This window comes from Salmo salar, chromosome 09 (assembly GCF_965601325.2).
Source record: "Salmo salar chromosome 09, fSalSal1, whole genome shotgun sequence".
Taxonomy (NCBI): Eukaryota; Metazoa; Chordata; class Actinopteri; order Salmoniformes; family Salmonidae; genus Salmo; species Salmo salar.
In genome coordinates, this window is record NC_138299.1 from 36319093 (window position 1) to 36391181 (window position 72089).

The following is a 72089-nucleotide window of genomic DNA, read 5'->3' on the forward strand; positions in this document are numbered from 1 at the left end:
TGTCCCCAGAGAGTGATGTGGACTAAAGCTATGTTGATACGAAGGTGTGTCTGTGTTTGTGTGTGTGACTTGTAAATCCATTTTTGATTGTGTTGTTCCATCATCACTAATATTCACACTCTCCTTGGCATGGGATCACTCTTGTGTCTGGCTGTTACTGATGTCCCACAGCATCAACGGTATGACAGCCACAACAGAACCAAACTCTGCTAACTCACATTCACACTCATCTGTTAAAGGACATGGCCAGACACACAACTCAGAGAATAGAACCCTTATATTGTTTTAGAGACATGGTTTACCTTCCGTTTTTATATTGAGCTGTCTGGTGTTACTTTTATGAGTTTACACACAATCAATTTGTACCCTGGTGTTTTTACATGTTAAGAGTCCAGCTTTAAACAGCCTTCCTACCTGGATATTAACATTGGTATGGGGTGCCGTGGAACTTCGGGTTAAACTATTCTAGATGGACTGCGGCACCAACAGATATCACATCAACAGATTACTTCTTAGTAGATACTATTATAACTACAGTATTTGTTTTTACTATTTATCAGGGGTGTAAAGTAATTAAGTAAAAAAATACTTTAAAGTACTACTTAAGAAATTTTGGGGGTGTATCTGTACTTTAATATTTATATTTTTGACAACTTCACTACATTCCTAAAGAAATTTACCTGACACCCAAAAGTACTCGTTACATTTTGAATGCTGAGCAGGACAGGAAAATGGTCCAATTCACGGACTTATCAAGAGAACACGTGGTCATCCCTACTGCCTCTGATCTGGCGGACTCACTAAACACAAATGCATCTTTTGTAAATTATGTCTGAGTGTTGTAGTGTGCCCCTGGTTATCCTTTCATTTTTAAAACAAGAAATGGTGCCGTCTGCTTTGCTTAATATAAACATTATAAATTATTTTTACTTTTGATACTTAATAAGTATATTTTAGTAATTACATTTACATTTGATACTCAAGTATATTTAGAACCAAATACTTTTAGACTTTTACTCTAGTAGTATTTTACTGGGTGACTTTCACATTTACTTGAGTAACTTTCTATTAAGGTATCTATGACGATTGGGTACTTTTTCCAACACTGGTATTTATTATTCTCGTTCTATGATTTCAAAACCAGCAGAGCTGCGTTGCAACGACACCTGAATGTATGACATAATCTCTCCGTATTGCTGTATATTTGACACACTTTATAAAAAGTGTCTCGGCAGTGAAAAGGAATAGCAGAATTGCGGATATGGAAGGCATAACTTGGCTTTGACATAAGCATCATGATAATGAGAGCGTGGGTAAAACCTTTCTCTGCATTAGCGCTCTGTTAATGCACAGGCTAATACATAATACTTACAGTACACCATGTTCACATTTAATCATACAGGGATTGACGTTTCAAGTGATTCTGATGGATATAACAGTTACACAACTTTGTGGAGCAGAAATATGTGAAGAAGTCATCTGTTGCATTGCACCTTTTGTTAAAAAAATACCAAATAAATAACTATCTAAAAGCACATTTTTCTCTGCTAGTTCTATTCATTATGGGCCCTGGTCAAAAGTATTGCAATTCATAGGGAACATATGTCATTTGGGAAACAGTGTATTGCTCTCCTCTCCTGTAAATCTATATTTATTAAAGATCTCCTGATTGACAGATGAGAGTAGATGAGCGTATTTAACAGGGGATGATCTGCCCCTCTTTGTCCTTGGCTGTGAATTGGATTTCATGCTGTCTGGATGCCCACCCAAACGGCCCCTACCTCCTGTCCCTTTACCTTGTGGCCTCTCACACCCCCTCGCTCCTTCCTCCCTCCTTTCGGTACAGGGCAGGGGTGTGTGTGTGACTGTGTGTGTGATAGAGGCAGATTGAAAGAGCAGCATGGGCAGGCCTCCACTGTGTCCAAACCCCCATGCTCCACCTGATGTTTTAACAAAGGCCTCCGTCTCCAACTCCACCACCAGCAGCACCTCCACAACCATGGCCATGGCTGCCTCCCAACCCCCCAACCCCAGCCAGACCCTACCCGAGCCAGGTCAACTGTAGCCAGGTCCAGCCCCCAGCCCCAACACAGGCCCCATCCAGCCGGTCCCAGACCCCATCCTGCCGCTGCCTCCACAACCCTGGAACCAACCGTATGAAACCTGATGGTAGGGAGATGAGGAGAGACAGGGAGCAGATGCACTGACAGTGGGAGAGGAGCAGGGCAGTGCTGGCTCCTCTACGGCTACACACTTTATCACATGTGGGAAAAGCAGTGAGGCACAGCGCAAGAAGGTCAGCACCATTAGTACTTTATTCATTCAATCTATTTTGTTGTTGATTCAGACAAATAAAACCGTTTTACTAAAGCAACTTTTAGTATGTGATTAAACATTGTTAGCATAACAGATGCTGAACACATTTAGACTCATCAAAGTAGTAAAGTTGCAGCGCAGGGGAATCTTCTGTTCTGACGTGGAGAAGAGGTCAGAGGGAGTTTGATCATTGATCCTACACTGACATTATGGGTAAGCAATTATACAGAACAGTAGCATACATTACTATTGAACAATGCGAAGACACCCTCCACTGCCATCCATCACAGAGAAATACTCCTGACTTTCCTATACGGAAGGGAGAGCAGCACACACTCACGCACACACACACATACCCTCCACACACACACAGTTCGACAGAGCCTGCTGTTGCAGCGTGGCTCTTGGAGGCTCCTGTTCCCAGCTTCCCTGCTGTAAGTATGGCTGTCTCTCCTCTTCTCCTCCTCTCCTCCTTCCCCCTGTCAACACAATCCCTCCGTCGATCCGTCGTGAGGCTAGGGCGCGGTGGGGGCCGTTCCGCCTCTCGCTGCGTCCTCTGGGCGCTCTCTGGGCCCCATCTCTCCCCGCCCTGCCTGTCTGCACCCCCTCCTTCCCTCAGCGCCTGTCATCTGCTTCCGAAAGCTGGCATGGCCCAGCCGGGAGAGAGAGCGAGAGAGTAATTGTCTTGTCGCACCACCACCTTCCCTCTCTTTCTCCTCCTCTTCCACCAAATATTTTCCTTGGTACTTATCTGTGGCATATTAATGACTCTGCCTTGCCATTCTGAAGCAAAAACTAACTTCAGAGGCAGAAGGAAGGAGGAATCTCTCACTCCGGCCGCCCCCCACTCTGGGCTCGTCCCTCTCACTCTGGGCTCTGATCTCCTCTCACTCTGGGCTCTGCCCCCCACCGGGCCGCTCTCCTCTCACTCTGGGCTCTGATCTCCTCTCACTCTGGGCTCTGCTCTCCTCTCACTCTGGGCTCTGCTCTCCCCTCTCACTCTGGGCTCTGCTCTCCTCTCACTCTGGGCTCTGCTCTCCTCTCACTCTGGGCTCTGCTCTCCTCTTACTTTGGGCTCTGCGCTGCAAGTCCGGCTTCTCCCATCTCCTTATTGGTTTTTAGGTGCATATACCCACATGCCATCTCCTCATTGGTTTTTAGGTGCATATACCCACATGCCATCTCCTCATTGGTTTTTAGGAGCATATACCCACGTGGGTGATTGAAAGATGAACTGAGGTCCACACTCCAGTCGGTAGTGGTAATGCACCTGAAGTTGGTTGCCAACCGCCATATAAAGTCCAAAATAATAATAAGAAGCCTGAAGGAAGGAGGAGAGATGACTAGAAACGAATTCGGTTTACAGTTTTATCTGTGGATTAATTGTCGGAGTAGAGGACCTTGCACATTTCAGGTAAAATAACAACCCAATGTTTATATCCCAGGACAAATGAGCTAGCAACAGCAAGCAAGCTAGCTAAATTGCCATAAATGTTTAAATGCTTTTCGACCGGTCCCCAAATTAATATGGTACAGAGTTTTAAAAATATTTCAACCTGCGTGTCATGTGTGGGTGGACGAAATCAACTTGCACGAGATGGCGCACACGGATGCATGTGCGCGTGCGGTCTGGTCAGCATGCAAGAAGAAGAGACTTGCTTGGGCCAAGAAACACAAGCAATGGACATTAGACCGGTGGAAATCTGTCCTTTGGTCTAATGAGTCCAAATGTGAGATTTTTGGTTCCAACTGCTGTGTCTTTGTGAGAAGCAGAGTAGGTGAAAGGATGATCTCTGTATGTGTGGTTCCCACTATGAAGCATGGAGGAGGAGGTGTGATGGTGTGGGGTGCTTATCTGGTGACACTGTCTGTGATTTGTTTAGAATTCAAGGCACACTTAACCAGCATGGCTCCCACAGCATTCGGCAGTGATACGCCATCTCATCTGGTTTGCGCTTAGTGGTACTATCATTTGCTTTTCAACAGGACAATGACCCAACACACCTCCAGGCTGTGTAAGGGCTATTTGACCAAGAAGGAGAGTGATGAGTGCTGCATCAGATGACCTGGCCTCCACAATCACCCTACCTCAACCTAATTGACATGGTTTGGGATGAGTTAGACCGCAGAGTGAAGGAAAAGCAGCCAACAAGTGCTCAGCATATGTGGGAACTCCTTCAAGACTGTTGGAAAAGCATTCCAGGTGAAGATGGTTGAGATAATGCCACGAGTGTGCAAAGCTGTCATCAGGGCATAGGGTGGCTACTTTAATGAAGATAAAATCTAAAATATATTTTGATTTCTTTAGCACTTATTTGGTAACTACATGATTCCACATGTGCTATATCATATCTTTGATGTCTTCACTATTAATCTACAATGTAGAAAATAGTGAAAATAAATAAAAACCCTTGAATGAGTAGGTGTGTCCAAACTTTTGATTGGTACTGTATATATTTACCCCAAAAATTATTGGGGATTGGAAATCATGCAGACAATTCTATTAATGGAAGCCGCAATCTTTCTGCAAAATTAAAGCCCCCCCCCCAAAAAAAAGAAAAGAGTTTCTGTGTTCTAAATTGGGAGTCATTTTACAGCTAGTACTGATGGCATCACGTTTCTATAACTTAATTGACGGATTACAAATAAATAAAAATACTTTACCTAATAGCAGTTTGTCGGACGGAGATCTTGCTCTAGATGTCACCAGCTGTCTACTACCTTAGATACGAATAATGCGATTAGCAGACGTGATCAGCAGAGATAGTACCATGGATAGTACACAAGCTTTGATTGGTTTTCAGTTTAGTAGTCAGTGGCTTTTTCCTGTCCAGCTAGTGAACATAAAAGTAAGTATTTTGAGAAAACAAACTGTATTCATAATAAATAAATATACACAACATGTATAAACCAGCTCCTCCCAATACAGAGATAGATCATCTTGAAAACTAAAGCAGAGAGCCTTCTATGGCCCACCACCTATTTAAGACAAATGTTCCAAAAGATATCGACATGGCTACGGTACGGCTAGTCAAGACGAATACTAGGTGTGTTTTTGTACCTATCAATAGTAGCCAGCATATTGGTGGTATGTTCACTACTGAACGTTTACTTTTGTAAATCCCCTTCCCTAAAATAAATAAGCTCAGTGAGTAGACTGATGGCCAGTTCTTTTAGCTCTGGATAGCTCACGTGTGCTGTGTGAATTTATGCATGTAGTCTTCAATGGTTTTCAATGGTAGACTATGACAGAGCAGCTAAATGTAGAACTGGAATGCAAAAATGTGCTGAAAAGTTACTGGCGCACCTTGCACGTGAAAGAAAATAAATGAATATACCAGAAAAAAAACTAGGCTAAGTGGATTTCGACTCATTGTTACTACATTATATGGGATGTGCGAATTCACTCATATTTTATGGCACGTGTAAATTCATGCTCTCTCCCTCTGTGTAGAAATATGACTGCAACCACAGCACACACACCCGAGAGGCGGGACAGACAGCAGACTGTTAAACCAGCAGTGTTATCCTGTCATCACTCACTTTGTGACTGACGGGTGCCTGTTCTATAAATATATATTTTTTTCTGACTTAGCGAATTGAAAAGTAACCTTTTTAATTGAATTGGAAAAAGTACCCGGCTAAAAATGACTCTGTAATTGGCTGTATAGCTTATAGCCAGCGCTAGTGGAAAACACTGTGTACTACCATAGGGCAGCAGTTTCTAAGGTACAGGTTAGAGTACGGGGTGGTAGCCGGCTAGGTCAGTGACTAAGGCTGGTGGTGACTGTTTACCTCTTAAGGATCCGCTCCTTTTTCAATTTTCGCCTAAAATGACATTCCCAAATCTAACTGCCTGTAACTCAGGCCCTGAAGCAAGGATATGCATATTTTTGGTACCATTTGAAAGGAGACACTTTGAAGTTTGTGGAAATGTAAAAGGAATGTAGGAGAATATAACACAATTCATTTGGTAAAAGATAATACAAATAAAAAACCAACCGTTCTTTTGTATTTTATTTTACCATCATCTTTGAAATGCAAGAGAAAGGCCATAATGTATCATTCCAGCCCAGCTGCAATTTTGATTTTGTCCACTACATGGCAGCAGTGTATGTGCAAATTTTTAGACTGATCCAATGAGCCATTGCATTTCTGTTCAAAATGTATCAAGACTGCCCAAATGTGCCTAATTTGTTTATTAATAACTTTTCAGGTTCAAAACTGTGCACTCTCCTCAAACAATAACATGGTATTCTTTCACTGTAAAAGCTACTGTAAATTGGACAGTGCAGTTAGATTAACAAGAATTTAAGCTTTCTGCTTTTTCAGATATGTCTATGTCCTGGGAAATGTTCTTGTTACTTACGACCTCATGCTAATCACATTAGCCTACATTAGCTCAACCGTCCCGTGGACAAGATACCGATCCCAAAGAAGTTTAACAGTCTGATGGCCTGGAGATAGAAGCTGTTTCTCAGATTTTTTTATTGAATATTTAAAACATACAATCTACTTGCAGTGAAGCCGCTCAACATCTACATCACATTAGTCATGTAACAGACTCCCATCCAGAGGGACCCACAGAAGCAACCAGGGTCAACTCCCTGCTCAATGGCAAGGTCGACATATCTCCCACAAGGTCAAAAACAAGGACCTGAGCCAGCGACCAATCAACCACCAGCCCAAGCTTCCAACCGCCAGGCCACCCGCCCTCCAAGGTCCCCCCCACAGTTCCCCGAGAGCTGCCCCTCAACCATCCGAGACCCCCACCCCAGAGCCCCCACCCCCCCACTGAGAAAAAAATTATAATTTCATTCCCGTCCCCCAAGCCCCATCCCCCAATGCACCAACAACCAACAAAATGAACAAAAGAGAAAAAAGAGAAAGACAAAAAGAAAACAACAATGCAAAAAAACAAAAGACATCAAGGACAACAAAAATCATAACAGCAAGGCTAACTGAATATGTTGGGTCCCAGCTTCGATGCACCTGTATCGGTGGGAACAGGGAGTGGCTCAGGTGGGTGAAGTTCTTGATGATCTTCTTGGCCTTCCTGTGACTCCGGGTGCTGTAGATGTCCTGAAGGGCAAGCAGTGTGCCCCCGGTGATGTGCACCAACCTCTGGAGAGCCCTGCGGTTGCGGAAGATGCAATTGCGTTTCCAGGCAGTGATACAGCTCAAAAAGATGCTCTCAATGGTGCATCTGTAGAAGTTCATAAGGGTCTAGCGGGCCAAGTTGAATTTCTTCAGACTCCTGAGGTTGAAGATGCGCTGTTGAGCCTTCTTCACCATGCTGTCTGTGTGAAGGGACCATTTCAGGTCCTCAGTGATGTGCACAGTGGAGAGCTTTTGACCCTCTCCACTGCAGCCACGTCGATGTGGATGGGGCGTGTTCTCTATGCTATCTCCTGAAGTCCACAATAAACTCCTTCATTTTGTTGACGTTGAGGGAGAGGTTATTTTCCTGGCACCACTCTGCCAGGGCTCTCACCTTCTCCCTGTAGGTTGTTTCATTGTGGTTGGCAGTGGTGACCCATCATTCATTGCAAGTGAGGCAGAGCCCCACCTGTTTTGAGCCCCACCTGTTTTGTAGCCCCACCTGCTTAGCTAAAAAATATTTATATATTGGTTGCCTGTTTCGCATGTTATTTTTGAATTGATACGTGTCACATATCAGTTGGTAAACAATGTAAAAAAAAAAAATATTAGTTAATTGTGTATGGCTCCAACATGGTCTCTTTTTTGCTTTCTTGAGTAAGGCAGCTCCAAAATGCAGGTGTTTCAGCCTGGCTCAGTGTATTCTGTGGCGGCAAATTCAACAATGATTGGTTTGGAAGGAATCAGTGGCTAACTGCAAGCGTTGCAAAGCAATCACTAGCCTGCTATTCAGTGGAGAAGGTGTGTGGTCCAGGTCTGGGTCTAAGGGTCTCTTTTCTATGTTTAAAAGGATAAACATTCACATGCATGGGCCAGAAAAGGTTGAATACATTGGCCATGCTGTCAATCCAGCATGATCTCTGCTGTGTTAAAAACAACTGTGAACCCGGAAAAAACGAGCTCTGACTATGGAAAAACATTTTGAACGGTCATCCAACTCGGAATTCCAAGTCAGGAAATCGGGACTCTTTCTAGTTCTCCGACCTGAAGATCACTGATGTCATGATTCAACCTTGTTTTTTTTTCGAGTTCCCAATTGTCTTCAAAGCACCAGAGAATGCCAGACTTTGATGACAAAGTTTGATGACAAAATTTGCCCACAAGAATGACCGCCGCGCCACCTTTCTGTTCAAGTGAGAACATCACAACAAGGTGAGTCCAAAAATGTATTGTATGCTGCTGCATAAATTATGTAATATGCCAGGGAGATATGTATACTGTAGCTAAGAAAGTAATACTAAGTGTATGTTCTGTAGTAAGCTGTTAATAGCCCATGTGCCTCACCCTAATAATTTGGTCCCTTTCCTCCTCAGAATTTAGCCTACTGTTCTGACTTGGTGGTGCACATGTAGCCTATAGCCTGTCTGAGAGAAATGTGATCATTGAATATTGTAAGAGCTTTCATTGTCGGCTTATATGCCCCCTTTATTTATCATACGGTTCTGACTTGGTGTACAGGGAGAATACTGTAAGAACGGCCCATGTTCTGAATTCTGTCACTGTACATTTCAAAAGTGCTGAACAAATAGTTATATTGACTACGTCCGTCTTAGCTCTCTCATTAACGTCTTAATCAAAATTACGGATTGCTTCTTATCTGCTCATTGATCCCTTATGCCATAGTTTGTACATCTCAATTGATGGTAGAAACCACATTTGTTTAAGCAAGTCAGCCATATGTTTTTAAAAAAGGCAGTAAATGAGGCTGAATGAACTGTTTTGCTGCCAGACAAGGCTCCGCTGATAGCCAGGTGTAGCGGTGGTAAGGATTCACTCCATGGTGCTAAAAAGAAAGCTCTGCTGTTGGGACAGCTTTTATGTAGGTCCTAAAAGTTTGTGGGCACCATTTGTCACCGTTATAGTGCAATTCATGTATTGTTTAGTGACTTTGCTGGCATGCATCTAAAAAACTTTTTTTGAGTTTGCCCCACCACAATTTACATGCTAAAATCGCCACTGGTTGTTGGTAATCAGGCCTACCACTGTTGTGTCGTCAGCAAACTTGATGATTGAGTTTGAGACGTGCATGGCCACACAGTCATGGGTGAACAGGGAGTACAGGAGTGGGCTGTGCATGCACCCCTGTGGGCCCCTGTGTTGAGGATCGGCGGAGGTGTTGTTGCCTACCTTCCCCACTTGGGGTCGGCCCTTGTGGGAATTCCAGGATCCAGTTGCACAGGGAGGGGTTCAGACCCAGGGCCCTGAGCTTAGTGATGAGCTTGGAGGGCACATTGGGTTTGAAGGCTGAGCTGTTGTCGATGAACAGGATTCTTACATAGATATTTATCTTGTCCAGGTGGGATAGGACAGTGTGCAGTGCAATGGCGAATGTGTCGCCCGTGGATCTTTTGGGGCGACATGCAAATTGAAGTGGGTCTAGGGTGTCGGGTAAGGTGGAGTTGATATGATCTTTAACAAAGCCCTTCATGATGACAGAAGTGCAACCGGGAGATGGTCATTTAGTTGAGTTATCTTCGCTTTCTTGGGTACAGGAACAATGGTGGACAACAGACTGGGATATAGCGAGAATGAATATGTTTGTAAACACTCAAGCCAGCTGATCGGCACATGCTCTGAGGACATGACTTGGGATGTTTTGGCACATAAATGACAGTCTTTTCAGTTGTCCCCATAAAGCAAAACAAAAAAATATTGACTGTGAGCTTGAAGCTGTCCCCCAGAAATATAATGTTGATAAATTAGACATTAATATACAGGTAGGTGACATGTCTCTCACAGACTTTGACTGCCTAGCTCCCTCTTTAATCAATGAAAGCATTTCCCAGGCCTCCTGAGAGTGACTGGAGCAAACAAGAAATATTGGCAGAAAAGAAAAATGTGTCATCCTCCCGAATTGAGGGGCACATAATGATATTCACAAGGAGACCACCTGCAGAGACGCAAGGCAAACTGTTCCTAAGCAACAAAACACATTTTCTTTCTGAATGCCGATGAGGCTGAGGTTTACTGGGGGAAATTTCCCCACCGAGTGAAGGCCTCGGCTCATGGTGTGTGTGTCATCTGTATGTGTGTGAAAAATACATCCCTCCATGGCTTAAGGGGCTTTGAGGAACAGTGACCAGCATCACTCACAGTGGATCCCATCCACCTGCAGCTCAGCATATTGAAAGGACCCTGTGACACAGTAAGCTATACCTTCTTACACTGAGTAATGTGCTGTAATGTGCTGCATTTCTTTATGGTAAAGATGTAAATTAATCTTTTTATGTTTAAACACATACAGTACATAGATATGATAGACAATGTCTGCTGTAAATATCTCTGTATAAATGTTATATGGGAAGACTGAAAACCTCCAATGAGCCCATAGCCGAGGCAAGGCTGCCATCTAGTGGTGTAATGCTGACATTCAAAATAAGTAGAGTGACCCATGGATAATGTCATCACGAGAGATGCATCTCTAGTCTTTTGTGGCTTCCTCTCATTTCTTTATCTCCTTTTTTCCAACTGCACCGATCGGAATAGATTCAAAGCAATGTGGTTTTTTCACGTTTGATGGTTTGTCATTACTGTCAGTTCAGATAGAGGGAATAAAAGAAGAAGATGGAGGAAGCCACATTAACAGAAGGAACTGTAAGTATCAAGAATCTGTCTTACTTTTCAACAAACTATTTGAACACCAAATACAAGTACATCAATCTGGTTTTGTTTGAGGGTAAAAAAGGGAATAATTCCAAGTAAAATGTGTTTTTATACCTCAGAGTTGTAATTTGATTTAAGCCTACATATCAGAAAGGAAAATATAAAAACAACTTGAAATTGTGTTGTTGTGGCTCGTGCTGATTAAGCATGTACAATTAAATAATGTGGTGTTCCACTGCAACCAATTATGCATGCTTAGAGCTGCAAGTGGAAACATGAGAGTGACGCAATGAGCTGCCATTTTTTTTTTTACATGTATCCTTTGAAATCACAAGACAAATCAAAGTCATTATGATCAGACTGGGACTACTTTTTAGTTACAAAGCGCACCCAAGTTCATTGCTCCAATTAACATGTTAATTAACTGTTGGCATCAGTCAGGGTTTCATCCCGTTCTCAGGGCTTTTAAGTAATGGTCTACAGAAAAAGAGCACAAAGAAAGCTGTGTGTTAACAAAACAGGGCAGAGAACGACACATTTACTAATCAACCTAATCAAAGTCTAAGTGAAATGAGGGGCCACTTGAAATGGCTGAAATACTGTCTGCACTCAAACTCAAGGGACCCCTCCCTATTCAGTTCACACTTTCTAAGTGTTTAAATAGGACTTTTGAGGTAAACTAACTGTTAGTAGGACATCACGGCTTAATTGCATAAACTGTTACAATTGTGTTGTGATCACATTATTGGACAAATAATATACAAAAGCTACAACATAACTTTATATAAGAACTCCCCCTAAATATAATCAAAGGGAGAAAAGGCTTTCACTGAAACACGTTTAAATATGATGCGAGTACAATTCTGAATTGCAGAGGGTACTAACCTGATGTTAAATCCTGATGACAAGTCCCACTTCACTCCACTTGGGGGATGATCTTGAAGAGATATTCTAACTGAACTACAAAACACATGAATAATATATCGGATCGGAGGTGAAAACCTCATAACGAATTTACATTTTTCTTAAACAGTTTCATTTTTGGAGATAAGTTTTCATCCGGCAGCAATGATATGGAGTCTATCAAGCCATGCTATGAGCATCATTTAGATTTGTAGCAGTATTGGTAACTTCAGACATGTTTTCTATGAGGATTCGTTCAGCTTCATTTGGATGTCCATTGTCCTCTGGCTCAAGACACCCCACCAAGGATGCCCCAACTACATAGGTAGACAAGAACTGCACACAGATGGGGGACCTTTTAGGCCGGCAGTCTTACCCAATGGTGTATATACAGTGAGGGAAAAAAGTATTTGATCCCCTGCTGATTTTGTACTTTTCCCACTGACAAAGAAATGATCAGTCTACAATTTTAATGGTAGGTTTATTTGAACAGTGAGAGACAGAATAACAACAACAAAAAATCCAGAAAAACGCATGTCAAAAATGTTATAAAACGATTTGCATTTTAATGAGGGAAATAAGTATTTGACCCCTCTGCAAAACATGACTTAGTACTTAGTGGCAAAACCCTTGTTGGCAATCACCGAGGTCAGACGTTTCTTGTAGTTGGCCACCAGGTTTGCACAGATCTCAGGAGGGATTTTGTCCCACTCCTCTTTGCAGATCTTCTCCAAGTCATTAACCTCTATGGGCTAGGTGGGACGCTAGCGTGCCACCCGTGGTGCACTCCATCAACAGCAGGTGCATTTCAAGAGCGGCAAATTTGAATCCAAATAAATGTCAAAATTCTAATTTTTCAAACATACAACTATTTTACACCCTTTGAAAGATAAACATCTCCTTAATCTAACCACGTTTTACGATTTCAAAAAGGTTTTACGGCGAAAGCATAAATTTAGAGTATGTTAGGACAGTACATTTACAAGAGTTGTGTGTAATGTTTTGTCAAGTCAAAGACAGGGTCACCAAAACCATAAAACCAGCTAAAATGATGCACTAACCTTTTACAATCTCCATCAGATGACACTCCTAGGACATTATGTTAGACAATGCATGCATTTTTAGTTCTATCAAGTTCATATTTATATCCAAAAACAGCGTTTTACTATGGCATTGATGTTGAGGAAATCGTTTCCCTCCAATAACCGGCAGTCAAGTCAGCGTCACAAATTAAATAATTAAAATTAGAAAACATTGGTAAAATATTATATTGTCATTTAAAGAATTATAGATTTACATCTCTTGAACGCAATCAACTTGCCAGATTTAAAAATAACCTTACTGGGAAATCACACTTTGCAATAATCTGAGCAATGCGCCCAGAAAAATACGCGTTGCGATACAGACTAGACGTCATGTTGGGGAGATCTAAAATCGAAAATACTATGTAAATAATCCATTACCTTTGATTCTCTTCATCAGATGTCACTTCCAGGTATCACAGGTCCATAACGAATGTAGTTTTGTTCAAAAAAGCTCATCATTTATGTCCAAAAATCTCCGTCTTGTTAGCACATGATCTAAGCCAGCCGGACTTCTCGTCATGAACGAGGGGAAAAAATATATTTACGTTCGTTCAAACATGTCAAACGTTGTATAGCATAAATCATTAGGGCCTTTTTTAACCAGAACATGAATAATATTCAAGGTGGACGAATGCATACTCTTTTATAACGTATTGGAACGAGGGTACCCAACATGAACTCGCGCGCCAGGTGTCTAATGGGACATCATCGTTCCATGGCTCTTGTTCGGTCAGATCTCCCTCCAGAAGACTCAAAACACTTTGTAAAGGCTGGTGACATCTAGTGGAAGCAATAGGAAGTGCCAAAATATTCCTCAGCCCCTGTGTTTTTCAATGGGATAGGTTTAAAGTCAATACAACACATCAGGTATCCACTTCCTGTCAGAAAATGTCTCATGGTTTTGCCTGCCAAATGAGTTCTGTTATACTCACAGACACCATTCAAACAGTTTTAGAAACTTTAGAGTGTTTTCTATCCATATATAATAAGTATATGCATATTCTAGTTACTGGGTAGGATTAGTAACCAGATTAAATCAGGTACATTTCTTTTATCCAGACGTGCAAATGCTGCCCCCTAGCCCTAACAGGTTAAGGTTTCGAGGCTGACGTTTGGCAACTCAAACCTTCATCTCCCTCCACAGATTTTCTATGGGATTAAGGTCTGGAGACTGGCTAGGCCACTCCAGGACCTTAATTAATGCATACTTATAAATTGTATAATGTGAAATAAATATATAAAACATTTTCTTTAATGTATCATTTTTTGTGATGGCTAATGTTACTGTCCCCACAACAACAAAAATAGATAAATACATGTCATTTGGTCCTTGAAACATTTAATTGAAATACTGTAGAATTCCATTCATTCCTATGGAGGACTGCTCCTACTGGGGAGTGCCAATATGGCTGACCAGTGGCTTCAAAGCCTCTCAAAGTTTACAGTGAGGGAAGAAAGTATTTGATCCCCTGCTGATTTTGTACATTTGCCCACTGACAAAGAAATGATCAGACTATAATTTTAATGGTAGGTTTATTTGAACAGTGAGAGACAGAATAACAACAAAAAAATCCAGAAAAACGCATGTCAAAAATGTTATAAATTGATTTGCATTTTAATGAGGGTAATAAGTATATGACCCCCTCTCAATCAGAAAGATTTCTGGCTCCCAGGTGTCTTTTATACAGGTAACGAGCTGAGATTAGAAGCACACTCTTAAAGGGAGTGCTCCTAATCTCAGTTTGTTACCTGTAAAAAGACACCTGTCCACAGAAGCAATCAATCAATCAGATTCCAAACTCTCCACCATGGCCAAGACCAAAGAGCTCTCCAAGGATGTCAGGGACAAGATTGTAGACCTACACAACGCTGGAATGGGCTACAAGACCATCGCCAAGCAGCTTGGTGAGAAGGTGACAACAGTTTGGTGCGATTATTCGCAAATGGAAGAAACACAAAAGAACTGTCAATCTCCCTTGGCCTGGCGCTCCATGCAAGATCTCACCTCGTGGAGTTGCAATGATCATGAGAACGGTGAGGAATCAGCCCAGAACTACACGGGAGGATCTTGTCAATGATCTCAAGGCAGCTGGGACCATAGTCACCAAGAAAACAATAAGTAATACACTACGCCGTGAAGGACTGAAATCCTGCAGCGCCTGCAAGATCCCCCTGCTCAAGAAAGCACATATACATGCCCGTCTGAAGTTTGCCAATGAACATCTGCATGATTCAGAGGACAACTGGGTGAAAGTGTTGTGGTCAGATGAGACCAAAATGGAGCTCTTTGGCATCAAATCAACTAGCCTTGTTTGGAGAAGGAGGAATGCTGCCTATGACCCCAAGAACACCATCCACACCGACAAACATGGAGGTGGAAACATTATGCTTTTGGGGTGTTTTTCTGCTAAGGGGACAGGACAACTTCACCGCATCAAAGGGACGATGGACGGGGCCATGTACCGTCAAATCTTGGGTGAGAACCTCCTTCCCTCAGCCAGGGCATTGTAAATGGGTCGTGGATGGGTATTCCAGCATGACAATGACCCAAAACACACAGCCAAGGCAACAAAGGAGTGGCTCAAGAAGAAGCAAATTAACCTCTTCGCTATAGGGGGCAGTATATTCACGGCCGGATGAAAAACGTACCCAAATTAAACAGCCTACTACTCAGGCCCAGAGTCAAATATTTGCATATTATTAGTAGATTTGGATAGAAAACACTCTGAAGTTTCTAAAACTGTTTGAATGGTGTCTGTGAGTATAACAGAACTCATATGGCAGGAAGAAACCTGATAAGATTACAAGCAGGAAGTGGCCTGTCTGCGAATTTGTAGTTCTTCTTTTGGTTCTCTATCGAAACTACAGTATCTGTGCTGTTACGTAGCACTTTCTAAGGCTTCCATTGGCTCTCTAAAGCCTTCAGAAAGCGGATTGAGGCGTCTCCTGTCTCTGGGCAGAATATAGTAGCTCAGTTTGTCAGTGGTCTGCCTGGTGACTAAGAGATTGGAGATACGCGTTCACGAGACCACGCTGTTTTTTATTTTCCTCTTTGAATGAATACACTATTGTCCGGTTGGAATATTATTGCTATTTTACGAGAAAAATACCATAAAAATTGATTTTAAACAGCGTTTGACATGCTTCTAAGTACGGTAAAGGAACATTTTGAATTGTTTTGTCTCGATATGCGCCCGTGTGTTACCCTTTGGATAGTGACCTGAACGCACAAACAAAACGGAGGTATTTGGACATAACTATGGATTATTTGGAACAAAAACAACATTTCTTGTGGAAGTAGCAGTCCTGGGAGTCCATTCTCACGAAGATCAGCAAAGGTAATAACATTTTTCTTATACTAATTCTGAGTTTAGTGTGCCCCGAACTTGGCGGGTGTCAAATTAGCTAGCCGTGATGGCTGAGCTATGTACTCAGAATATTGCAAAATGTTCCTTCGCCGAAAAGCTATTTTAAAATCGGACGTAGCAATTGCATAAAGGAGTTATGTATCTATAATTCTTAAATAATTGTTATGTATTTTGTCAACGTTTATGATGAGTAATTTAGTAAATTGATGTGCACATTCACTGGATGTTTTCGGTGGGAATACATTTTCTGAACATCACACACCATTGTAAAAAGCTGTTTTTTTATATAAATATGAACTTTATTGAACAAAACATGCATGTATTGTATAACATAATGTCCTAGGAGTGTCATCTGATGAAGATCATCAAACGTTAGTGCTTCATTTAGCTGTGTTTTGGGTTTATGTGACATATATGCTTGCTTGGAAAATGGTTGTGTGATTGTTTTTGGCTATGTACTCTCCTAACATAATCTAATGTTTTGCTCTCGCTGTAAAGCCTTTTTGAAATTGGACAACGTGGTTAGATTAACGAGAGTCTTATCTTTTATCTCTTTTCGTTCAAAGAGAGAGAAAGTAAACATGGTGTCGGCTCGGGCACGCGCCTCCAGTCTCATTGTCCTCAGATCGACCACTTACAAAATGCGCTAATGTTTTTCAGCCAGGGCCTGCAAAGCCACCATTCATCGTTCTGGCGCCTTCTGAGAGCCTATGGGAGCATTAGAAAATGTCACGTCATGCCAGAGATCCCCTGTTTTGGTTAGAGATGATCAAGAAGGCCATGAAATGGTCAGAGAGAGCGCTTCCTGTTTGGAATCTTCTCAGGTTTTGGCCTGCCAAATGAGTTATGTTATACTCACAGACACCATTCAAACAGTTTTAGAAACTTTAGGATGTTTTCTATCCAAATCAAACAATTATATGCATATTCTAGTTTCTGGGCAGGAGTACTAATCAGATTAAATCGGGTACGTTTTTTATCCGTCCGTGAAAATACTGCCCCCTAGCCATAACAGGTTAACTGTTCCTGGGGCCGTCGACCTGGCTGTCGGATCCGATAATTAACTTGTCCTATTCTCTCCAGTACTTCATATGGTCCTTTCCATGTGGCTAGTAGTTTGCACTCTACCGTGGGGATCAGCACTAACACCTTATCTCCCGGTTGAAATTCCCTCAGGGTAGCCTGCCGGTTATTAGTGTGCCGCTGGTGCTCTTGTGCTTGTCTCATGTGCTCTCTGACGATGGGCATGACTGTGGCTATCCTGTTTTGCATTGCCGTGACGTGCTCTATGACACTAGTATACGGGGTGGATTGGTGTTCCCAGGTTTCCCGGGCGATGTCTAAGATTCCCCGGGGGTGCCTCCCATAACCATCTCGAAGGGAGAAAACCCCAGCGAGGCTTGAGGAACCTCTCTAATGGCAAACATCAGATATGGCAACATGCAATCCCAGTTTTTCCCATCCTTGTCGATCACCTTCCTGAGCATTGACTTCAGGGTCAGGTTGAATCTCTCAACCAGCCCATCCGTCTGTGGATGGTAAACAGATGTCCTCAACTGTTTCACCTGCCACAATTTACAAAGGTCCGCCATAAGGCGGGACATAAAGGGGGTCCCCTGGTCAGTAAGGATCTCCTTTGGGACCCCGACCCTGGTGAACAATAGCACTAGTTCCTTGGCGATATTTTTGGAAGCCATTGCCCGAAGGGGAATGGCTTCTGGGTAGCGAGTGGCATAATCTAGAATGACCAGAATGTATTGGTGCCCTCTGGCAGATTTGGGTAGTGGGCCCACTATATCCATCGCTATCCTCTCAAATGGCGTTTCGATTATGGGGAGTGGCACTAACGGGCTTCTAAACGTTGGTCGGGGAGCTGTTACCTGGCACTCCGGACACTCTCCACAATGCCGAGCCACTTCAGCCTGAATTCCTGGCCAGTAAAACCTCCTTACAATCCGGTCTCGGGTTTTATCGATACCAAGGTGTCCACCCAGAATGTGCCCATGAGCTAGATCCAGTACTGTCTTCCTGTACCGGGTGGGGACCAACAACTGTTCCACCACATCAACCCCTATTTTTGAGACTCTGTACACCAAACCATTTTTCATGATGAAGTGGGGAAAACTATTAGGCATCATCCTATCATTTATGGGAGTACCATCTACGACCTGCACGTCTGCTCTGGCTTGCTGCAGGGTTGGATCCTGGTGTTGGGCCGTCCCGAAATTAGTCATGGACCCTGCCAGGTCTGCTGGTTCTAGATAGTCGTCCTCTGGATTCAGATTGACCCCAGCCCCACTAGTACTGGGCTGTTCATTATCAACGAGGTTTGCCACTTCATCCTCATCCTCCCCTACTAGTACCTGTGAGGTTGGCCCCTGGGAGACCTCTTTTCTTGGCCTTGGTTGAAGGCCCCATGCTTCTTCCTGCTTGGTCAGGGTTGTTGGCTTCTCAAATATGCCGTTCTTTTGGCCGAACTTCGCAAAGTTAGGAAAGTATCTACCCAATATTACATCATATGGCATCTTTGGGACCACGCCGACCTCATAATCCAGCAGACCGTCCTCTGTTTGTTTGCTCACTAATGCTGTGGGGTACAGATGGGTATCCCCATGAATGCACGTAACACTGATATCCTGACTTGTATCCAGTTTATGCGACCAGGGTTAGCATACTGCTGGAATCCAGTAGTGCTTCAACCTCTTTCCCTTCAACCTTCACCCTGCACATATGTTTGTTTCTTGATCTTTCAAGTACAGTGGTTACCACGGGACATGCATACCATATCTCATCTTCTTTTTCACCGAGGTTACATTGCATTGGCTCTTCTTTAACCTCTTACATCTAGACATTCCGCTAGCGGAACACCTGCTCCAATATCCAATGATAGGCGTGGCGCGAATGACAAATTCCTCAAAAATACAAAAACTTCAATTTTTCAAACATATGACTATTTCACAGCATTTTAAAGACAAGACTCTCCTTTATCGAACCACACTGTCTGATTTCAAAAAGGCTTTACAGCGAAAGCAAAACATTAGATTATGTCAGCAGAGTACCAAGCCAGAAATAATCAGACACCCATTTTTCAAGCTAGCATATAATGTCACAAAAACCCAGAAGACAGCTAAATGCAGCACTAACCTTTGATGATCTTCATCAGATGACACACCTAGGACATTATGTTATACAATACATGCATGTTTTGTTCAATCAAGTTCATATTTATATCAAAAAACAGCTTTTTACATTAGCATGTGACGTTCAGAACTAGCATACCCCCCGCAAACTTCCGGGGAATTTGCTAACAATTTACTAAATTACTCACGATAAACGTTCACAAAAAGCATAACAATTATTTTAAGAATTATAGATACAGAACTCCTCTATGCACTCGATATGTCCGATTTTAAAATAGCTTTTTGGTGAAGGCACATTTTGCAATATTCTAAGTACATAGCCCAGCCATCACGGGCTAGCTATTTAGACACCTGGCAAGTTTAGCCTTCACCAAAATCAGATTTACTATTATAAAAGTTTGATTACCTTTTGTTGTCTTCGTCAGAATGCACTCCCAGGACTGCTACTTCAATAACAAATGTTGGTTTGGTCCAAAATAATCCATCGTTATATCCGAATAGCGGCGTTTTGTTCATGCGTCCCAGACACTATCCGAAATGGTAAATCAGGGTCGCGCGCATGGCGCAATTCGTGACAAAACATTTCTAAATATTCCATTACCGTACTTCGAAGCATGTCAACCGCTGTTTAAAATACATTTTTATGCAATTTATCTCGTAAAAAAGTGATAATATTCCGACCGGGAATCTCCTTTTCGGCAAACAGAGGAAAAATCACAAAGACGGGGGCGGCCAGGGCACGCGCCTAAGCCCACAGTCCCTTGATCGGCCACTTGAGAAAGGCGATAATGTGTTTATGTGTTTCAGCCTGGGGCTGGGATGACGACATTCAGGTTTTTCCCAGGCTCTGAGCGCCCATGGAAGACGTAGGAAGTGTCACGTTAGAGCAGAGATCCTTTGTAATTGAATGAGATGGCAAAGAAGTTCAAGAAATGGTCAGACAGGCCACTTCCTGTAAAGGAATCTCTCAGGTTTTGACCTGCCATTTGAGTTCTGTTATACTCACAGACACCATTCAAACAGTTTTAGAAACTTTGGAGTGTTTTCTATCCAAAGCCAATAATCATATGCATATTCTAGTTACTGGGCAGGAGTAGTAACCAGATTAAATCGGGTACGTTTTTTATCCAGCCGTGAAAATACTGCCCCCTAGCCATAACAGGTTAATAGGGCAGTAGGCTGCAATATGTCCCGGTCGATTACAATTGTAACAGATAATAGGGTTTCGGGGGGGGGAGACCTCCTCGACCCCCAGTCCCGGTTTCCGGTTTTTCCCTTAGTGTCTCGGCCCGATTCTGATTCTTTCCTCATGGCCCCACGCTGCTCTCCTCCCCCTCCACCTGTTGGGACAGTCTTACCCTGTCCGCTGGTTCGCCCAGGCCTGGGGAATGGGAATATTTCCTCCTGCGCCTGCTCAGCTGTTCCTGCCGTACAATACCGTTCAACCAGGCCCACGAGATGGTCGGCGGAAAGTACCTCGTTCTGGCCAACCCATCGTCGCACTTCTTGGGGTAGACCTCGCTGAAACTGGTTGAGTACGATGGTCTCGAAGACCTCGGCGGACGAACGGGTCTCCGGTCGCAACCATTTCCGTGCCAGGTGAATCAAGTCGAACATCTGTGTTCGGGGGGGTTGTCCCGGTCTGTAGGACCACTGGTGGAAGCGGTGTGCCCTCACGGTATCGGTCACTCCCAGTCTAGTCAGAATCTCTCCCTTTAGTTTATCGTAATCCTGTGCAACCTTCAACTCCAGGTCGAAATATGCTTTTTGAGAAATTGAAGTTGTGAACGTACCTCGACTGTGAGGGATAGCGTGCGCCAGCCGTACGCTCTCGTTCCAGAATGACCCTCCGCAAGCCCAGTCTCTCCAACTGTGAAACAAATAAGACTTGGTAAACAATAGGCATTAATATATCAATGGCTTGTGCACTACACAACAATACATTAACTGATAAGCAGGAATTTGTTAAACGCAGGTGTCATTTCAAACAATTAAAGGGATAATCTGCAGTTCAAACACTAAAGAAAGTGACTCCCCACCACTGTTTTGGTAAAAAGTTAAGGGATGGGGCTGGAGAAATGTAACCACTCAGATTCAAAGACAGAGCTATGGATTCAAGGACTGACCATCCACGATATCAAAATTATAGTTTTAACCATGTTTTGAGGCTATACAGTTTTTGTTTATGATTACATTGTTTACAAACATTGGTGTCCCGGCAAAATAAATAGTGGGGGTACGCCGTACTGGCAAAACATGATCCTACCACAACAATGAAAACAAAATGTCAAAACTGTAGACTATTACAGCATTATTTATCATTTCCTCACGTCTGAGGCATGAAACATGAGCGAATCAACTTGAAAGCGGGTGGTATAGCCTATGTTCCAAAATACCATGTGGTTCGAGGAAAACACTGGCATTTTGCCAAGGCAGAGATGAGTGGCCGAAAACCGAGACTCGCACAGACAGCAGTGGAGCCATTAATTCTGTCACCAAATAGCATGACACTGTGGTGTTTGGTGGAGCCATTAATTCTGTCACTAAATAGCATGACACTGTGGTGTTTGGTGGAGCCATTAATTCTGTCACTAAATAGCATGACACTGTGGTGTTTAGTGGAGCCATTAATTCTGTCACTAAATAGCATGCCACTGTGGTGTTTAGTGGAGCAATTCATTCTGTCACCAAATTGCATGACACTGTGGTGTTTAGTGCAACAGAAGTAGTCTCTTTCCATTCACCACTGTTGCCAGAGATATGTTGCCAGTTGATAAACGTGTGCAGGAAGCCTAGTAAAGGAGCCCTTTGAAGTGATTGTTGGGTTCATGCCACAATAAAAGGTCATACATAGGCCCACAGATGCTATTGAATTAATAGGGATTCTAAACATAAATCTATGATCAGCAGTTTGACCAAGATGCACCTCCAACAACACAACACCTCACATTATTCTGCCCCAAAACAATGATAACTTCTCTCACTCAGTGGCATGAGGGCTACTTAAGTGAGCGCTGATGCTGCCTCATGATAAGCTATGCCCATTTTACCAAAAATATTTATCTTATCCATGTCCAGCGCGCCTCTGCAGAGTGCTGTTGGAGAGATGCAGCGCTTCATCAAATCAATTGAACATAAATTAGGCCTGTGTAGCCTACAGTAGAAAGAGTAGCCTGTGGAGTAGCCTTTTCTGTAGCCCCAGACTGGAGGCCAAATGTATTACAATGTCATGAAACAGACACTTTTTAAAAATCCTTAACTTATTAATGAGGAGAGAGTAAGTGCATGAGAAAAAAAAAGGCAAGCGGGCAGACATCAGCTTTAGAGTGGCATAGTCAAACAGACAGATAGTAAATGGTGCTGAAAGTAATTCATTTCAACAATTGTCTTCATTTTAATTTGACTTCATTTAAATACCTCCGTGTCTGGGAACGGCTTGGTGTGTTTCGGTAAAACCAGGGCTCAAATTAATTGAGGGTATGCCATACTGTTTGTTTAAGTAAAATGCAAAATAGGATACCCATTGTTAGCTTTATATTTTGAACTAAATAAAAAGCATCCAGATAATACAAAGTGTTCTATAACAATGCTTAACTCTGTGATGCCTTACGCTACAAACAAGCTTTAAAATGCCCACAAAAGACGTGACTGATGCATATGGGATATATCGATTAGTCTCTATGACATTCTGAAGCTGAGCTGCGGAATGTATAGCAAAATGTACTTTGCTATTCTGTCCCAGGCAGCATTTAGGGAAACACTTCTGTTGTTGGGCTAAGTGACGGACAAGTAGCCAGCAGTTGAAGTTTCCATTTTTCTGTGTTGGTCGAGCCGCCTGTGTGGTTGGACAGGTAACTTTTTAAAGTGCCTAGTTAGATTCATACTCATGTCTAATATTACATTATTTGCAAACAGAAACCATTTCTTTGTAAACAAGACACTCTGGTTTGACATTGGGCAAGTATGGTAAGAATGCACATTTCTCTATCCATTCTTCCCTGAAACTTCTATTTTCATGATCCACCTTTCTTTTGAGACTTTCAGAGCTATATTTTCTGTTGAATGCAAGCTGTTTTTCCCCAATCAACGCACAAGGAAACATAAAAAAAACGAATTTAAGAGAGATCTTGGTGATTTTATCACAGTAATCAGATTGAAAATATTAGGATATATTACTGACATTGAACTGATTTATATATCCTACTAATCAGATATGTTAAATTGGGTTTAATTTGTAGCATAGGTCTATGAATTGGGCTGCCATTATGTTCTGTTCTGCCGAATATTAGCTGAGAAAAAAAATGGTCCCAAGTCCAAACCTATTGCCGACCCCTCCTGAATTCTATTCTAGTTTAGAGGGGATAGGATGGGGGTGGTAATGTTTTGTCTAGCCTAGGGCAGCAGAACGCACATGGCGGCAGAATGTAAAGGGCCATTCTGCCGCTCATAAATGTTTTGTGTGCAAGCGCTCGCACACACAGGAGGTCCCGTACCAGGAAGAAATTAAATCTACTTTTACCCCTGTATAAGAATGTCTGCTAAGTGACTCAAATGTAAAATCTCTTTCAATGGATAAATCGGCATTGAGATGCCTTTTTAGTCCTAGACTAGGCTTAACCTGTGTCTGGAAAAATGTCCATCCATTGACATTTATTTTCAGTAAAATACTGACCAAGGTCATTGGTGACTTTGTTGGAGCCATCTGCTACACCCAGAAGAAGACTCCCTTGGCGCTGTGGACCGACCCGCCTCCTTTGTCCACTCTGGCTGCGATGAACACTCCTCCAGACTTCACCGTCTCCATGAAGACATCACAGCTCACTGTCAGATTCTGCCTGGAAAACACACAGTATACACAATTACAATTCTACACCGTAAAATGCCCTCTTTCTTGACCCGTTTTACTTTCCAGTAATTACACGCACCAGTTTCATAACACATTTGTAGCACATCAAGGCAGATAAATGTATTAAAAGCCCTTTCTAATTAACGTTATTATAATGACTTGAGCAGGAGTCTAAGAAGTTTCCCCTTGGTACAGATCTAGGATCAGCTTCCCCTGCCCCAATCATAACCTTAACCATTAGTGGGGAAAATGCTAAACTAACCCTAGATCAACAACTATGGGCAACTTCACCCTATACTTCGCCCCCCACTCCCCCTGGCCTGATTCCTCACCATTTATAGTCTCCGATGACGCTAATGGTCTGTTCGGCATCTGCTGCCCAGGTAACAGGCATCTGTGTGACCACCTGGTGCAGGAAGACATGAGGACCAGGGTCCGTCAGGTTTATGTAATACTCAAACATGGTCAGCAAAGTCTGGGGCCTCAGAGAAGGAAGGGATCGCGACAGACAGACAGACAGACAGACAGACAGACAGACAGACAGAGCGCATGAGCAAGCACGAAAGAGAAACGCATTAATCATTTACATTTTGATATAATGTTTTTTGATCATTTGCGTGTCGTTTTTGGTAGATATAGTGACATTTCTCCCTTTAAAATGTACTGACCAACATTAAAGTCATCCTTGTATACTTTGCGGAATGGGCCAAAGGGAGGTGGATCAGGGTAAGTCCCATTCTGCCCAGTGGTTATGGTAGTTAAAGTGTAAACCTCATCTACATACAGGCTCAAGGTGAACAAACCATCAGAAATCTAGCAAGGAAAGTGTAAGGGAGCCAGCATGAAACACATGGAAATGTGGCAAAAAAATGTGTAACCGCTCATAAAAGTTAGTTTGGAGATGTGAAATGTCACAGGAGGAGAAATATCATGCTGTGCAAGACTCAACACAAGATCCAAAGACAAGATGACACTATGTCTAACACTTTCAGAAGCTTGGGCACACACCTCTTGTATAAAAAAAATATATACAGTTGAAGTCAGAAGTTTACATACACCTTAGCCAAATACATTTAAACTCAGTTTTTCACAATTCCTGACACTTAATCCTAGTACAAATTCCCTGTCTTTGGTCAGTTAGGATCACCACTTTATTTTAAGAATATGAAATGTCAGAATAATAGAGAGAATTATTTATTTCCGCTATTTCCACATTCCCAGTAGGTCAGAAGTTTAGATACACTCAATTAGTATTTGGTAGCATTGCCTTTAAATTGTTTAACTTGGGTCAAATGTTTAGGGTAGCCGTCCACAAGCTTCCCACAATAAGTTGGGTGAATTCTGGCCCATTCCTCCTGACAGTGCTGGTGTAACTGAATCAGGTTTGTAGGCCTCCTTGCTCGCACACACTTTTTCAGTTCTGCCCACAAATGTTATATAGGATTGAGGTCAGGGATTTGTGATGGCCATTCCAATACCTTCACTTTGTTGTCCTTAAGCCATTTTGCCACAACTTTGGAAGAATGCCTTGGGTCATTGTCCATTTGGAAGACCCATTTGCGACCAAGCTTCAACTTCCTGACTGATGTCTTGAGATGTTGCTTCAATATATCCACGTAATTTTCCTCCCTCATGAGACATCTATTTTGTGAAGTGCACCAGTCCCTCCTGCTGCAAAGTACTCCCACAACATGATGCTGCCACCCCAGTGCTTCACAGTTGGGATGGTGTTCTTCAGCTTGCAAGGCTCCCCCCTTTTCCTCCAAACATAACAATGGTCATTATGGCCAAACAGTTTTACTTTTGTTTCATCAGACCAGAGGACATTTCTCCAAAGAGTACGATCTTTGTCCCCATGTGCAGTTGCAAACCGTAGTCAGGCTTTTTTATGGTGGTTTTGGAGCAGTGGCTTCTTCCTTGCTGAGCGGCCTTTCAGGTTATGTCAATATAGGACTCGTTTTACTGTGGATATAGATACTATTGTACCTGTTTCCTCCAGAATCTTCACAAGGTCCTTTGCTGTTGTTCTGGGATTGATTTGCACTTTTCGCACCAAAGTACGTTCATCTCTAGGAGACAGAACACGTATCCTTACTGAGCGGTATGACGACTGTGTGGTCCCATGGTGTTTATACTTGCGTACTATTGTTTGTAAAGATGAACGTGGTACCTTCAGGTGTTTGGAAATTGCTCCCAAGGATGAACCAGACTTGTGGAGGTCTACAATTATTTTTCTGAGGTCTTAGCTGATTTATTTAATTTCTCCATGATGTCAAGCAAAGAGGCACTGAGTCTGAAGGTAGGCCTTGAAATACATCAACAGGTACACCTCCAATTGACGTCAATTAGCCTATCAGAAGCTTCTAAAGCCATGACATCATTTTCTGGAATTTTTCAGTGTATGTAAACTTATGACCCACTGAAATAATCTGTCTGTAAGCAATTGTTGGAAAAATGTATTGTCATGCACAAAGTAGATGTCCTAACCGACTTGCCAAAACTATAGTTTGTTAACAAGACATTTGTGGAGTGGTTGAAAAACGAGTTTTAACCTCTATGGGCTAGGTGGGACGCTTGCGTCCCACCTACTCAACAGCCAGTGTAATCCCGTGGCGCGATATTCAAATACCTCAAAAATGCAAAAACTTCAATTTTTCAAACATATGACTATTTTACACCATTTTAAAGACAAGACTGTCAATAATCTAAACACACTATCCGATTTCAAAAAAGGCTTTACAACGAAAGCAAAACATTAGATTATGTCAGCGGAGTACCCAGCCAGAAATAATCAGACACCCGTTTTTCAAAGCTAGCATATAATGTCACATAAACCCAAACCACAGCTAAATGCAGCACTAACCTTTGATGATCTTCATCAGATGACAACCCTAGGACATTATGTTATACAATACATGCATGTTTTGTTCAATCAAGTTCACATTTATATCAAAAACCAGCATTTTACATTAGCATGTGACTAGCATGTGACTAGCATTCCCACCGAACACTTCCGGTGAATTTACTAAATTACTCACGATAAACGTTCACAAAAAACATAACAATTATTTTAAGAATTATAGATACAGAACTCCTCTATGCACTCGATATGTCCGATTTTAAAATAGCTTTTTGGTGAAAGCACATTTTGCAATATTCTAAGTAGATAGCCCGGCATCACAGGGCTAGCTATTTAGACACCCAGCAAGTTTAGCATTCACCAAAGTCAGATTTACTATAAGAAAAATGTTATTACCTTTGCTGTCTTTGTCAGAATGCACTCCCAGGACTTCTACTTCAATAACAAATGTTGGTTTGGTCCCAAATAATCCATTGTTATATCCAAATAGCGGTGTTTTGTTCGTGCGTTCAAGACACTATCCAAAAGGGTAAATAAGGGTTACGAGCATGGCGCATTTCGTGACAAAAAAATTCTAAATATTCCATTACCGTACTTCGAAGCATGTCAACCGCTGTTTAAAATCAATTTTTATGCCATTTTTCTCATAAAAAAGCGATAATATTCCGACTGGGAAATCGTTTTTATTACAAAGAGAGTGAAAGTAAAAGCATGCTATCCCCTCATGCACAAGCCTCAGTCTAATGGTCCTCTGATAGAGCACTTTGCCAAACGCGCTAATGTGTTTCAGCCTGGGGATGGAATTACATCGTTCAGCTTTTTCCCGCCTTCTGAGAGCCCATGGGAGCCGTAGGAAGTGTCACGTCATGCCAGAGATCCCCTGTATTTGTTAGAGATGATCAAGGAGGGCAAGAAATTGTCAGACAGGCCACTTCCTGTAAGGAATCTTCTCAGGTTTTGGCCTGCCAAATGAGTTCTGTTATACTCACAGACACCATTCAAACAGTTTTAGAAACTTTAGAGTGTTTTCTATCCAAAGCCAATAATTATATGCATATTCTAGTTACTGGGCAGGAGTAGTAACCAGATTAAATCGGGTACGTTTTTTTATCCGGCCGTGCAAATACTGCCCCCTAGCCCCAACAGGTTAATGACTCCAACCTAAGTTTATGTAACCTTCTAACTTCAACTGTATATATGTACATAAAAAGATCACAGTTGTCAGAGGAGTAAGTTTACCTTTAACCTGTTATGGTATAGGGGGCAGTATTTTCACGGCCGGATAAAAAAACATACCCGATTTAATCTGGTTACTACTCCTGCTATTTCAAAATAACTATGGATTATTTGGAACCAAAACAGCATTTGTTGTTGAAGTAGAAGTCCTGGGAGTGCATTCTGACGAAGAACAGCAAAGGTAATCCAATTTATCTAATACTAATTATGAGTTTAGTGAGAACCAAACTTGGTGGTTGTCAAATTAGCTAGCCTGTGATGGCCGAGCTATCTACTCAGAATATTGCAAAATGTGCTTTCGCCAAAAAGCTATTTTAAAAACTGACACCGCGATTGCATAAAGGAGTTCTGTATCTATAATTCTTAACCTCTATGGGACCGGCGGGACGAATTCGTCCCACCTACGTAACAGCCACTGCCAGCCTGTGGCGCGATTTTCAAAATCTTCAAAATCCTATTACTTCAATTTCTCAAACATATGACTATTTTACAGCCATTTAAAGATAAGACTCTCGTTAATCTAACCACACTGTCCGATTTCAAAAAGGCTTTACAACGAAAGCAAAACATTAGATTATGTCAGCAGAGTACCAAGCCAGAAATAATCAGACACCCATTTTTCAAGCCAGCATATAATGTCACCAAAACCCAGAAGACAGCTAAATGCAGCACTCACCTTTGATGATCTTCATCAGATGACAACCCTAGGACATTATGTTATACAATACATGCATGTTTTGTTCAATCAAGTTCATATTTATATCAAAAACCAGCTTTTTACATTAGCATGTGACGTTTAGAACTAGCATACCCCCCGCAAACTTACGGGGAATTCGCTAACATTTTACTAAATTACTCACGATAAACGTTCACAAAAAGCATAACAATTATTTTAAGAATTATAGATACAGACCTCCTCTATGCACTCGATATGTCCGATTTTAAAATAGCTTTTTGGTGAAAGCACATTTTGCAATATTCTAAGTACATAGCCCAGGCATCACGGGCTCGCTATTTAGACACCCGGCAAGTTTAGCACTCACCATAATCATATTTACTATTATAAAAATGTCATTACCTTTTGTTGTCTTCGTCAGAATGCACACCCAGGACGTCTACTTCAATAACAAATGTTGGTTTGGTCCAAAATAATCCATCGTTATATCCGAATAGCGGCGTTTTGTTCGTGCGTTCCAGACACTATCCGAAATAGTAAAGAAGTGTCGCGCGCTTGGCGCAATTCCTGACAATAAAATTCGAAGTATTCCATTGCCGTACGTCGAAGCATGTCAACCGCTGTTTAAAATCAATTTTTACGTCATTTTTCTCGTAGAAAAGCGCTAATATTCCGACAGGGAATCTCCTTTTCGGCAAACAGAGGAAAAAATCCCAAAGGCGGGGGCGGTCGGGGTCACGCGCATAAGCTAGTGTCTCTTGATGGGCCACTTGAGAAAGGCGATAATGTGTTTCAGCCTGGGGCTGGAATGACGACATTCTCTTTTTTCCCGGGCTATGAGAGCCTATGGACGACGTGGGCAGTGTCACGTTAGAGCAGAGATCCTTAGTAAATGATAGAGATGGCAAAGAAGTTCCAGAAATGGTCAGACAGGCCACTTCCTGTAAAGGAATCTCTCAGGTTTTGACCTGCCATTTGAGTTCTGTTATACTCACAGACACCATTCAAACAGTTTTAGAAAATTTAGGGTGTTTTCTATCCATATGTAATAAGTATATGCATATTCTAGTTACTGAGTAGGAGTGGTAACCAGATTAAATCGGGTATGTTTTTTATCCAGCCGTGTCAATGCTGCCCCCTAGCCCTAACAGGTTAAAATAATTGTTAATTAATTTGTGAACGTTTATCGTGAGTAATTTAGTAAATTCACCGGAAGTTTGCGGGGGGTATGCTAGTTCTGAACATCACATGCTAATGTAAAAAGCTGGTTTTTGATATAAATATGAACTTGATTTAACAAAACATGCATGTATTGTATAACATAATGTCCTAGGAGTGTCATCTGATGAAGATCATCAAAGGTTAGTGCTGCATTTAGCTGTGGTTTTGGTTTTTGTGACATATATGCTTGCTTTGAAAATGGCTGTGTGATTATTTTTGGCAGGGTACTCTCCTGACATAATCTAATGTTTTGCTTTCGCTGTAAAGCCTTTATGAAATCGGACAATGTGGTTAGATTAACGAGAGTCTTGTCTTTAAAATGGTTTAAAATAGTCATATGTTTGAGAAATTGAAGTTATAGCATTTTTGAGGTATTTGTATTTCGCGCCACGCTCTAACATTGGATATTGGTGAGGCGTTCCGCTAGCGGAACATCTGTCCTTTAGAAAATTAAGGGGCTCAGTTTCTTGAAGAAGAATGGCTTTTTAGTCTTGAAGTCAAACCTCGACTGCCATACCTGTAGTTCTCTGATCGAGGCCTAGGAAAGAGACACGTTTACTAAGACAAAGTAGCCTTTTAATCATTAACAGACATGCAATAACTGTAACAATACTCACAAAAGATCCATTGAGTTGGAATGTTACATTCTGGGGTGTGACATTGAAGGGCAGGAGTGGAGGCCTTACGCACACAGAATGATCATGAGTCTGAAAGATCGAAAAATAAACATTTATCACATTTCACAGTCATGTTGTGTCACAGACAATTTAATCTACAAACAAACTATGGTCACAACACGGTCCTTGCATCAACAGACAGCGGAAGTGAGCTAATAACTCACCGGACTTCCGTTTACTAGCTAAAGTTTAGATCGGAGGCTCCTGGGAAAGCACAGCTTAGTATGAAAGAGAGAGCCTGAGGAAATTGTTGACTTTCTCCAAAACCAGCCTTAAAAGTTAAGCTTTAGAGATCTAAAAAGAGCTTTACTATAATGGACTATTCAAATTAGGAAATGGTTCAAAGCACAGTGTACAATCAACAAAATAATGAAGCCTTCTACTAACATTAGATAGCATTACTCAGAATAAATATTCAGTTTAACAGACGTAATATACAGGAAGATAAATACCTACCATGGTTTCTATGATGATGGTGAGGTTTCCCTTGCTGTCAGCGTGACATAACTTCCCCCGTGTGCCAGATGCCCAACGGCCTGCAGGTAGGTCCATCCAGGCTGGCTAAACTGGGTGGCGTATGCTAAGAGACAATATTGTCAAATGTAAATCAAATAATCAAATGATTTTATGAAGTCTTTCTATATTAGCAGTTGTCACTTGCTTCAAAACGAAATGTGAGATGCTGATAGCTACTTTTGGGGAAGCTTCACATAATAGCGAAACTGTAAGAAGGACATCAAACATCATTGTGGTAATCTGTACCTACTTTGCAAGTGTTAACAAGTGTAACTCATAACAAAATATATGAAAAACAACAATTTGAGGGTGAACCATCCATTCCTTTAAGTGCAGAGGGTTACCAGTTATCCAGATGGGTAATTCCACCACATAGTTCCCAATCCAGGGCTCCTCAGCTGTCATCAAGCCATCTCGCCCTAAGGGAAGGTCCTCATAGTAACTGGCTACCAGGTTCCAGGATATGGTGCTGAACAATCATATATTTCATTTTGGGAATGTTTGTTTAAATCGCCACACATTTTTATTTTTTATTTTAGCTGTTCAGAAATATGAGGCACACAAACACTGAGTGGACAAAACATTAGGAACACTGTCCTAATATTGAGTTGCTCCACCTTTTGCCCTCAGAATAGTCTCAATTAGTCGGGGCATGGACTCTACAAGGTGTCAAACATTTCCCACAGGGATTCTGGCCCATGTTGACTAATGCTTTCCACACTTGTATCATGTTGGCTAGATGTCATTTGGGTGGTGGACCATTCTTGATACACACAAGCAACTGTTAAGTGTGAAAAACCCAACAATGTAGCTGTGCTTGACACACTCAAACCTGTGCGCCTGGCACCTACTGCCATAACCCGTTCAAAGGCACTTAAATATTTTGTCACTCTGAATAGCACACATACACAATCCATGTCTCAATTGTCTCAAGACTTAAAAATCTTTCTTTAACCTGTCTCCTCTCCTTCATCTACACTGATTGAAGTGGATTTAACAGGTGACTTCAACTAGGGATCATAGCCTTCACCTGGATTCACCTGGTCAGTCCATGTCATGTTCCTAAAGTACACTCAGTGTAGGCTTCTTCATCAAGGTTCAGAAGAGGGTGAGTAAAGGGAGCAACATAAAGGGGAGTGTGAGCAGTAGCTATGTAGTGTAAGTAAAATAACATGCTCAGAACGTGATCTGGATCCTTAGCTTTGAGAAGGAGATTGAGAAAGATTTCTGTAAGGTTGGGGGCGAAAACTACGTATTCTCAGCCAGCGCCATAATTGACAACTAACTCTATTTAGTCTAACGACAAAAGTCAACTATTTCAATCGCAGACGGAGTACCAAAAGAAAAAAATTACAAATTTCAGCATCTCTGTGACAATTGACAATAAATTATCTAAGCAGGCTCAACTTGTCTAACTGCTAAGTTCACTTTATTTTATTTATTTTTATTTCACCTTTATTTAACCAGGTAGGCAAGTTGAAAACAAGTTCTCATTTACAATTGCAACCTGGCCAAGATAAAGCAAAGCAGTTCGACACATACAACAACACAGAGTTACACATGGAGTAAAACAAACATACAGTCAATAATACACTAGAAAATAAGTCTATATACAATGTGAGCAAATGAGGTGAGATAAGGGAGGTAAAGGCAAAAAAGGCCATGGTGACAAAGTAAATACAATATAGCAAGTAAAACACTGGAATGGTAGATTTGTAGTAGAAGAAAGTGCAAAGTAGAAACAAAAATAATGGGGTGCAAACGAGCAAAATAAATAAATACAGTAGGGGAAGAGGTAGTTGTTTGGGCTAAATTATAGATGGGCTATGTACAGGTGCAGTGATCTGTGAGCTTCTCTGTGACAGCTGGTGCTTAAAGCTACTGAGGGAGATAAGTGTTTCCAGTTTCATAGATTTTTGTAGTTCGTTCCAGTCATTGGCAGCAGAGAACTGGAAGGAGAGACGGCCAAAGGAGGAATTGGCTTTGGGGGTGACCAGAGAGATATACCTGCTGGAGCGCATGCTAAAGGTGGGTGCTGCTATGGTGACCAGTGAGCGGAGATAAAGGGGGACTTTACCTAGCAGGGTCTTGTAGATGACCTGGAGCCAGTGGGTTTGGCGACGATTATGAAGCGAGGGCCAGCCAACGAGAGCGTACAGGTCACAGTGGTGGGTAGTATATGGGGCTTTGGTGACAAAACGGATGGCACTGTGATAGACTGCATCCAGTTGGTTGAGTAGGGTATTGGAGGCTATTTTGAAAATGACATCGCCGAAGTCGAGGATTGGTAGGATTGTCAGTTTTACGAGGGTATGTTTGGCAGCATGAGTGAAGGATGCTTTGTTGCGAAATAGGAAGCCAATTCTAGATTTAACTTTGGATTGGAGATGTTTGATGTGAGTCTGGAAGGAGAGTTTACAGTCTAACCAGACACCTAGGTATTTGTAATTGTCCACATATTCTAAGTCAGAACCGTCCAGAGTAGTGATGCTGGACAGGCGGGCAGGTGCAGGCAGCAATCAGTTGAAGAGCATGCATTTAGTTTTACTTGTATTTAGGAGCAATTGGAGGCCACAGAAGGAGAGTTGTATGGCATTGAAGCTCGTCTGGAGAGTTGTTAACACAGTGTCCAAATAAGGGCCAGAAGTATACAGAATGGTGTCATGTGCATAGAGGTGGATCAGAGACTCACCAGCAGCAAGAGCGACATCATTGATGTATACAGAGAAAAGAGTTGGCCCAAGAACTGAACCCTGTGGCACCCCCATAGAGACTGCCAGAGGTCCGGACAACAAGCCCTCCGATTTGACACACTGAACTCTATCAGAGAAGTAGTTGGTGAACCAGGCGAGGCAATCATTTGAGAAACCAAGGCTATTGAGTCTGCCGATGAGGATGTGGTGATTGACAGAGTCAAAAGCTTTGGCCAGGTCAATGAATACGGCAGCACAGTATTGTTTCTTGTCGATGGTGGTTACGATATCGTTTAGGACCTTGAGCATGGCTGAGGTGCACCCATGACCAGCTCTGAAACCAGATTGCTTAGCGGAGAAGGTGCGGTGGGATTCGAAATGGTCGGTAATCTGTTTGTTGACTTGGCTTTCGAAGACCTTGGAAAGGCTGGGTAGGATAGATATAGGTCTGTAACAGTTTGGGTCAAGAGTGCCCCCTCCTTTGAAGAGGGGGACGACAGCAGCTGCTTTCCAATCTTTGGGAATCTCAGACGACACGAAAGAGAGGTTGAACAGGCTTGTAATAGGGGTTGCAACAATTTTGGCAGATAATTTTAGAAAGAGAGGGTCCAGATTGTCTAGCCTGGCTGATTTGTAGGGGTCCAGATTTTGCAGCTATTTCAGAACATCAGCTGAATGGATTTGGGAGAAGGAGAAATGGGGATGGCTTGGGCGAGAAGCTGTGGGGGGTGCAGTGCTGTTGACTGCAGTAGGGGTAGCCAGGTGGAAAGCATGGCCAGCCATAGAGAAATGCTTATTGAAATTCTCAATTATAGTGGGTTTATCGGTGGTGACAGAGTTTCCTATCCTCAGTGCAGTGGGCAGTTGGGAGGAGGTGTTCTTATTCTCCATGGACTTTACAGTCTCCCAGAACTTTTTTGAGTTTGTGTTGCAGGAAGCAAATTTCTGCTTGAAAAAGCTAGCCTTAGCTTTTCTAACTGCCTGTGTATATTGGTTTCTAACTTCCCTGAAAAGTTGCATATCACGGGGGCTGTTCGATGCTAATGCAGAACGCCACAGGATGTTTTTGTCTTGGTTAAGGGCAGTCAGGTCTGGAGAGAACCAAGGGCTATATCTGTTCCTGGTTCTACATTTATTGAATGGGGCATGCTTATTTAAGATGGTAAGGAAGGCATTTAAAAAAAATAACCAGGCATCCTCTACTGACGGGATGAGGTCAATATCCTTCCAGGATACCCGGGCCAGGTCGATTAGAAAGGATTGCTCGCTGAAATGTTTCAGGGAGCGTTTGGTAGTGATGAGTGGAGGTCGTTTGACCGCTGACCCATTACGGATGCAGGCAATGAGGCAGTGATCGCTGAGATCTTGGTTGAAAACAGCAGAGGTGTATTTAGAGGGCACGTTGTTTAGGATGATATCTATGAGGGTGCCAGTGTTTACGGCTTTGGGGTGGTACCTGGTGGGTTCATTAATAATTTGTGTGAGATTGAGCGCATCAAGCTTGGATTGTAGGATGGCTAGGGTGTTAACTTCCCTAGTCAACAGCCAGTGGAATCGCAGGCGCGAAACACAAATACCTAAAAAATGCTATAACTTCATTTTCTCAAACATATGACTATTTTACACCATTTTAAAGACAAGACTCTCGTTAATCTAACCACATTGTCCAATTTCAAAAAGGCTTTACAGTGAAAGCAAAACATTAGATTATGTCAGGAGAGTACCCTGCCAAAAATAATCACACAGCCATTTTCAAAGCAAGCATATATGTCACAAAAACCACAGCTAAATGCAGCACTAACCTTTGATGATCTTCATCAGATGACACTCCTAGGACATTACGTTATACAATACATGCATGTTTTGTTCAATCAAGTTCATATTTATATCAAAACCCAGCTTTTTATATTAGCATGTGATGTTCAGAACTAGCATACCCCCCGCAAACTTCCGGTGAATTTACTAAATTACTCATGATAAACGTCACAAAATACATAACAATTATTTTAAGAATTATAGATACAGAACTCCTTTATGCAATCGCGGTGTCAGATTTTAAATAGCTTTTCGGCGAAAGCACATTTTGCAATATTCTGAGTAGATAGCTCGGCCATCACAGGCTAGCTAATTTGACAACCACCAAGTTTGGTTCTCACTAAACTCATAATTAGTATTATATAAATTGGATTACCTTTGCTGTTCTTCGTCAGAATGCACTCCCAGGACTTCTACTTCAACAACAAATGCTGTTTTGGTTCCAAATAATCCATTGTTATATTGAAATAGCTCCGTTTTGTTTGTGCGTTCAGGTCACTATCCGAAGGGTGACGCGCGAGCGCATTTCGTGACAAAAAAATTCAAAATATTCCATTACCGTACTTCGAAGCATGTCAAACGCTGTTTAAAATCAATTTTTATGCTATTTTTCTCGTAAAATAGCGATAATATTCCAACCAGGCAACGTTGTATTCATTCAAAGGCTGAAAGAAAAAAATGGAGAATTCTCATGAACGCGCATCTCCAGTGTCACTGTCCCCAGGCTGACCACTCACAAATTCTCCTGCTGTTCTTCGCCCAGAGACAGCAGACACCCCATTACACTTTCTGGCGGCTTTATACTTAGGCTGATTTTGTGTAGAATTAAATAAATAAAACGTACACAGTCATGAGTCCGTTGACATAGTTCTGGTTGAGAATGCGGGCCCAGCAGCCTCCCCCCGCCTCGTCGTTGAAAGTGCTACAGTCTTCAGACGACCACAGCTTCTTCTGCGTCTTCCGGGCCTCCATCACTGTGGTGGTGCCTGGGTAGTGGGCCCTGTCAGGCCACACACATGGAATGGTATGAAGGTGATGCACACACACGCGCACGCATACAAACACATGTTCACGCACATACTTATACAGTACCAGTCAAAAGTTTGGACACACCTACTCATTCAAAGGTTTTTCTTTCTTTTTACTACTTCCTACATTGTAGAATAATAATGGACACCAAACTATGAAATAACAGTCGGAATCATGTAAAAAAAAAATAAGCACTGTGAATGCAGAATGTAGGCCTGAGGAATATTTTCTGAAACGATGGAAGAAATGCTTCATGCAGTAAATGGAAGAGGTGGTCTCTTCAAGAGATGACGCAGCAGAATTCAGCAGAAACACTCTCCTACCCTATCACATCAATTGCTTCGGCCAGCTCTCGATCGACAAGCACTGAGTAGGTTATGGGCTGCCATAGGTTATCACTGGCTATGATTCTGACCTCCAAACCCCCCTTATCCAGAGTGTGCCGCAGCAGCTACCCAGTGACAGATAGAGAGAGGTGAGTGAGAAGGTGATGAAGTATTGAAGAACCATTCAGGACCATGCACTACACTATTGTATTCACCTTTTACTTTAACATATGCCGGCGCCATGCAATAGATGCATCTTAGATACTAGAGCGGACACATTCTCTATTAGCAGATAATCAACTCCTGGTAAATGCAATGTCTTGGGACTGCCATGAATATATGCACTAAATAAGATTATTCAGATATGCAGATGAATTATGAAGAATGTATTTGAATTTGTACTGGTGCACTGAAATGCACTTAAAACAAAGTTTGGATTTACCAGGAGTTGACTGTAATTGTGTTAGGCATCTACATCTCCTGACTGCTCAGGCATCTGAAGTAAAAACAGCCACCAACATTCAGCTTACTGGCTAGTCTGAACACAACAGAGCAATCACAGGTATGAAACGGGATGGCATCACGCAGACTTCCTTATCGCTTGCCTGCCAAGTGTTCTAGAAGGGTGGAGTGGAATAACTAACTGGTGACAAAAGCGAACTGAAAGACCGATCAGTTCCTCAATCACCTTAACTGGCATCTGGGTTTAATGATGCAATGTAATTTAACACTTTACTTTGGTGAAAATGCATCTGAGAGTATTTTTGTTTGGTATGGAACAGTGCATTTATAGACCAACAGAACAGCATATGTTTAAACAGGTGGGTAGATTGAAGGAACACATATGTAGATCATGTTTGTATCCAATTAGCTGAAGTTAGGATAAGGCCTGCTTTTTTTTTACCCTTATTTTACCAGGTAAGGCCTGCTTTTCTTTTGAAGCCAGAAAGAGTCTATCAGCTACATTTATGCCTAGACTATGGTGATATTTTATATATGAATGCTTCTGCTCAGTGTTTGAGATCAATTGACACCCTTTACCATGGAGCATTGAGATTTATTTTAAACTGCAAAACTCTTACGCAACACTGCACTTTATAAACCAGGGTAGGCTGCATTGGTGTAAAGTACGTAAGTAAAAATACTTAAGTAGATTTTTGGGGTATCTGTACTTTACTATTTATATTTTTCGCAACTTTTACTTCACTACGTTCCTAAAGAAAAGTATGTACTTTTTACATTGTACTCAGAACATCCCTGGTCATCTCTACTGCCTCTGATCTGGCAGACTCACTAAACACAAATGCTTAGTTTGTAAATAATGTCTGAGTGTTGGTGTGTGTGCCTGGCAATCCGTCAATAACTAAAAAACAAGAAAATTGTGCCTTCTGGTTTGCTTAATATAAGGAACTTGAAATTATTTATACTTAAGTACATTTTAGCAATTCCATTTACTTTTGATACTTAAGTATATTTAAAAACAAATACTTTTACTCAAGTAGTATTTTACTTGCTGACTTTCACTTGAGTCATTTTATATCAAGGTATCTTTACTTTTACTCAAGTATGACAATTTAGTACTTTTTCCACCACTGGTTGGCTGGCCTTCTCTAGTCACTCGTATGCTTAGTCACTGATATACTTTTATTTACAAAGCCATTTTGGGTTTACTACCATTTTATTTTGATATTTTTATTCTTCAGAAATGTGGTGGGTACTCTCTTCATTCACAGGACTTTATCCTGCTAACTGTTACAAATGTCCGTACTGAATTTGGTAAAAGGGCTTTAATGAAAATCCTTACAAAATAGTTTTAAACTGGAAGAACTTGTCCCGATTGGTGCTTTTAAATAATTGATGACAGATTTTGAGGCTGATTCCTTGACCTGTCAATGTTTTTAAATTTGCTGTTTTATGATTTTGTTATTATCCCGTGATTTTTACGAGATTACTTGTAGTTTTTCATGTTGTCTGTCTGTAATTGTGTAATGACTTGGTGCTGCCTATCTTGGCCAGGACACCCTTGAGAAAGAGATTTAAAATCTCAATGAGCCCTCCCTGGTTAAATAAATTACAATATTCTCAATATACAACCCACAAAAACAAATAGAATATACACTCCAACATAATCAATATCCAGGTCATGGTACTGCTTGGCTCCTAAGATCCAGGACACCAAGTAAGATGCAGTTACATCAGGAAAGTCGTATGGCCAGTTCTTCCCTTGCCCAACCCAACCTGGGAAGGCCCACGGCAAGCATACAGGTACAAGAGGTAACATTAACAGAGACCATTGTTAGAGAACGACCACAGCTGACGCTTATCTAATGGCCTATGCAAAATTTGACACACTAGCTACAAGTCTTACCTGTGAAATCCTACCAGATATATCCAGCGCTTGGCTTGGGCAGGAGCACACCAGAACAGAGTGAGTTAATCCACCTCCCTTAGCTCAAAAGTATTGCAGAGTTCCCGCACATAAATATAAACAGTACCGGCTCCTATTTCAGTCCAAGTTAAGCACTGGATATATCCTACTGCTTGTCTTCTAATTTGAAAGGCAAACATATCTATAATGAACCAAAAAATAAACACCACAAACCCCAACCAGAAGCCATGGATTACAAGCAACATCTGCACTGAGCTAAAGGCTAGAGCTGCTGCTTTCAAGGAGAGGGACTCTAACCCGGAAGCATATAAGAAATCCTGCAATGCCCTCCGACGAACCATCAAACAGGCAAAGCATCATTATAGAAATCGAATCATACTACACCGGCTCCGACGCTTGTCGGATGTGGCAGGGCTTGCAAACTATTACAGACTACAAAGGGAAGCACAGCCGAGAGCTGCCCAGTGACACAACCCTACCAGATGAGCTAAATAACTTCTATGCTCGCTTCAAGGCAAGTAACACTGAAACATGAATGAGAGCATCAGCTGTTCTGGACGACTGTGTGATCACGCTCTCCGCAGCCAATGTGAGTAAGACCTTTAAACAGGTCAACATTCACTAGGCCAGACGGATTACCAGGACGTGTACACAGTCGTGGCCAAAAGGTTTGAGAATGACACAAATATAAATTTTCACAAAGTTTGCTGCTTCAGTGTCTTTAGATATTTTTGTCAGATGTTACTATGGAATACTGAAGTATAATTACAAGCATTTCATAAGGGTCAAAGGCTTTTATTGACAATTACATGAAGTTGATGCAAAGAGTCAATATTTGGATTGTTGACCCTTCTTTTTCAAGACCTCTGCAATCCGCCCTGGCATGCTGTCAGTTAACTTCTGGGTTTTTGTTTGTCCACCCGCCTCTTGAGGATTGACCACACGTTCTCAATGGGATTAAGGTCTGGGGAGTTTTCTGGCCATGGACCCAAAATATCGATGTTTTGTTCCCCGAGCCACTTAGTTCTCACTTTTGCCTTATGGCAAGGTGCTCCATCATGCTGGAAAAGGCATTGTTCATCACCAAACTGTTCCTGGATGGTTGGGAGAAGTTGCTCTCGGAGGATGTGTTGGTAGCATGCTTTATTCATGGCTGTGTTCTTAGGCAAAATTGTGAGTGAACGCACTCCCTTGGCTGAGAAGTAACCCCACACATGAATGGTCTCAGGATGCTTTACTGTTGGCATGACACAGGACTGATGGTAGTACTCACCTTGTCTTCTCCGGACAAGCTTTTTTCCGGATGCCCCAAACAATCGGAAAGGGGATTCTTCAGAGAAAATGACTCTACTCCAGTCCTCTGCAGTCATGGCTCACATCAACACCATTATCCCAGAAACCATAGACTCACTCCACTTTGCATACCGCCTCAACAGATCCACAAATGATGCAATCTCTATTGCACTCCATACTGCCCTTTCACACCTGGACAAAAGGAACACCTATGTGAGAATGCTATTCATTGACTACAGCTTAGCATTCAACACCACAGTGCCCTCAAAGCTCATCACTAAGCTAAGGACCCTGGCACTAAACACCTCCCTCTGCAACTGGATCCTGGAATTCCTGACAGACTGCCCCCAGGTGTTAAGGGTAGGTAACAACACATCCGCCACACTGGTCCTCAAAACGGGGGCCCCTCAGGGGTGCGTGCTCAGTCCCCTCCTGTACTCCCTGTTCACTAATGACTGCACGGCCAGGAATGACTCCAACACCATCATTACGTTTGCCGATGACACAACGACGAGACAGCCTATAGGGAGGAGGTCAGAGACCTGACCGTGCGGTGCAAGGAAAACAACCTTTCCCTCAACGTGATCAAAACAAAGGAGATGATTGTGGACTACAGGAAAAGGAGGACTGAGCATGCCCCCATTCTCATTGACGGGGCTGTAGTGGAGCAGGTTTAGAGCTTCAAGTTCCTTGGCTACCACATCACCAACAAACTAACATGGTCGAAGCACACCAAGACAGTCATGAAGAAGGCACAACAAAACCTATTCCCCCTCAGGAGACTGAAAAGATTTGGCATGGGTCCTCAGATCCTCAAAATGTTCTACAGCTGCACCATCGAGAGCATCCTGATGGGTTGCATCACTGCCTGGTATGGCAACTGCTCGGCCTCCGACTGCAAGACACTACAGAGGGTAGTGCGTACGGCCCAGTACATCACCGTGGGGCCAAGCTTCCTGCCACCCAGGACCTCTATACCAGGCGGTGTCAGAGGAAGGCCCTAAAATTGTTAAAGACCCCAGCCAACCTAGTCATAGACTGGCAAGCGGTACCGGAGCGCCAAGTCTAGGTCCAAGAGGCTACTAAACAGCTTCTACCCCCAAGCCATAAGGCTCCTGAACATCTAATCAAATGGCTACCCAGATTACTTGCATTGCCCCCCTTCTACGCTGCTGCTACTCTCTGTTATTATCTATGCATAGTCACTTTAATAACTCTACCTACATGTACATATTACCTCAATTACCTCGACACCGGTGCCCCCGCACATTGACTCTGTACTGGTACCCCCTGTATATAGCCTCCCTATTGTTATTTTACTGTTGCTCTTTAATTATTTGTTACTTTTATTTAGGCATTTTCTTAAAACTGCCTTGTAACCTCACTGTAAGGTGTTGTATTCGGCGCATGTGACAAGTACAATTTGGTCCCATTTTTCACGAGGTGAAATCATTACTGGGATCTTTTTTTCCTTACGTAGAAAACGCTTATTTCTCTCAAATTTTGTGGATACATTTGTTTACATCCCTGTTAGTGAGCACTTCTCCTTTGCAAAGATAATCCATCCAGTTGACAGGTGTGGCATATCAAGAAGTTGATTAGACAGCATGATCATAACACAAAAAAGGCCACTCTAAAATGTGCAGTTGTCACACAACACAATGCCACAGATGTCTCAAGTTGAGGGAGAGTGCAATTGGCATGCTGACTGCAGGAATGTCCAACAGAGATGTTGCCAGAGAATTTAATGTTCCTTTCTCTACTATAAGCCACCTCCAACGTTGTTTAGAGAATTTGGCACTACATCCAACTGGCCTCACAGCCGCAAACCACGAGTAACCACGCCAGCTCAGGACCTTCACATCCGGCTTCTTCTGCGGGATCGTCTGAGGAGGGGTGCTGAGGAGTATTTCTGTCTGCAATAGTATTTTTGAGGACAAAAACTAATTCTGATTGTGTAACGTCCGTCATTAGGAATGGACCAAGGCGCAGCGGGAATGTGGATACTCATATTTATTGATGAGAAACAATTAAAGCATCCACATGAAAACCAACAAAAACAATACTCACGACGGCACCAGTGTGACAGGCTAAACAAGCAGTGATCACAAACAACTACCCACAACCCCAAAGAAAAACACACACTCCTATATAGGACTCCCAATCAAAGGCAACTCAACACACCTGCCTTCAATTGGGAGTCCAATCACCCACACAACATTTAACAAACACAAACCACCTGCCACATCCTGACCAAGACTAACACAATTACGCCCTCTGCTGGTCAGGACGTGACAGATTGGCTGGCCCAGTCATATGAAATCCATAGATTAAGGCCAAATGTATTTAAATTGACTGATTTCCTTCTATGAACTGTAACTCAGTAAAATCTTTGAAATTGTTGTTTATATTTTGGTTCAGTATAGTATAGTGTGTTATCCTAATCATAGTACGGCAGAAAGGCTCCAATGGTCGTCCAGCCTCACCTATGAGAGTGATGTTGGGATTTCTCTTCTTGGCTTCTCTCATCAGCCACCACTCATACCCCCTAGTGCATGTGTGAGGGTTCTGTTCCATCTAGGGGGAAAAAACTGAATTGAAATGTACTCTTCAGCTATTACTAGCCTACATTGTAGAATGCAAAATCCTATACATGCTAGGTAAGGTAACTCAAATAAATGTTTTGCCTGTCATAAGTGATAAACACAAAGTATACCTCCCTATGGGCCCTGGCAAAAGTAGTGCACTAGAAAGGGGAATAGGGTGCTATTTAGGAAGCTAACATAGGAAGTGCAGGAGGCATTTTCCATGTTTACTTGTGGTCTGAGCGTCACCTCCAATCTCCACTTTCAGGATGTGTAGAGACGCCCTAAAGTTTGGCTGCAGACAGCAAATAAAAGTGACATAATGTTTTGGATCTCATACAAAGATATGATTAATGAATGGCTACCCATTAAATGAGATAAGAGGTATTCAGTCATGCCATAAGAATGTTTACATTTGTAGCTAATTTACCTTGAAATGGTAGTCCATTATCTGGCTGCGGTAGGATTCAGTATAATTTACAAGCAGGCGAGATGTTGCCTAAAACGAAGAGGGAAACGTGTCAGAAAGTGACAACGATTAGATTGTAAATGTACTCTTTTGTTTCATTGATCTTTCTCGTACAGTCGAACCAGGAAGAAGCCTAGTTTTAGCAGCTAGCATTAGCTAATTAGCCCTCCACCGCTCAAACCTCCAATGCCATCAAACTCTCTCCCTAATCTGATTTTATCATCCAAAACGTAGCACTCAGGAGTGCAGAGATCAAAACACAAACTAACACACAAGGCGATAGAGAAGGATCATTTATAAATCATCCTCAATGTTTACAAAAAGTCTGGCTGACTACTGTGAGTGATGTAAACGCACAAGTTTTCATATAACCACGCCCCAATGTAGATCATGTGACAACTAGCTGTATGATATCGAACTTGTTTTCTTACAATGAGACTAGCTAAAGGGAGGGCTTTATTCCAATCCAATCTAAAATCTCTGATGAAGTGTTTGTCCAAATAATGGTCCAAAAATGTATGCACTTTTTTGCCTCCAGCCTCCATCAGCTGACGCCAATGACATACACTAGGTTAAAATTGTAACAGGGAGATTTGATTGGTTCCGTAGTGGAAAAAGTACTAAATTGCCATACTTGAGTAAAAGTAAATATACCTTAAAGGGTAGGTAGCATAAACTTAACCACATGTAACATATGCATTTGCATTAGAATATGCATCAAAAGTCCCAATGCAAAGTTACACCTCACCTTTCTATTTTTCGAGTTATTACATAAACTCGATCAGAATTCAGAAGAATGCCAACGTCATGTTGGAAAATGTGATGTAATATGGAGGACCCGGCAAGCCAGCCTATTCCCTATAACGTAAATTCCAACAGAAATAACTTGAAATGTATAACTTCAAATTTAACCAAATCATTTGCACTCATGACTACACTCATCAATAACATTTTCAGCCAACTTACAAGCAAATACTTTATGAATGTATTGTTACAAATCAACTTGCAAGGTTGCTGGCCAACTAGCCTATTAACGTTAGCCCTACTAGTCTGCTAACGTTAACCTTACCAGCCTGCTAATGTTATGTTAGCACTACATGAGTAAGCCAGTTTCTATCAACACCTAGCTTACAGCTACATTAAAGAAAACCAATGTTTTGGAAATACATAACGCCATCTAACCAGTTATCAAATAATGTTAGCCATCTGCAGTTATCTTAGCCAGCAAGCTAACGTTAGCTATTTTCCAAACTAGCTATTAACCTAGCCAGCCTAGCCAACCACTACGGTTATGGTAAGCCCAACTACTGGGTTTCCAGATGTCCTTAAGCTACCCGAAAAGGGTGCAATTGCGGCCTGCAATTCGGGGCATTCCTGCATGTGGGTATTCATGCATCTGCAGGAACCCCTCTTTATTCTTCTATTGGTCTATTTTTAGTTAGAAAAGGGGGGAGGCGGGGGAGCTCCTCTACAGTAGGAGACATTAATGCACAATAACGTTGGATGCCAGCCACAGATAAACCCCACAGAAGAAGGGGTGGGCCTGTTGGGCCCTGTTTTCTGCAGTTCTGTTAACAACGGCGAAGGCGGATGTTCGGCAGATGGAAGCGTTCATGCAGGACCAATGGGATGCTCGAGGGGGGGCGTTGCCCACATGCAAACAGGTTCCCAATGGACAACTGAGCCAAGAAGTCAGTGAAGAGCATGCAGCATGGCCGCACGTTCCCCATCTGCTTCTTGTTTATATCACACTTCCTGTGATTGGTGGATTGTAGCTCACCACCACCAACACTTGGTCTGGAATGTAATTACATGCTAGCATAGCTAGTGGCTAACGTTAGCCAAATTGAGTTAGCTACCGAGCTAGCATACGAACTCAGTAGGACAGAGTAGATCCTCCATATGGCCACACACCAATACACATATACTTTTTTAAGTCAAACTATCACTTAAATAGCAACCGGCTGTTGTCACTGTTGATATCCTATGGCGGGTCTTGATTCGTTGAAGTTAACTTCTTGGTGACACGGGGCAGTATTCGGAAATTCAGATGAATAACGTGCCCAAATTAAACTGCCTGCTACTAGGGCCAAGAAGGTAGGATATGCATATCATTAGTAGATTTGAATAGAAAACACTCTGAAGTTTCTAAAACTGTTTGAATGATGTCTGTGAGTATAACAGAACTCATATGGCAGGCAAAAACTTGAGAAGAAATCCAACCAGGAAATGGTTTGTAGTTTTTCAAGTGATTGCCTATCCAAACTACAGTGTCTGTGGGGTCATTTGGTACTTCCTAAGGATTCCACTAGATATCAACAGTTTTTAGAACCTTGTTTCATGCTTCTACTGTTACTGGGGAGAGAATACGAGCTGTGGACTGCCTGAGACCAATGAGTTGTTTACTGCACGGTCACGCAGGCGCGCCGTTCCTTCTTTTTCCTCTGTAATGAATACGCTATTGTCCGGTTGGAATATTATCGAAGATTTATGTTAAAAAGACCCTAAGGATTGACTGTAAACATCATTTGACATGTTTCTACGAACGGTAATGGAACCTTTTGACTTTTCATCTCGGGGTTTGCGCTCGCGCATTATGCCTTTGGAATAGTGATCTGAATGCGGGAACAAAACGGAGGTATTTGGACATAAATATGGAGTTTATCAAACAAAACAAAGATTTCTTGTGGGAGTCCTGGGAGTGCATTCCGACGAAGATCAGCAAAGGTAAGTGAAGATTTATAATACTATTTCTGAGTTTTGTTGACTCCAGAACTTGGCGGGTAACTGTATAGCTTGCTTTGATGGCTGAGCTCTGTACTCAGAATATTGAACAATGTGTTTACGCCGTAAAGCTATTTTGAAATATGACACAGCGGTTGCATTAAGGAGAAGTGTATCTATAATTCTTTCAATAACTGTTGTAAATTTTATCAATGTTTATGATTAGTATTTTTGTAAATTGATTTGCTCATTCACCGGAAGTTTTGGGAGGCAAAACATTTCTGAATATCACGCGCCAATGTAAAATGGGGTTTTTGGATATAAATATGAACTTTATCGAACAAAACATACATGTATTGTGTAACATTGAGTCCTGGGAGTGTCATCTGATGAAGATCATCAAAGGTTAGGTATTAATTTCAGCTGTATTTCTGGTTTTTGTGACGCCTCTCCTTGCTTGGAAAATGGCTGTGTGGTTTTTCTTGTCTCGGCGCTGTCCTAACATAATCTAATGTTATGCTTTCGCCGTAAAGCCTTTTTGAAATTGAACAATGTGGTTGGATTAACGAGAAGTGTATCTTTAAAATGGGATATAATAGTTGTATGTTTGAGAAATTTGAATTATGAGATTTTTGTTGTTTTGAATTTGCCTCCCTGCTATTTCACTGGCTGTTGACTAGTGTGTCCCACGGGTGGCGCTAGCGTAGTACGCTAGCGTCCCACATGTCCCAGAGAGGTTAACGAACAGAAAAAGTTGTTTGTTCCCTTTTGCTGTGATGGCAGCCTCCCGAAATCAACTTCCGCCATTCCAAAATATAGATAGAAGCCTTTTACAAATTGTCATCTAACCAACCATTATTAGGCTATTCAAAGTGTACATGTGGTCTTTGAATAGTGTTAGTTTAAACAGCACTACACCCCAAATGTCTGACCTTTGTTATATTGATTTCAGCATGATATCGATGGAAGTGATTACAAAGAAAGTGATGCGTTACACTTACCGCATTGGTGACCCACTTAAATCAAAATGCAACACTTCAAAATATAGCTAGGTGTCTTCTACAAATTGTTCTCTAACCAGTGATGTACACATTATTCCCAGATTCCGTGTGGTTTTTGAGCTGTGTTAGTTCAGGACGTGCAACCTCATCTCCCACCTCTCGTGTTTCTCTTTCTGTGTTGGTGAAACTCGTATCAAAATGCAATATTCCAAAATGTAGCTGACTGTGATCTGTAGGTTTTCCTCTAACCAGTGATGTAAAAATATATCGAGTTTCCATGTGTTTTTTTTTAAAATTATGGTAGTTTCAACAGCAAATGTTGCTTGTTGTTGCCTCCTAACCGGTGCGGTAACCTGACTCTGGCCCCAGGCCAGAGTCAGTGACACCTACTGTACCAAATTGGCCAAGAATTCTTACTTCACTAGAGTAGTAAGAGACCTCCAAAAATGTCAAGTTTCTAGTTTCAGGGTGACAGGTAGCCTAGTTGTTAGAGCATTGGACTAGTAACTGAAAGGTTGCTAGATCGAATCCCCAATCTGACAAGGTAAAAATCTGTTGTTTTGCACCTGAACAATGCAGTTAACCCACTGTTCCTAGGCTGTCATTGTAAAATAAGAATTTGTTCTTAAAAGAGGTTAACTGACTTGCCTAGTTAAATAAAGGTAAAATACAAAGTTTTGATGTCACGTGCACACGTACAGAGAAATGCCTTTCTTGTGAGCTCTAAACCCAACAATGCACTAATCAATATCAAAATGCAGTTTAATCCTAAAATAACACTAGGAAGATCAAAACACACAAGAAATAAAATAAGAAATAACAACACGAGAAAGTAAGTAAACTATACAGTATACAGGGTCAATCAGTTCTAATACCATATTTACAATGTACAGGGATACAAGAATGATAGAGGTAGAAATGTATAGGGGTAAGGTGACTAGGCATCAGGATATATGATAAACAGAGTAGCAGCAGTGTATACATTTTTGAGGATTTTAGGGCCAATGCCAAACCTTTTCAACCTCCTGAGGGGGAAAAGGCACTATCGCGCCTTCTTCATGACTGTGTGAGTGGACCCTTTTAGTGATTTGGACACCGTGGATGTGGATGGCGGCGTGCTTACCCCCATGTTTCCTGTAGTCCACAATCAGCTCTTTGGTCTTACTGACTTTGAAGGAGAGGCTGTTGTCCCGGCAACACACTGCCAGGTCACTGACTTCCTTCTTGCCTCGGCTGATGGTGGAATGACAGGAATGATGATGGGGATTACAGACTGGGTCAAGGAGAAGTTTACAATTACCGTGAAAATGCCTGCCAGCTGTTCTGCGCATGCTCTGAGAACGCTCCCCTGGAATACCGTCAGGCCCCGCAGCCTTGCGAGTGTTGACCTGATTAAAGACCTTATTCACATCTTCCTCGGAGAGAGGCATCACACAGTCCTCTGGGTCGGTGGTGGCCCTCACACCAGGTAGGGTGTTGTTATTGTGAAAGCGTGTATGAAATGCATTGAGTTTGTCTGGTAGAATGGCATCGTTGGGGAGATCATGGCTGGGTCTTCCTTTGTAATCCGTAATGAACTGTGCAATATGATTCCACCTTACTGTCCTTTTGTTCGTTTGATGACTATGCGAAGGTACTTGTTCCTGTCGTCAGCTGTAGCCTCAGGGTTGTCTGTGATAGCCCTGTGTGTGGTAGCCCTCTCCTTTAGCTGAGCACCAACCTCATGTTGATCCAGGGCTTTTGATTGGGGAAGCAGCGAACCTTCACTGTGGGGACAACGTCGGTGATGCATTTTCTAACGAAGCCAGTGACGGAGGGGGTTAGCTCGTTGATGTCATCGGCAGAGATGTCCCAAGACTCCGCCGATGACATCAACGAGCTAACCACCTCCGTCATCAGCGCTAGCAAAGTAGTCCTGTAGCATAATCTCTGATACTGTTGACTATTTCTCAATGGAGCGAGTCACGGGTACTTCCTGTTCGAACTTCTGCTTCTAAACAGGAAGCAGGAGTACGGAGTCTTGATTTGCTGAATAGCGGACAAGGGAGGGCCTTGTATGCTTGCGAGTAGAATAGCAGTGGTCTAGGACTATATCACCCCTAGTGCTGAAAGAATGTGTTGATGGAAGTTGGGCATCACAGTCCCAAGAAAAAAAGCCTCTGGATGTAAGGTTTCCTAATTGTTAACAGCCTCGTACAGTTAATTGAGTGCCAGCTTGTTATTTTTTTCTGAATGTATTGTCACGATAACCGCTGAAAATTCTCTCAGGAGGTAGACGGGTGAGCAATGGGTCGAGACTTCCACTGCGCTCGAGTCGGCACACCATTTGTTGTTAATGAAGAGGCAAACCCCTCCCCCTGTCGATTTCCCTGACTCCACTGTCTTGTCCACTCAGTGAATGGAGAATCCATCCAGTTGGATAGCCATAGGGGGGTTTCTTGTCCAATAGCCATGTTTCAGAAAAGCAGAGAATATTGCAATTACTAGAGTCCCGCTGCTACCAAATTCGCGATCGGAGGTCATCCATCTTATCAAGTGACTGGCCAATAGAATGGAGGGAAGAGGTGGTCAGTTTTCCCTTCGCCTTAATCTCACCAGGACCCCCACTCTTTTGCCTCTGTAATGATACCCCGTAAATTGGTTCGGAATTACAGAAAGAGCCCAGGGCAGATAAGTCGAGTAACTGCCGATCTGATGTTCAACAGTTCTTGTTGGTTATACGAAATGATAGCGGATACATTTCGTGAAAATGAAGTAAAGATTAACGGCAAAAGAATCTCAATATAGCAAAGTTTAGTCGGAGCTCGCAAAACGGCGGCCATCCAATATGGCGCCATTGTGTGTTGAAACAGTTACTCTTTTAAGTAAGTGGATGCATTCCAACCGTCTCCCTGTCTCAATTTATTTCTTGCTTGCTTGTAGTAATTTTTTTTTCTCATTCTCTGTTCTGCTCATTGGGGCTCCTGAGTGGCGCAGCTCTCTAAGGCACTGCATCTCAGTGCTAGAAGTGTCACTACAGACACCCTGGTTTGAATCCAGGCTGTATCACAACTGGCTGTGATTGGGAGTCCCATAGGGCGGCCCACAATTGGCCCAGCGTTGTCTGGGTTTGACAGGTGTAAGCCGTCATTGTAAATAAGAAGTTGTTGTTACTGACTTGCCTAGCTAAATAAAGGTAACATTTAAATAAAAATAATCTGATCCTTCAAGTATGTGGGTAGTCTCATAGCTACAGAATGTGTAACAGCATGGTTACCTGTCCTCCTTTATCTCTCGCATGTTTATCTTTGCCGAGACACCAGCATGACAGTCAAATCTGGGTCCATGGGAGTTGGGTCACTTTCCCCCTACTACATGTAAAGTGGTTTGAGCACCTGGAAAAGTATCACATCCACTGACTATCATTGTCATGCCATACTATTTTGTTTAATTTCATATGTGTATCTGAAGCTTTTACTTTCAGTAAATAGTAAAGGCCTCCTTGAGTTTAACTGCAGTAGAGGCCATGATGCCATGTAGGTCAAACCGAAACTTCAGTCTGCAAGAAACTACAACAAGTGCAGCTTCTGTGCTTCCACAACCTCATAACAAGGAGCTTGTTTATCTCTCATGCAATGCTCAAAGGCACTAATGGAGTCCATTCTAAAAGTTGTCAGAACTCTAAATATATGGTTCAGTTGTACATGATTAAAAAACATACAGTAACAATGAATAATGAAAGAGAGCAACCCGGCTCTACGTATTCTACTGGTTTGTGACTCCGACCTCCAGTTAGAGGGGAATAAGGCAGCCCAAGAGTTAACACACAGGGAACTTTATTTAAACACGCAAATAGTCAAGTACATGAGGATGGTCCTGTAAAGGTATTTGTGTTCACAAATTCCATGCACAAAACTCTACACGTGATAACACCGTCAGGGCCAGGGCAATATTTATACCCTTACAGAAACGTGCAACGGACATGTCTGACCAGCGCAGGGCTGACTAGGAGCATCTGACCAATCAGATAATGCGTGATCATTGCATGGGCAGAGTGTGGGGTGCATGGGGAGAATCTGATTGGCTGAAGCCACAAACTGGAGGTAATAGCGTTCTCTCAAGTGAGGGGGAGAAAAGGTGAGCATGGGTGATAGCCAGACTCTGTGGCGCCTGTCAGATAAATAAACAGCACACATACTGGAAAATAGTCCTACGGCACCCTCAGCATGGGGATTCTGTAACACCTGGACTGCTTACTTGATGAAGTGACGTTCAGTTATTCTTGGTAAATTGCATCCCCTTTTCTTTTTGGAATATTTATGTTTTAAGATATTTTGAGCAGTATAACAATACTGTGACGTAGAAGTCCGTCACTGGCCGCGGGCAGCATTTGGTACTTTAACGCACGCACACATTCATCACTCCTCCCTGCTCCGTTATCAGATAAGTTAACAATGTGGGTCGACACACAAGTTAACGTCTCTATCTTAGTACATACATTTCACACTTACTTCAGTAACCAGTTAGGGTATAAAGAAATAAAGACAGGTGTTCATATTTAATATAAGCAATATTTAGTATACTTATCGATGTTATGGATGAGCACGGTTGTTTGTTCTGTTCCTCTCTCTCTCCATCTCTGTAGCTTCCAGGTATGCTGGATAAGGACCCGAGCTAAGGGAATTGGGCTTACTTTGTAGTGCCTGTCCGGAATGGCTCATTAATGTAAACGGGCATATTGGAAGACACTGTCAGTAGTGATGTAATTTTGTAAATGTTATATTGTGATGTTGTTTCATAAACGTGTTGCAATGTATATATTTTGGTATGTTTAGATAAATGGAAACTGTATGTTGAATAGGTAATTGCTTAATTAATTAGTGTTAATTGTTCTGAGGGGAGGGGCTACCCCTACAAAAGGAGCCTCTCTTTCAGTTCATGGAGAGGCATTTTGGATTGAGCTGTGGGTGGGGCAGCTTTGTTTTTAAGCTGTCCCATAAGGTATACGTTTGATGGCAGTACTGTTGTTTTGTTCCGGAATCACTATGTAAATAAACACCGTTGCACAGAAGAACTTTTGCGGCTCCGCCATCTTTTTATTTTTTATAGAGGTTAGGTTTTCCAGTTTAGCCTTCTGGCCTACTCTACGTGACATATGGTGGCAGCAGTGGGATGGCGCACCGCAAATCAGTGAATTCCAACAAGAGAGGTAAAGGAATGCGTACAGGATTGCGTTCTCAGCAGCAGCATCAACTGTCATAAAAGGTAATTGAAGTTGAAACTGGGTGGAATACCATGGAATCTTCTGGTGAAGAGGTTAATTATGAGAAACTAGGAGCCCGACCAAGGGGCCAAACACAACCAGAACTGTTTGAACTACCGGTTGAACCAGCAGATACAGCAATAAGAGACCAGCTGACTGAAGGAGCAGTTGGGGGACCAGAACCACACCCAACCATGGTAGCCCTTTTCCAGCAACTTTTCACCTGCCTTGAGAAGAGGGACGAAGACCTCAAGCAGGAGTTTCGGGGCCTACGCCAATCTATCCTCACAGCTCCTCACCAAGTGGAACTCGTCAGTGAGAGCCCAAGATTGGGTCTGCCAACACCAGGACGACAAAGGCTCGACGCAGCAGGGACTTCAACTCCACAGCAGGATCCCCAAGCAGTAATGAGGCCAGCCCCAGCACCAGGAGACCAGTCCAGCAGTGTTAACGTTCATCTTCCAGCATTCCTGAGGAAGGAGCCAAAGATGCCCTCATACCAGCAGGGGGAGGACATTGAAAACTACTTGCTGAGGTTTGAGCGAATGGCCAAGACGTGGCAGTGGCCGGAAGTAGAGTGGGCCTGCAGGCTTGTCCCATTGCTCACGGGCAAGGCCTTAGAGGCTTACACAGCAATGGATGAGGGGCTGTCCAACGTCTACAAGGGCTTGAAGGAAGCGCTGCTGATGAAGTTCGACATCTCCTCGGAGACCTACCGTCAACGCTTTAGAGTTGCATCGACGCCATCGGGTGAGTCACCGACAGAGACGTACCACCGCCTCAAGGGTCTCTACCGACGATGGGTTCAACCAGAGGAGAAGACACAGGACGAGATCGGTGAGGTCATCATCCTCGAGCAACTTCTACAAGTTCTACCACACGACATTCGAACCTGGGTTCGAGAGCACGAGCCCAAGGACGGGCTTATGGCGGCCAAGCTTGCGCTGCAGTACCTTAATGCACGTAAAGGGGGCCCACCACGACCTGCAGCACCCGCTCCAAGGAGTCTCCGAGACACAAGGGACATCAGAGATACCCGAGATGGTGGAGGTAACTCTGGGGGTTATGTGTCTGGGAGGAGGGAGGTAAGGGATTATGCAGTTCGCTCTGATGGGAGGGGTCTGACCTGTTTTTACTGCCGACAGCAGGGGCACAAGGCTTCAATGTGTCCGCTACGTAAATCCAAGCTCTCAGGTTACTGTTATGTGCCCAGAGAGGGGGATGGTGTTCAGAATAGACAGACTGGGGAAGGGTCAGTCTTGGTACCTGTAAAAGTGAATGGTAAAAGTCTTACTGCAATGATTGACACCGGCAGTTCCCTGTCGTTGATCAGAAAATGTAATGTACCTGTTAATGACATTGATTACGGTCACCAGACACTGATCCAATGTGTCCATGGTGACCAGTCACAGCAGCCCACAGCTGAACTCACAGTGGAGATTCAGGGTCAGAAAGACCTCCTCAAAGTTGGGGTAATGGAGAAGCTACCTTTTGAGATGATTTTGGGGAGGGATGTGCCTGTACTCTCTGATCTGTTGGGAAGTGTGGGGGGTCAGCTATATGAGCAGTCAGTTTGCCAGTCTGATGTTCAGGTGTCATGTTCAGTTGTCACTCGTGCACAGGCCAAAGCTGGTTTACAACCTCTGCCTGACTTGTGTGATAGTCTGTGTGAGGGGGGAACCAAAGGGCCCAGAAAGTCACGCCGCCAGCGGCGTCTTGAGAAGTATGTGGGAACCCCTGTACCTGTTGCTGATGTGTCTGGGTTAGAAGTGCAATGGGAAGTTCCACAAAATTTTGCTACACTGCAGAAGTCTGACGCAACCTTGAAAGGTTTATTTGATAAGGCCTTAGCTGGGGACAGCCTATCTTTATGTGGGGGAATATACACAGTAGACAACCACATACTCTACCTTGGGTCAGAAGCAGATAGCAGGAAGTTAGTGGTGCCATCTACATGTAGACCACTTGTTCTCAACCTTGCACATACAGTTCCATGGGCAGGCCATCTAGGGCAACATAAGACCTATCTTAGGCTAGGCTCCCGTTTCTTTTGGCCCTCCATGTATACTGATGTACAAACATACTGCAAAACATGCCCCACGTGCCAGAAAACCAGTGCTGTCCGTAGGTCTGACCGGGCTCCTCTATGTTCACTGCCAGTTATCTCTACCCCATTCAAGAGAATTGCAATGGACATTGTTGGACCCTTGGAGAAGAGTAGTGCAGGTTACCAGTATATATTGGTGATCTGTGACTATGCCACCCGGTTCCCAGAAGCCTTCCCACTCCGTTCCATAACCACTCCAAAAATAATCAGTGCTCTTGTTCAGCTCTTTTCTCGTGTAGGAATCCCAGATGAAATCCTGATGGACCAAGGCACAAACTTCACTTCACGACTGATGGTTCAACTCCACCGACAGCTGGGCATTAAAGGCTTGAGGACCACTCCCTACCATCCCCAAACGGATGGGCTTGTAGAGAGATTCAATCAAACGCTCAAGAATATGCTGAGGAAGTTTGTGGCTGACACTGGTAAAGACTGGGATAAGTGGTTACCCTTTCTGCTTTTTGCTTACAGGGAGGTGCCTCAGGCATCGACAGGTTTCTCACCATTCGAACTCCTCTATGGATGGCCAGTGCAGGGACCACTGGACCTGCTGAAGAAGTGCTGGGAAGGTTCCCCAGTAGCTACCTCAGGACAGGGGATTGTCCAGTACGTTCTCCAGATGCGAGACAGGCTGGAGCGGTACCGAGAGGAGGCTAGGGCAAATCTTCAGCAAGCCCAGAAGGCCCAGAAGCGAGGGTATGACCAGCACGCTCGCCACAGAGCGTTTGAGCCAGGACAGAAAGTCCTGCTCCTCCTTCCCTCGTCTACCAGCAAGCTCCTTGCGCAGTGGCAAGGGCCGTACCTAATCGGGAGGAAGATGGGCCCGGTGACCTACGAGGTGCTGCACCCGGACAAGGGTAAGGAGAAGCAAACCTACCATGTGAACCTCCTCAAGGCCTGGGAGGAGAAAGGGGAACTCTCCAAGGTAAAGTCCTTTCTGGTCCGCAGAGTAGAAGAAGAGGACGAGTCAGATGGGGTCACAGAGGCATGGAAAGGACGAGCAGAGGTCATACTGGCTCACCTAGAAGAAGACAAGCAAGATGAGCTGAAGCAGCTGTTTGGCAAGTATCCGGCCCTCTTCAGTCAGAGGCCAGGAAGAACCAAAGTCCTGGAACACGTCATTCGTTTGAAGCCTGGCCAGAACCCTGTCCGCCAGCATCCTTACCGTGTGCCTGAGAGGCTGGTGGTAGCCCTCAAAGAAGAGGTCCACACCATGATAGAGATGGATGTTGTCGAGCCATCATCAAGTGAATGGAGCAGCCCTATTGTCATTGTCCCAAAGAAGGATGGCTCTTTGCGTGTCTGCATGGACTTCCGTAAGGTGAATGCCATCTCCCAGTTTGATGCCTACCCCATGCCCCGCATTGACGACTTACTGGAGAGAATCGGTAGAGCTCATTACATCACCACATTGGATCTCTGCAAAGGGTACTGGCAGGTGCCCCTGGACGAACAATCCAAGGCCTACACTGCCTTCCGGACACCGATGGGCCTGTTCCAGTTTAAGGTCATGCCGTTTGGCCTTCATGGGGCCCCTGCAACTTTCCAGAGGCTTATGGACAAGGTCCTCCAGGACTGTGACGATTACTGTGCTGCTTACTTGGATGACGTGGTGATCTACAGCCACTCCTGGGAGGAGCACATACAGCATCTTAGCAGAGTCCTGGGGAAGATCCATGATGCAGGCCTCACGCTTAACCTCCTGAAGTGTGAGTGGGCAAAACAGGAGACTAAGTATCTGGGTTACCAGCTTGGTAAGGGTGAAGTTCGACCTCAGGTGGACAAAGTGGAGTCCATCAGGAACAGCCCTCAACCCAGAACCAAGACACAGGTGAAGTCCTTCCTAGGTCTGGCAGGATGGTACCGGAGATTCATTCCGCAGTTTTCGACCATCGCTGTCCCTCTAACCAACCTCACTTCAAAGGTGGCCAGCAACCCTGTGAAGTGGACTGAGGAGTGTGAGGAAGCCTTCAGGATACTGAAAAAACGACTGTGCTCATTCCCTGTTCTCCAGACCCCTGATTTTCAGAAGAGGTTTCTCGTGCAGGTGGATGCTTCGGCTGTGGGAATTGGAGCTGTACTGGCCCAAGGGGAGCCAGGAGAAGAGCTTCCTGTACTGTACCTGAGTCGGAAGCTGTTGCCGAGGGAAACCAGGTATTCGACAATCGAGAAGGAGTGCCTGGCTATAAAGTGGGCCCTAGATAGCCTCCGTTACTACCTTCTTGGGAGGGAATTTGACCTGCACACAGACCACAGAGCACTGACCTGGATCCAGACCATGAAGGACCGGAATTCTCGTGTGACCAGGTGGTATCTGGAGCTCCAGCCTTTCAGGTTCTGTGTCCGTCATAAGGCAGGAAAAGAAAATGTCACGGCAGACTACCTATCCAGACTCCCGAACCTGGTCGCTTCAGGAGAGGAGGAAGGTAATGTGACGTAGAAGTCCGTCACTGGCCGCGGGCAGCATTTGGTACTTTAACGCACGCACACATTCATCACTCCTCCCTGCTCCGTTATCAGATAAGTTAACAATGTGGGTCGACACACAAGTTAACGTCTCTATCTTAGTACATACATTTCACACTTACTTCAGTAACCAGTTAGGGTATAAAGAAATAAAGACAGGTGTTCATATTTAATATAAGCAATATTTAGTATACTTATCGATGTTATGGATGAGCACGGTTGTTTGTTCTGTTCCTCTCTCTCTCCATCTCTGTAGCTTCCAGGTATGCTGGATAAGGACCCGAGCTAAGGGAATTGGGCTTACTTTGTAGTGCCTGTCCGGAATGGCTCATTAATGTAAACGGGCATATTGGAAGACACTGTCAGTAGTGATGTAATTTTGTAAATGTTATATTGTGATGTTGTTTCATAAACGTGTTGCAATGTATATATTTTGGTATGTTTAGATAAATGGAAACTGTATGTTGAATAGGTAATTGCTTAATTAATTAGTGTTAATTGTTCTGAGGGGAGGGGCTACCCCTACAAAAGGAGCCTCTCTTTCAGTTCATGGAGAGGCATTTTGGATTGAGCTGTGGGTGGGGCAGCTTTGTTTTTAAGCTGTCCCATAAGGTATACGTTTGATGGCAGTACTGTTGTTTTGTTCCGGAATCACTATGTAAATAAACACCGTTGCACAGAAGAACTTTTGCGGCTCCGCCATCTTTTTATTTTTTATAGAGGTTAGGTTTTCCAGTTTAGCCTTCTGGCCTACTCTACGTGACATATACACACCAACAAAACACAAATTTAAACAGCTAGACTAGACATGGAGTAGACACAACAATGATTGCTTTCTATGCCTGTTAACAAAATTCCAGGTGGGAGAGAGGCAAGCAGGTAAAGAAAATGAAGACTGAAGGAATAATCATGTGAAAGATCTAGGCTTACATTTAAAAAAACAAATCTCACCAAAATCAAGCAGCTTATAGGACTACCCATATGGCCAGTGTGTTCTATACAACAGCATGTTAAAGTTATATTTATTTTTGGTTCCAGGTGGAACCCTCTGTGCAAAACATTGTACATGGAACCCATAATTGCTTTACCTGGAACCAAAAGCATTTACCTCGAACCAAAAAGCTTTTTTCAAAGGGTTCCCCTATGGGGACAGCCAAAGAACCCTTTTAGGTACTAGATAGCACTTTTTTTCTAAGAGCGCACACTTTCTAGACAATTTTGAGATTGCAAGAAAGGCATTTACTGTACATGTGCATGTGACATTAAAAACTTGAAACTATAAACTTGATATACACACTCACTCACAGACACTACACTCCCACACAACACTACATACGCATACACACACACACACACACACACATAAAACACACACGCATACCGACACAACACAAACAAAGATACATACACACATGCACACTCACAAACTTTTACAATGGTACCGAGTCATGGCTGAACGACGACATGGATAACATACAGCTGGCTGTGTTTTTGTTCCATCGGCAAGATATAACAGCTGCCTCCGGTAAGACAAGTTGTGGCGGTCTGTGTCTATTTGTAAATAACAGCTGGTGCATGAAATCTAATATTAAGGAAGTATCGAGGTTTTGCAAAAACTAAAGCAGGAGGTACCAGGGACTCGCTCAATAAGGAAGTGGTCAGATGAAGCAGATGCTAAGCTACAGGACTGTTATGTTCCGGGATTCTTCCGATGGCATTGAGGAGTACACCACATCAGTCACCACAACAGCATCGATTACGTTGTCCCCACAGTGACCGTATGTACATACCCCAACCAGAAGCCATGGATTACAGGCAACATTCGCACTGAACTAAAGGGTAGAGCTGCCACTTTCAAGGAGCGGGACTCTAACCCGGACGCTTAAAAGAAATCCTGCTATGCCCTCTGACGAACCATCAGAAGTGTCAATACAGGACTAAGATTGAATCGTACTATACCGGCTCCAAATCTCGTCAGATGTGGCAGGGCTTGCAAACTATTATGGACAACAAAGGGGAGCACAGCCACAAGCTGCCCAGTGACACGAGCCTACCAGATGAGCTAAATAACTTCTATGCTCTCTTCGAGGCAAGTAACACTGAAGCACGCTTGAGAGCATCAGCTGTTCCAGACGACTGTGTGATCACGCTCTCCGTAGCCAATGTGAGTAAGACCTTTAAACAGGTCAACATTCACAAGGCTGCAGGGCCAGACGGATTACCAAGACATGTACTCCGAGAATACGCTGACCAACTGGCAAGAGTCTTCACTGACATTTTAACCTGTCCCTAACCGAGTCTGTAATACCAACATGTTTCAAGCAGACCACCATTGTCCCTGTGCCCAAGAACACCAAGGTACCCTGCCTAAATGACTACCGACCCGTAGCACTCTCGTCTGTAGCCATGAAGTGTTTTGAAAGGCTGGTCATGGCTCACATCAACACCATTATCCCAGAAACCCTAGACCCACTCCAATTTGCTTATCGCCCCAACAGATCCACAAATGATGCAATCTCTATTGCACTCCACACTGCCCTATCCCACCTGGACAAAAGGAACACTACTGTTCAAAAGTTTGGAGTCACTTCGAAATGTCCTTGTTTTTGAAAGAAAGGCACATTTTATGTCCATTAAAATAACTTTAAATTGATCAGCAATACAGTGTAGACATTGTGTTAGCTAATCCAAGTTTATCATTTTAAAAAGCTAATTGATCATTAGAAAACCCTTTTGCAATTATGTTAGCACAGCTGAAAACTGTAGTTCTGATTAAAGAAGCAATAAAACTGTCCTTCTTTAGACTCGCTGAGTATCTGGAGCATCAGCATTTGTGAGTTCGATTACAGGCTCAAAATGGCAAGAAACAAATAACTTTCTTTGTCAGTCTATTCTTGTTCTGAGAAATAAAGGCCATACGAGAAATTGCCAAGAAACTGAAGATCTTGTACAAAGCTTTGTACTACTTCCTACACAGAACAGTGCAAACTGGCTCTAACCAGAATAGATAGAGGAGTGGGAGGCCCCGATGCACAACTGAGCAAGTCGACATGTACATTAGAGTGTCTAGTTTGAGAAACAGGCGCCACACAAGTCCTCAACTGGCAGCTTCATTCAATAGTTCTACCATTGAACTACCGTTCAAAAGTTTGGGGTCACTTAGAAATGTCCTTGTTTTTGAAAGAAAAGCTCATTTCATGTCCATTAAAATAACATCAAGTTGATCAGAAATACAGTGTAGACATTATTAATGTTGTAAATGACTACTGTAGCTGGAAATGGCTGATTTTTAATGGAATATCTACATAGGCGTGCAGAGGCCCATTATCAGCAACCATGACGCCTGTGTTCCAATGGAACATTGTGTTAGCTAATCCAAGTTTATCATTTTAAATAGTACCTGCAAAACACCAGTCTTAACGTCAACAGTGAAGAGGTGACTCCGGGATGCAGGCCTTCTAGGCAGAGTTGCAAAGAAAAAGCCATATCTCAGACTGGCCAATAAAAATAAAAGATTAAGATGTGCAAAAGAACACAGACCCTGGACAGAGGAACTCTGCCTAGAAGGCCAGCATCCCAGTGTTGCCACTTCACTGTTGACGTTGAGACTGGTGTTTTGCCTATTTTATTCTTCTTGTGTTCCTCACTATTTTTTAAATTGATCATATAATTTTTACTCTGCATCATTGGGAAAGGTTCATAAGCAAGCATTTCACTTTCAAGTCCACACCAGTTGTATTCGGCACGTGATAAATACAATGTGTTTTGACGTGAATACTCAATGACAATTTTGTCAAGAAGCTCAATGGTCTTTGAGGGACTCTGAACTTAATTGTTAAATACATGATATCGCCCTTGGCATTTCTGAATTCCTTTTTGAGGGTCTGGAATCTTCGCCACAAATTCTTCAATTGGTTGTCCCTTGAGCCTGTTTTCATTTGTGAAAAGCAACGTTGTGTATGTTGACTCTTCACAAAATGTTGTCTCAATGATCTTTTTTTTACATACACTCTTATCCAGAGAAATTTACAGTAGTGAGTGCATACATTTTCATACTGTTCCCCCATGGGAATCAAACTCACAACCCTGGCGTTGCAAGTGCCATGCTTTACCACCTGAGCCTCACTGATTCCTTTTCTTCTTCTGTGAAACTGCCCTAACCCTCTATTGCAATTATATTTTTTGTTGTCACACGGTAAAGAAAAGGCAAAGTACTGACCTGAATACCATTAATATTTCACAAAGAGGAAACGATTAATCTCTTTGCTTCATCTGTATAAAAAAAACATGTTATCTCTAAAAGTCATGTGCTTTGTGTTCATAGAATAGAAGGATTCATTTGTTTTACAATGTGAGTGCAGAAACATTTGTATGAATTTACTGCACACATCTACAAAATATGAATGACACAAGCTTGGAATCGGGTGTGCTTGATTTCTTTACACAACCGCTTAAAGATGATTAAATTAAGCCCTCATCATAGACCAGTAAAGTAAAGTGTAAAGTGTTACCAAATTATTTATGATGGCAATCACTTATAGATTTAGCTGAGACATGTGCGAGTCATGTTTTCAGAATTGAAGTTTAGTGTACTGTAGGCCTATGTTTACTGGTCTGAGTGTTCTAGCTGCTTGTCCAGAGGTACAAGAAGTCCATCAACGATCAGGTGCATCTCTAGTTTATTTTCATGTAGTCACCGACATAATCTCTCAGCACTTTCAATGGAGAATTTCCATTGAGAATGATTTTTAGTCCAGGACTAGGCTTAATCTGTGTCCAGGAAACCGGACAATAGTGTTTTATTTCTTTGCACGGTCTGATGACTCGTGTCTGAGACTGATGTTGATTGGCCAGTGTGGAGTGGGGAAGAGCACTGTGGGTAACACCGTCCTAGGCACAGAGGCATTTGAATATGGACTGCGTTGGTCTTTCCTCCCTGACCAACGACTTTTGGAAAGCAGAGGCAGTGTGTGGGTGAGGAGTGACAGTGGTTGAGACTCCATGCTTGTTCAACAGTGAGCCCTCTGGAGAGGCTCAGATGGAAAAGGCCTTGTCTCTGTGTTTCCCTGGACCTCATCCCTTCCTACTGGTCCTTCAGCTGGGACAATTCACACTGCAAGAACAGAGAGTGATGGAGACTACATCTGACGAGGTCAATGAGTACACTGTTGTTCTTTTCACAGGGAGGGAGAGACTGAAGAACATATTAATAGATGAGTTCATTCAACAAGACACAAACCTGCTGCCGCTTGTTCAGAAATGTAAGGGTCGGATATATGTGTTCAGCAGCAATGCCATGGCAAACAACAATCAGGTCATAGAGCCTTTAGCTAGACTAGAATTCAGTGTCAGGAAACATGGAGCCGTTCACTCTCAAAAAAGACCTAGGTTATTCAGGTGACAACGAACAAGGACAACAACCAATAAGAGAGCGAGAACTCAGGGCTACCTCAAAACTACTGGTGTGGGGGTGTTGGTGATGGTTCTTTTTATTATGCTATGCCTGGTGGGGGTTGTGGTATGGGCATTGCTTTGGGTAAAGAATGGGGCCATTGGGTTTGGTGTGGGTATCTCCATCACCCTATTCATCATGGTTGTAATGATGAAAAGGCAAATAAAAGACACCTATTACAGATGTTAGAGCCTGACAGAAAGTCGACCACATGTTTCACTCCAAACTCTACACTGTCATCAATTAACTAGCACTTTTGTTTCCAAGAGATCCTGCTAATGACACAAAACAAACTTTAAAAAAATAATAATTGTGAATACCCATTATCATGTGCATATGACTGTTACACACTAAGGGCTCTATTTCAGCTGGCTCTAAGGAGTGGCAAGTGTCAAACGCATGTTAGTTTAAAATGTGGTCATGTTAAAACTGTCGCACTGGCATATATTCGGCAATTTACCTGTCTAACATCAGCTAGCTTCTGCTGAGGTAAGGGGTGGCAATATTTGAGGTGTGTCCTTAAAAACAAGCGCAAAAGTGACAATTTCATACAGTGCTAATGGGAAGTTTTAAGACCCACAAAAAGCAGGTCTTAATGGTAATGCAGTTGATAAAGGCATGGATTTTGAGAGCGGAAGCGCAGCCTACCCAGCCATGACACACAGTGCCCATGGAAGGAGAGATGTGCCTTTTGTGCCAGTGAATTGTGTATTTTGAAATAATATTTTTGGAGAATATGCCTCACACATAGGCAACGATACAATGGACAGGAGCCTAGTAATTTTTTTATAGGTGTGCGAATGTTATGCTTAAAAACATTTACACGTGTGCACAAAGTGCCACGGAACGAGAGAAGTGATTAATGATATCATGCTTCCGACCCAATCATTTTTAGAAATCTTATTGTATGTTTAAAGAAATGTAGTTTTTTTCATTTAATTTGATTAAAAACCTAACTTATTAGAAAGATTCACTGTCCATGGGTTTATGGTGAGAATGTACATGGCTCGAATGCAATGCAATTTCATCCGCTAGGCCTATTTTTGGAGAAGTGCAAATATGATCTTACAATATTACATTTGCAAGCAATATAACAGTGAGTGAACATTCCCCATTTATTATTCGCCCACATGGAGCAATTATGGTGCCTTTAACTGTATTTAGGGACAGCCTATTGTTGTTTTGTTTTATTTAGAATTTGATTAGAATTATACACAATCTTTTAGTCCTCATCAATAGCCTAGTGAATTTAATGTTGCTTATTGACTATGTTTGGCATGTCCATGTCCAGATTACAATTTCCAGTAGGCCCAGCCCCTATATCAGTGTGAAGGCTATAGCCTATGTTTAACAATGCATTTCCATATTGAAGAAATGCAATTAGAACAATGTGGACTGCAAACATTCAACATATTTAGCAAATATGGGGCAGGCTTTTTAACGAACTAGACTACAAATTGATGACAACGCAATACATAAAAGACCGTAAATACACAAGCAACCACATATTTAACCATGGAACACGTTCTGATTGTCCAGTGAGGGGCCAAGCGTCGACACATCCACAAGCCACCACCAGCTACAGTATTGTGCCCATAATTATGGTGGTGAAAATAGCAAAAATATTTCTGACACACCCCCGAACCTATAACACTATCGCCAGCTCTAAGATTTACCATTGAGTTAAATTGTTGAAATAGAGCCCTACATTTTAAATCAGATTTTCTATAAATGTCTGTACATTTGTAAACAATCAATCGTTTCTCAGTTATATCTAATTAATTTGTTAGAGTTCATGGTCACCTTAAGCTGTTGCAGTACTCCATGTGATATTTCTGCTTTATGAGGAACGTGTTCTTGTCAACATCGCTCTTGTTTTGATCACCTCAGAAGGGAACATCATACCCACATATTTATTGCGCTCAGAGTTTAACTGTAAAGAACAATTAAGCAATAAGGCCCAAGGTGGTGTGGTATATGGCCAATATACCACGGCTAAGAGCTGTTCTTACACACAACGCAAAGCGGAGTACCTTGACACAGCCCTTAGCCGTGTTATATTGGCCATATACCACAAATCCCAGAGGTGCCTTTTTACCATTATAAACTGGTTACCAAAGTAATTAGAGCAGTAAAAAGACATGTTGTGTCATACCCGTGGTATACGGTCTGATATACCACGGCTGTCAGCCAATCAGCATTCAGGACTCGACCACCCAATTTATAAAAATGATTATAAACTGGGTGGTTATACCACACCCCCTTGTGCATTATTGCTTAATTTTATGATAGTGGTAACAACGTGCTCCATCCCGTCCCCGTCAATTCAACGTCTATTCAACGTCTATTCCACATTGGTTCAACTCAATTTCATTGAAATGACATAGAAACAACGTTGACTCAACCAGTGTCTACCCAGTGGGATGGCTCTGGTGACAAGTATGATTGGTTGCTTAGAGTTGTTTGAGGAAACAGCAACAGAGCATGGTATGTGTGTGTAAATAGGATGCAAGACATCCCACTACTTCCCTGTGTAAGAGGTTTCTGTCCTGTAAAGGGTTATACTATTTTGGTCAATATCAATACCTGGATGTATGACCTGTATCTTTGCCATATTATCTACCCACTAAACATGTTAACTTGACTCACGTCTTTCTGCATTGCAGTCTTGTTGTCAGTCAGTCTTATGCAATGGTAGCAAGCTGGCACTTGATGTCAGTGTTGTCCAATAATAATACAAAACTTGAATTGTTGTTTTTTGCCTTGATTCTCTCATCAGTGTCATCCTCTTGGAACAGCCTATGGCTACTATGGATACATTTTAATTTAGCACAAGTTGGATTCACGCATGCACACCCACCCACACACACACACACACACACACACACACCCACACACACACACACACACACACACACACACACACACACACACACACACACACACACACACACACACACACACACACACGTGCACACACACACACACACGTGCACACACACACTTCAAGTATAACCTACAGTAATATTTTCAGTGTTCAGTTCAATGCTTGTCAACATACCCAGTGTTATTAATAAGGATTATCTTTTCAAATTGTATCACTTTCTATTTTATCATCTGAAACACAAAAAAAACGATATTTTTGTTCTTATACTTGGGGTGCCTAATGTTCTTACACCTACTATCTGGGGACAAAATTAATTTCAGAGGCTTTGATTGTGGAACTATTTACTTTCTAAATGTGCATATTAAGCCCAATCACAAAGTGGCAGCCACTTAAAAGGAATTTAATTTGGGCGGCGCTTTGCTCCATTGCCTGTCACTTATTAGTGAGGCTGCCAGACAGAAGATTTAGATTTAAACTGTCCTCTATTGGACTGCCAAGAGCACGACCAGAATTCAAATTACGCTGCTTGTAAGAACCTAGCTTAAAAACTGCATGCTATGTTGTAAAGTTAGAATGAATTGAACTATGCAAGCCTCCTCGTCATGTACACAAGCAACCTCTTTAAATGCAGTCGGAAAGGTTTAACACCAGTGAGTTAAATCATTTTTGAAACATTTGCATACTGTGACATTTTCTAAATGGCAGGTATAGAAAGAGGCAAATGATCAAGTAGAAGTTTTCAGCGTTTGTATACAACTGTCAAATATATGCTGTATATTACATACTTTAGACATCCAAAAGGGAAGTGATTTGATTACTTTAACTTTTCTGTATTTTCACACCTCAGTGTCACAATGTTGGGTGCACATGTGCTATTTATATACTGTAACTGCACAGCAACCAACACATCATGACTAGTAGGCAGGTATGTACGTATCATTAATTCAAGATTGGTAAGGGAGTTATGAAACCAGATTCATAGGCATCAAAATACATTCCACATTAATGGTATCATGTACGTTTTCTCCAGTGTTGTGGTGCATCAAATATTTATTTCCCTCCAATCTATATGAAATCATCTTAGGGAAATACCTTAATCTTATCTCACAGGAGATTTATAATAATTAATCATAATTTATTTAACTTCTATAGCACTTTTCATAACAGAAAGAAATCTCAAAGAAAACCAACAGAGGCCAAGGTAGATTCTCAATTACATTTCCCTGACTCCTCGCATCCTCCCTCCCAAGACCCTACAAGATGGCGAGGTGCTGGAGGGGAAATTGTAACATTTGAAGAAGAAATATGAACACTTCACTCAGTCTTATGGAAGACTCTCCCAAGGATGAAACCTTTTCCTAGTGGCTAGTGATTTTAATGCAGGAAAACTGCAAACTGTCTTACCTAATTTCTACCGGCATAACACCTGTGCAACTAGAGGCAGAAATAAAATGCTAGATCACCTTAAGTACACAAAGCTCTCCCTTGCCCTGTCCTTTACTATACACACACAGACAAGCATACAAAGCTCTCCCTCGCCCTGTCCTTTACTACACACACAGGCAAGCATACAAAGCTCTCCCTCGCCCTGTCCCTCACCCTCCACTTGGAAAATCTGACCATATCCTCCTGATTCCAGCTTACAAGCAAAAAGTCCAACTGGAAGTACCAGTGACGCGCTCAATACAGAAGTGGTGCAATGAAGCGGATGCTAAGCTACAGGACAGTTTTGCTAGCACAGACTGGAATATATTCCGGGACTCATCTGATGGCATTAAGGAGTTTACCACATCAGTCACCGGCTTCATTAATAAGTGCATCGACGACGTCATCCCCATGGTGACCATATGTATGCAACGCATTCGGAAAGTATTCAGACCCCTTGACTTTTTTCAAATGTTGTTACTTTACAGCCTTATTCTAAAATTGATTAAATAAAACATTTTCCTCATCAATCTACACACAATACCCCATAATGACAAGTGAAAACAAGTTTTCATAAATTTTTGCACATTTAAAAAACAGAAATACCTAATTTACATAAATGTACAGACCGTTTGCTATGAGACTCAAAATTGAGCTCAGGTGCATTGTAACGGCTGTCTTCTGTAGAAATGGACCAAGGCGCAGCAGGTATGTGAATACTCATCTTTAATTAAAATAAAGGAGTAGAGCATCCACTTAACAATTCAAACAATATATAAGACAGGAACAGTTTTGCAGGCACACAACACGCAGTGCAAAAACAACTACCCACAAAACCAAGTGACAAACATACTCCTACATATATGACTCCCAATCAGGAACAACGATCCCCAGCTGTTCCTGATCAGGAGTCACAAGACCAACACAGAACAATCACACACACAAGACTGCCACGTCCTGACCCCAAAACTACAACAACAGCTCCATCTGCTGGTCAGGACGTGACATGCATCCTGTTTCCATTGATCATCCTTGAGATGTTTCTACAACTTGACTGGAGTCCACCTGTGGTAAATTCAATTGATTGGACATGATTTGGAAAGGCACACACCTGTCTATATAAAGTCCCACATTTGACAGTGCATGTCAGAGCAAAAACCAAGCCATGAGTTCGAAGGAATTGTCCGTAGAGCTCCGAGACAGGATTGTGTCAAGGCACAGATCTGGGGAAGGGTACAAAAACATTTCTGCAGCATTGAAGGTCCCCAAGAACACAGTGGACTCCATTATTCTTAAATGGAAGAAGTTTAGAACCATGAAGACTCTTCCTAGAGCTGGCCGCCCGGCCAAACTGAGCAATCGGGGGAGAAGGGCCTTGGTCAGGGAAGTGACCGAGAACCCGATGGTTACTCAGACAGAGCACCAGAGTTCCTCTGTGGAGATGGGAGAACCTTCCAGAAGGACAACCATCTCTGCAGCACTCCACCAATCAGGACTTTATGGTAGAGTGGCCAGATGGAAGCCAATCCTCAGTAAAAGGCACATGACAGCCCGCTTGGAGTTTGCCAAAGGCATCTAAAGGACTCTCAGACCATGTGAAACAAGATTCTCTGGTCTGATAAAACCAAGATTGAACTCTTTGGCCTGAATACCAAGCTTCACCTCTGGAGGAAACCTGGCACCATCCTTACGGTGAAGCATGGTGGTGGCAGCATCATGCTGTGGGGATGTTTTTCGGTGGCAGGGACTGGGAGACTAGTCAGGATCGAGGCAAAGATGAACAGAGCAAATTACAGAGAGATCCTTGATGAAAACCTGCCCCAGAGCACTCAGGACTTCAGACTGGGGTGAAGGTTCACCTCCCAACAGGACAATGACCCTAAGCACACAGCCAAGACAACGTAGGAATGTCCTTGAGTGGCCCAGCCAGATCCCGGACTTGAACCCGATCTAACATCTCTGGAGGGACCTGAAAATAGCTGTTCATACCCAAGAAGACTAAAGGCTGTAATCGCTGACAAAAGGTGCTTCAACAAAGTTCTGAGTAAAGGGTCTGAATACTTATGTAAATGTGATATTTCCATTTTTTTATTTTATTTGTATTTTTACATGTTTTTGCTTTGACATTATGGGGTATTGTGTGTAGATTGATAACGGAAAACAACAATTTAATCAATTTTAGAATAAGTTTGTAATGTAACAAAATGTGGAAAAATTGAAGGGGTCTGAATGCTTTCCGGATGCACTGTATTTCCCAACCAGAAGCCATGGATTACAGACAACATCCACATTGAGCTAAAGGTTAGATCTGACACTTTCAAGGAATGGGACACTAACCCGGATGCTTATAAGAAATCCTTCCGACGATCCATCAAGCAGGCAAAGCCAATACAGGACTAAGATGGAATCCTATTACAACTGTTCTGATGCTCGTCAGATGTGGCAGGGCTTGCAAACTATCACAGATTACAAAGGGAAACCCAGCCGTAAGTTGCCCAGTGACGCGAGCCTACTAGACAAGCTGAATGCCTTCTATGCTCACTTCGAGGCAAGCAACACTGAACTACGCGTGAGAGCACTAGCTGTTCCAGACAACTGTGTGATCATGCTCTCAATAGCAGATTTGAGTAAGCCCGTTAAACAGGTCAACAGCTGCGTTGACCAGCTGGCAAGTGTCTCCACTGACGTTTTCAACCTGTCCCTGACCCAGTCTGTAATACCTACATGTTTCAAGCAGACCACCACAGTGCCCAAGAACGCCAAGGTAACCTGTCTAAATGACTGGCCTATAGCACTCACATCTGTAGCTATGAAATGCTTTGAAAGGCAGGTCAACAGCCCCAACAGATTAATAGATGACACAATCTCTATTACACTCCACACTGCCCTTTCCCACTTGGACAAAATACAACCTACGTGAGAATGCTGTTCATTGACTACAGCTCAGCATTCAACACCATAGTGCCCTCCAAACTCATCACTAAGCTAAGGACCCTGGGACAACCAACCTCCCTCTGTAACTGGATCCTGAACTTCCTGACAGGCCACCCCCAGGTGCTAAGGGTAGGTAACAACACATCTGCCACGCTGACCCTCAACATAGGGGCCCCTCAGGGGTGCATGCTTAGTCCCTCCTGTTCTTCCTGTTCATCCATGACTGTGTGGCCGCTCACTACTCCAACACCATCATTAAGTTTGCCAGCGGCACACCAGTGGTAGGCCGGATCACCGACGACAAAGAGACAGACTATATGGAGGAGATCAGAAACCTTTCAGTGCGGTGCCAGGACAACAACCTCTCCCTCAACGTCAGCAAGACTACAGGAAACAAAGGGCCAAGCACGCTCCCATTCACATCGACGGCGCTTTAGCGGAGCTGGTTGAGAGCTCCAAGTTCCTCATTGTCCACATCACTAAGTGTCTATCATGGTCCAAACACACCAACACAGTCGTGAAGAGGGCACGACAACCCCTCTTCCCCCTCAGGAGGCTGAAAAGATTTGGCATGGGCCCTCAGATCCTCAAAAAGGTATACAGCTGCACTATTTAGAGCATCTTGACTGGCTTCATCACCGTATGGCAACTGCTTGGCATTCGACCGCAAGGCGCTACAGAGGGTAGTGCGGACGGCCCAGTATATCACCTGGGCCGAGCTCCCTGCCATCCAGGATCTCTATACCAGACGGAATCAGAGGAAGGCCCTACTCCAGCCACCCAAGTCATAGACTGTTTCTCTGCTACTGCAAGGCAAGTGGTACCGATGCAACAAATCTGGAACCATCAGGATCCTGAACAGCTTCTACCCCCAAGCCATAAGACTGCTAAATAGTTTGTTCGGGTAGCTATTTGGTTAACCTGTTAGGGCTAGGGGGCAGTATTGACACGGCCGGATAAAAAACGTACCCGATTTAATCTGGTTACTACTCCGGCCCAGTAACTAGAATATGCATATAATTATTGGCTTTGGATAGACAACACCCTAAAGTTTCTAAAACTGTTTGAATGGTGTCTGTGAGTATAACAGAACTCAAATGGCAGGCCAAAACCTGAGAAGATTCCATGCAGGAAGTGGCCTGTCTGACAAGTTGTGTTTTATCTTGGCTCTTTTTATTGAAGACTGAGGATCTTTGCTCTAACGTGACACTTCCTACGGCTCCCATAGGCTCTCAGAGCCCGGGAAAAAGCTGAACAATATCGAGGCAGCCTCTGGCTGAAACACATTATCGCTTTTGGCAAGTGGCCGATCAGAGAACTATGGGCTTAGGCGCGTGCCCGAGTCGACCGAATGCTTTATTTTCTTTCGTCTGTTTACCTAAACGCAGATTCCCGGTCGGAATATTATCGCCTTTTTTACGAGAAAAATGGCATAAAAATTGATTTTAAACAGTGGTTGACATGCTTCGAAGTACAGTAATGGAATATTTAGAATTTTTTTGTCACGAATTGCGCCATGCTCGTCACCCTTATTTACCCTTTCGGATAGTGTCTTGAACGCACGAACAAAACGCCGCTGTTTGGATATAACTATGGATTATTTTGAACCAAACCAACATTTGTTATTGAAGTAGAAGTCCTGGGA

The 72089-nt window shown here is 42.8% G+C and overlaps 1 pseudogene; it reads right to left on the reverse strand.

Moving 5' to 3' along the window:
* Positions 1-20649: 20649 nt before the first annotated feature.
* LOC123744778 (galactocerebrosidase-like) lies at positions 20650-44511 on the reverse strand (annotated as a pseudogene).
* Between the last annotated feature and the right edge of the window lie 27578 nt (positions 44512-72089).